At 32.7% G+C, this 72089-nt stretch overlaps 5 protein-coding genes and 5 non-coding genes across 11 annotated transcripts; 7 read left to right on the top strand and 3 right to left on the bottom strand.

The window, feature by feature from the left end:
• The first annotated feature begins 4229 nt into the window (after positions 1 to 4229).
• On the top strand, positions 4230 to 5981 carry LOC123923592 (UPF0496 protein At2g18630-like). Its single transcript, XM_045976284.1, has 2 exons — positions 4230 to 4419; positions 4637 to 5981. Exon 2 carries the CDS (start codon positions 4672 to 4674, stop codon positions 5797 to 5799), a length of 1128 nt encoding a protein of 375 aa, XP_045832240.1. The 5' UTR covers positions 4230 to 4419; positions 4637 to 4671; the 3' UTR covers positions 5800 to 5981.
• Positions 5982 to 19594: 13613 nt separating this feature from the next.
• On the top strand, positions 19595 to 19666 carry TRNAT-UGU. The gene has a single exon. It is a non-coding gene; the product is annotated as a tRNA-Thr (tRNA).
• A 377-nt stretch (positions 19667 to 20043) lies between these two features.
• TRNAN-GUU lies at positions 20044 to 20117 on the top strand. The gene has a single exon. It is a non-coding gene; the product is annotated as a tRNA-Asn (tRNA).
• A 1095-nt stretch (positions 20118 to 21212) lies between these two features.
• On the top strand, positions 21213 to 21286 carry TRNAN-GUU. The gene has a single exon. It is a non-coding gene; the product is annotated as a tRNA-Asn (tRNA).
• Positions 21287 to 21940: 654 nt separating this feature from the next.
• Positions 21941 to 22012, top strand: TRNAT-UGU. Its single transcript has one exon. It is a non-coding gene; the product is annotated as a tRNA-Thr (tRNA).
• Positions 22013 to 32950: 10938 nt separating this feature from the next.
• Positions 32951 to 36903, top strand: LOC123921258 (calcium uniporter protein 2, mitochondrial-like). Its single transcript, XM_045973729.1, has 2 exons — positions 32951 to 33692; positions 36176 to 36903. The coding sequence occupies exons 1-2, from the start codon at positions 33135 to 33137 to the stop codon at positions 36647 to 36649; spliced, it is 1032 nt and encodes a 343-aa protein (XP_045829685.1). The 5' UTR covers positions 32951 to 33134; the 3' UTR covers positions 36650 to 36903.
• A 4438-nt stretch (positions 36904 to 41341) lies between these two features.
• On the top strand, positions 41342 to 41773 carry LOC123922794 (ATP synthase subunit alpha, chloroplastic-like). Its single transcript, XM_045975484.1, has one exon. It carries the CDS (start codon positions 41342 to 41344, stop codon positions 41771 to 41773), a length of 432 nt encoding a protein of 143 aa, XP_045831440.1.
• A 6302-nt stretch (positions 41774 to 48075) lies between these two features.
• On the bottom strand, positions 48076 to 49478 carry LOC123881549 (elongation of fatty acids protein 3-like). The gene has a single exon (XM_045930261.1). The coding sequence runs from the start codon at positions 49296 to 49298 to the stop codon at positions 48357 to 48359; it is 942 nt and encodes a 313-aa protein (XP_045786217.1). The 5' UTR covers positions 49299 to 49478; the 3' UTR covers positions 48076 to 48356.
• A 2777-nt stretch (positions 49479 to 52255) lies between these two features.
• Positions 52256 to 52328, bottom strand: TRNAK-CUU. Its single transcript has one exon. It is a non-coding gene; the product is annotated as a tRNA-Lys (tRNA).
• An 849-nt stretch (positions 52329 to 53177) lies between these two features.
• LOC123923434 lies at positions 53178 to 60222 on the bottom strand. Of its 2 annotated transcripts, XM_045976123.1 has the most exons (5): positions 59549 to 60188; positions 58894 to 59491; positions 58524 to 58667; positions 57974 to 58159; positions 53178 to 53581 (listed from the first exon to the last, which is right to left on the bottom strand). In XM_045976123.1, the coding sequence occupies exons 1-5, from the start codon at positions 59998 to 60000 to the stop codon at positions 53501 to 53503; spliced, it is 1461 nt and encodes a 486-aa protein (XP_045832079.1). In that variant the 5' UTR covers positions 60001 to 60188; the 3' UTR covers positions 53178 to 53500. The 2 variants fall into 2 exon arrangements, with proteins under 2 accessions (XP_045832079.1, XP_045832078.1); XM_045976122.1 differs by having other exon boundaries at positions 58894 to 60222.
• Between the last annotated feature and the right edge of the window lie 11867 nt (positions 60223 to 72089).

The raw sequence follows: 72089 nt of genomic DNA, 5'->3' as shown, positions 1-72089 counted from the left end.
ACTCTTGCTACTGCTATGAAATGAACGGTTTATATGTTATGTTATTAGCAGGTTTGTGAATCATCAATTTGATCACAAGAAAACAAAGCTATGCTTTGAGAAAATATGCAATTGAGAGATATCTCAAAATTTTATCATGACCTCTTTTTTTTCTGTCAAAAGACAGTTTCAGGATTCATGTTGAAATATGTGATAAATTTCAAATTGTTTGATTCTCTGAAACATGCTAAGTTTTAATCCATGATAAGTTTCTGCATTGAAGGCAGGTAAAAGATATTCAACTAAAAGGATAAGTAATGCTCTAAATCAAAACATACAAATGTTTTTGAAAATATCCTTAAAAACTCTGATATGAAACTCATTCAAATTTTGAGCAAAACCATCATAACCATAAACATTCACTTTGGTAAAAGAATGACTTGTTAAAATTTGTCATATTATTTTTAATCAAAGTTTAAACTCAATTTGCTATTGAAAATAGAATGCTTAAATTGAGGGGGAGTTATTGACAAATCAAATGCAAAAGATTATCAAAATCTTTTTATCAAAAATTCAAAATCAAAATTAAGTTAAATGTTTGTCATCATCAAAAAGGGGGAGATTGTTGAGGACAAAATCCTTATTTGATGTTTTAAAGATAACAAACATATTAATTAATTTTAATTATGATTATCTTGTTATCTACTAATGTGTTTTGTGAGAAATGTTTCAACGATAATGATATCATCTGTCAACGGTAACGTTATGGATGAGCAACCAATGGACAAGCAAAACATATAAGCAATGAGTAGAAACAAAAGAAGCATCTTAAAGTCTTGACTTAAATGATGAAGTGCTTCACAAAGATATTATTCCTTTGCCTCATCAAAAGTGGTAGTATTTTAAGGAAACACATATGTAAGGAATATGCCAAACATGGCATAAATTGAATCATGGGCCATAAAGCCTTTTTGGACTAAAGTAAATAAAAGCCCCTTTGGACAAACAAAGGAAGCTTCCATCAATGATTGATGAAGATTTGAATTTCAAATGAAAGCCACATCATACAATGATGGCTTGGACGAAAATTGGCCAACAAGGTGAAGTCACACCATAAGCCAAGTTGTAGCATGTCTCATTCTCTTCAAGGGAACATAGAGGGGACAAGGAAACAACAAAGGACAATGAGTCACCAAAACAAAGTACAATAATTACATGATATTTTTTCCCACTTGCATACAAGTTGTCCAACCCTAAATTAGGAAAGATTCCTTCTTATGGACATATATGGGCCACGTAAATGCAGTGGTTGTCATTGGATTAAAAGTGTAGTGCAGATTGCCATAACGGTAATGTTACTGAAGCAACGATAACGCACTATTCACAGCAAATTGACAGCACAACATTGTGACATGTCAAGTTGGATTTGAAATTCAAATCCCTCTCTCATACGCTCCTCCAAGGTTATATTTGCCTATAAATACAATGGAGCTACATGAAGAGAAGATTAAGAGTTTGCAAAAAGAATCAAATCATATACTTAGTTGAAGCAAAAATCAACAAGTAATAAACTCTTCAAAAGCAAAGCAAAGCATCAAAGATATATCATAAATTTGTGAAAAACAAATAGACAAAGCTTGCTATTATCAATCTCTCACTTGAGTTGATTTAACCCATATTCCCCACAAATATTGTAACCCTCTCAAGTCTTTCTTTTATGTTAGATTGAGTGTTTGTGAGAAAGTCTTTTCGAGTGAAGAAAAGCATTTGTGTGAAAGTCTTTTCGAGTGAAGAAAAGCATTTGTGTAAAAGTCTTTTCGAGTGAAGAAAAGCAGTTTGTATTGATCCAGTTGTGATCAAGTTTTTGATGCGAAGCAGAAGGTTCTGATCTGAGCATTTATAGTGGACAATCTCACAAGGACTGTGAGGACTGGACTAGCCCAAGTTGGGTGAACCAGGATAACTTTTGTGTGTTTTTCTCTTGGACTCTAAAATCCTTAAAACATACTAAACTAACTAACTGAGTAATACCAGAGTGCTCTGGGCCTTAAACATTTACTTATTCAGCAACTAACTCAGTATTTATTTTGTTCATTTATATATTGTTTATTTTATTGTTGCTAACTATATTTCTTTGTTAATTGTTAACTAACCAATTAAAAGAAATATTGTCTTGAGTTATTTTAAACTCACATAAAATAATTTTAAAAAGGGTCACAATTCAAACCCCCCCTTTCTTGTGACATTTATTGCTACTTCAACGCCTTTATAGTAGTCAAATGATTCTTCAATTTGTTTTATGTCTACCAGATGGATCTCTTTGTCAAGTTTAGAGTTATGAATTCGATAAAATCACATCAACAATATGATGCTTGGAGCAAATTAATAGCAACCAAAGCTAAAAAAAATGCCATAATAATCATAAACAAAAATTAAATAAACGATGAAGGAAGATGAAGAGAAAAGCACACACAAAATTATTTATCCAGTTCGATTTAACATTGACCTACATTTGGTTTGCTGAATGGCACCGCCACGGTTTATATCTCCAACAAGTTGCTTCTAGTTGATGTTGTGACAGTTTCATTTGGCTAAAAATGGCCTTGTTACTTGTTGTTTGTGTGATAGTGAGTTGTCGGCCCGTGAACCTGTCACTGTGATGGCGGTTAGTTTCATTGGTCGTTCCTCAAAAGATGAGTTCTCGGATGTCTTTGGTTTGTTGCGATGGTTGAAGATTTTTACACATCTCTTTCTTTTGCAACCTTATTTCGTTCCCCGCGTTGGGTTCGTTGGGTTGTGCTTTTGATGTGTATTTGAAATTCTGGCAGGCTGGTGGAAAGATGCTGTGAAAGATGCTACAACATCTCGTACCAGTACAGAACACAATAGACAAGTTAAAAATAAATTAAGTGCACGAAGATAAATAAGACAGATCGTTTGTTAACCCAGTTCGGTGCAACGTCATCTAATTTGGGGGATACCAATCCAGCAACACAACCCCGTCGAGTCATTCGTGGACCAAACCACCTGATGGAGCCCTGAAATGCAATGTTGACACAGCCTGCTATATCGACCAGAATTTCTACGGCATAGGGGCGTGTATTCGTGATGCACAGGGGTGATTCGTACAAGCTTTCACAAAGAAATTCAATGGTAAACCAGAAGTTGCAGAAGCGGAAGCAGTGGGGTTATTGGAAGCGATGCGATGGATTCAAAACTCTCATATGCCAATGGTCCATATTGAAACCGACTGCCTACAAGTTGTTCATGATATCAAGACAAATTCTAGGAATAACACCGAGTTTGGCAATATTATTGACATGTGCCGCGCAACTCAATAAACTTGAATCAGAATTGTAAGGTCAGTTATGTTAGGAGACAAGCAAACTGAGTAGCTCATGAGTTAGCTCAATCATCTCATTTTATGGCTAGTCCTCAGGTCTTTAATTATTGTACACCTTGTATTGAAACTATTATTATGAATGAAATGCACTGAGTTTACTTTTATAAAAAAAAACTTAAATATCGAATAAAAGTCAATGACCCGTGTGAATGCACGAGTCTTTAAACTAGTATATATAACATAATAAAATACTTTTTTCAAAAAAAAAAACATAATAAAATACTCTCTCCGTCTCGCACGGGTCTTTAAACTAGTATATATAACATAATAAAATACTTTTGTAAAAAAAAATGTAAATATTATCCTATAAGATCTTGTTTGACTTGAATATTTCAAAATATCAATTTTTTTATAATTTTTATTAATAGAAAATTAAAGATATTTGTAATCAAAATTGTATATTGACATACATGCAATGATCAATAAGTTCTTATATTTTGATATGGAGGAAGTAGTTTAAGATAACACAAAATTATACCACAGAGAAATAATATTTTTATGTCAAAAAACAAAAATGCTATTTTGATATTTTTAGTTTTTTATACTCTAAACAAAAAAATATCTTATAGTTTAGTAAATAAGAAAAATTCTTATTTTTATTTGATATCTTGCTATTTATTTTTGTCCAATATTGAGTTTTTTTATTAAGTAATTTAGTGATAAAAAATTTCACTCTTAAAATATATAAATAATAATATATAGTGTAATGTCTCTGTCAAGTGAGCTAATCTCGCTGAACATTCAAACAATCTTAAGATTTTTAGTATATAAAATTAAAAAACTAATGAATTAGTGTAAAAAACAATTAATGAATTAAACAGACAAATTAATATTAAACATGTACCCCATTTTTCCTTAATCTTAACATCTTGGAAGTTTCCACAACCATGTAATGAAGACCCATTCTTTGATTTGGTCTCTCGTTTCCTTGCTTTGACTTTTACTCTCTCACTCTGCAATCTTGCAAGCCAAAGGAAGGATCCAAGTGAGTAACACCATCATTTTCTCACACTTCAGCTCAAACCCATCAAACCCAGGTAACCAAAAATTCCAATTTTCATTTGGGTCTTCACAATTTTCAGCGTTTTTTAATCTAACAAAATTCAACGCATTTTTTTGTTTCTTATCCTCAAATTGAGCTCAATTTTGTCAAATTTTGAAACTTTATTACTAATTTTGGAGTTTAGTACTATTTGCAATTGATTGAAAGTAGAATAGATGGTGGAAAGTGTAACCTGATTTTTTTGAATTTAGGGTTTTTGAAATTGGATCTGATTTGAGCTATCAAGATGGGAGGACAATCTAGCAAGATGATGGTTGATGCTAATGATTGCACAAAAATGGGTGCCCATTCTGTTTATGCAGCTGATTTGAGCTCATATGAAGCTGCATGTGTTAAAGATCCAAACTTGCAAAGTTTTGATGAGTCCATTAAAGAGAGTACTAATAGGGTTATTAGTTCTCTTGCTAATGGTGTCGAGGTTAGGTCTTTATCTTTCGATTCGTTAAGAGAAGTTACTGATAGTTTGCTTGAGATGAACCATGAAGTAGTTAAAGTGATTTTGGATTGTAAAAGAGATATATGGGGTAACAAGGATTTGTTTGCTTTGGTTAATGATTATTTTGATAATAGTCTTCAAACATTGGAGTTTTGTAATTCACTTGAGAAATGTTTGAGACGGGCGCGTGAGAATCAAGTGATGGTTAAGTCGGTAATTACTTACTTTGAAGAAGAGGTGCAAAATGGGCTTGAAGGAGGGACTTGTGTGAAGACGTTGCAAGAGCTTAAGAATTTTAAGGATGCCGGTGACCCTTTTACAGAGGAGTTTTATTTGTTGTTTCAATCTGTTTATACGCAGCAGGCAACCATGTTGAAGAAATTGCAAATCAGAAAGAGAAAGCTTGATAAGAAATTGAAATCTCTCAAGTCGTGGAAGAGGGTGTCGAATGCGATTTTTTTGGCTGCTTTTGTTTCTGTGTTGATTTTCTCAGTGGTAGCAGCTTCTATTGCTGCACCACCGGTTGTAACAGCTTTGGCTGCGGCGTTGGTTGTTCCATTAGGGTCAGTTGGAAAATGGTGTAACTCACTTTTTAAGGGCTATGAGAAGGCTATTAAGGGACAAATGGAAGTAGTTAGCTCAATGCAGCTTGGTACTTACATTTCATTGAAGGACTTGGACAACATTCGAGTGCTTACAAACAAATTGGAAGTACAGCTTGAATCTTTATTGCAGAATGCTGATTTTGCGCTTAAAAATGAGGATGTGATTAAGCTTGCAATTGATGAGATTAAGAAGAATATAGAAACTTTTTCAGAGACATTGGAGACTCTAAGTTCAAATGCTGATAAATGCAGTCGACAGATACGAAAAGCAAGGACAGTGGTTATACAAAATATAATCAAAAGACCTGGTTGAGATGAGGTCCCTTTGCATTGTTTTATTGATTATTGTTTTCTCTTGATGCCAAGGCTACAAAGTGGGAAGTATGATTCACACCAAATCATTACTCAATAAGATGCCTTTTATAAAGAGAAATGAAGATCTTACTTGTGTAGAACATTTATATATTTATAGATATAATGTAACCCTTATGTATAGATATTTGGAATATACATGCATAGTTACAAATGTGTTTGTTGTTGCCTGCTTGGTTGTCTCTGATTACACTTCTACTTGATGAAGTGATGCTTGCAATCATGGTAAGTTTGTCAGAATCACGGTGAGCCACTAATAAAAGCTTCAACAAAATCATAGTCAAACTCACCGTGATTCAACGAAAATGAACATCATCTAAGGGTAAATAAATGACATCATGAGAACTCAGATAACAAAGCTAGTACTTTAGAATTTAGATGGTGAAGTCTTAACTCTTAAGTGCAGCCTAAACTTATTTAATGGAGCAATTTCAAGATGAGGAAATGGCTGAGTATAAATTTTATTTTTAAAGGTATATTTAGTATATGTAAATGTAAGTTTTTTCTTTGGTCTCTAAACTTTTGTTTTTGTTTTGCATTTCCTCTTAGCCAAGTTAGTTTTCATAGCTTTTTGACTTTGATGTCATCTTCAACACGAAACCTAGAAATTCATCTCCACCTTCAATGAGAAACTTTGAAATTCACCTCAGCTTTCAACCAAAAAACTCATTTTATCAAAACCAAATTCATTAACAAACCAGATGCTCTTTTGATGCAACACTACTTGAAGTTCATTATTGAAGGTATAATGTCACATCTTTTCCATATGACACCAATTGTTAACAATATACAATTGTATAGTTTTGATTTCATAAGCAAAATTGAAAGTGATGATAATAAAGGTAGGAATATATGAGGTAAAAATGATTCAACATGGTATGTATTTTCCTTTTTAATTGTAATAGAGAAGATTAAAGCTAACTAGTTATAATGTATTTTCAAAAACATCAATAATATATTTAAAAGTGGAGAATCATGAGTTCGATCACAAATCCTTATAAATCAATGTTTCTACAACTATCAACTATATTGCACTTACAAGACTTCACATGATTCCTTTTATAGACACCACAATTCACAAACACATTATTTGTAAATAATTTTTAATGTATGTATTCTTCTTTGTGTGTTATCTACTACATGTTGTGTGACTGAGGTTTTAATTTTTTTTACCAAAAAATTGTGACTCAGAGGTGAAAACTAGTCACTGGTCTATGAAAATACACGCGTTTATCTTCTGGGAGAATTTCTTTTCACACCCTCTACTTCTTGCTAAAGTTCTGACCTCTGTTTGAACCTTAAGTAGCAAATCGAGTAAACATGTGATTGTTTTCCCACCCTCACCTAGAGCTGTCAAAATGGACTAGCCCGAATGGGCCGGCCCGCCAAGCCCGATTTTTTCCCGGGCTTAGGACTTGAAAATTCTAGCCCGAATTATTTTCGGGATTTTTAGCCCGACCCGATAAAGCCCGTTTAAAATATGGGCTAGCCCGAATGGGCGGTGGGCGACCCGCAAGCCCGAATAAGTTATAATAAAAAAAATTAAAAAAATAAATATAAGTGACTTGTTTTGGATGATTTGAACTTAGTTTGTATTATAAGAATTTCTTTTGCCGCCGTACGAGTTTCTTAAAAATCATCCGTGTTTTTTCCCTCAAATTTCTCATTTTTACTACTTAAGTGGCGGATGAGTAAAAATAGGGCGCACGAGAAACTCGTAGGTAGCGAATAAATAAAAATAGAGTGCACGAGAAACTCATAAGTAGTGGATGAGTAAAAATAAGGCGCGCGAGAAACTCGTAAGTAGCGGATGAGTAAAAATAGGGCGTGTGGGAAATTTGTAGGTAGCGGAAGCGTAAAAATAGGGCGCGCGAGAAACTCATTAGTAGCGGATGAGTAAAAATAGGCCGCACGACAAACTCGTTGGTAGCAGGTGAGTAAAAATAGGGCGCGTAAGAAACTTGTAGATAGTGGATGAGTAAAAATAGGGCGCGCGAAATTTTTTGCTAGACAACAAAATTTAATTTAAAAAAAAATAGTTCTTTAGTTATTTATAATGTTGACTTTGAGCATCAAAAAAAATAATAAAAACCGGGTCACCCGAGAACCCGTACCGGGCCGGGCACTAAAATTTGTAGTCGTTTTTATCCGGGATTTTTAGCCGGGTCCGACGAAGCCAAAAGCCCGACTAGGCTGGCCCGAAATGGACCGGACAACCCGTTTTGACAGCTCTACCCTGACCCCTTCCTTCTCCACTCATCAAAATATTTTGAACAGGCACAACTCGCAAAATAATGTGTGAATTCTTCCCATGTGTTCCCATGTGCATACACACACACACACATGGGCCTTCGAACATAAAGAATACACACTACCACCATAAATGAGATCATTATGACTAACCGACGATGTACTACGCGGCTGTTTACACCCGAAATAAAGAAAATAACATAAAGTAAAACAAAACAATAGGAGATATTAGAGAAGAAATGAAAGAAGAGAAATGAGAATGAGAGAAAGAAAGGTTTCAATTTATAGAATTTTAGGATATGTGCGATTGGTGGAAGCTATGACACCACTGCTACGGTGGCCAATCAAAATTAGCTACTGTCTAAAACCATTGAATGTGACTAAAGACAAAAAATTCTAACCACCGACCCAGGTTCGCATTTTAAAATGCGAACTCAGTTTTTAAGTTATGTTGCGAACTATATTTTCTTAAAATTTGCGATTTTACACATTCGCTACTAAACCAATAAGAGGGATAAAAATAAAAACACAGAGAACACACAAGAAAAACGGGGCGCAAAAAAAAATTCCCATCTTTTGAAAGTATTTACCATAGTTAGTCCAATGTATATTTGGGCCTGAAATATACAAGCTCTATCAATTTGTTTGGTTTGACTTTTTTTTTATGTGTTCTCTTTAGGCTCCACTATCTTTTATACCCCTTAAAATTTCATTTTGCCCCTTAAAAATGTGAAAATTTTGAGTTAGCAAATTTGGTTTTTACGAATCGAATGATTGAAAAAAATGTCCTAACATTTGTCGGCAAATTCGATCTCATCCAGACTATCCAACCTAGACTCTTAATTAGATTTAGGTAACATGTCCTAATTACATTTGAATACTAAACTTTGTTTGACAAAAATAAGAAAATATTAAACTTTATTTTTTCCGACAAATTTAAATGTAATCACTATATCCGCTAACATAATTTATTTTCATTTTAAAATTTTGTTTTTGGCTCTGTAAATAAAAGTGTAACACTAAATTTGTTGGTACTTTAGTTAAAGAATATACCACCTTTACTCAATAAATTCTAGTTGAGCTCAAATTTTTGAAGACAGTTGAGCTCAAATTGAAAGGCTAGGAAAAATTATAAACTTATTCAATATATATAACCTAAATAACATGGGAGGTGGAACAATTTTTAAGTAGAACTTATTTCCCGACCAAACTTCATATTAGCAGAGGACCCGGCTACTAAAAAAAACACTAAAGCAAATGATTCGATAAAAATTACTCCATCCATTTTTAATTATAAGTAAAAGTATATCAAATAAAATTATTGTGTTTAATTTAAAATTTAGACTAAATACAATAACTTTATTTAAGAGTTTAATTGTTGTGCATTGTTGGTATAAAGATTCTTTAAGTGTTGCCACATTATTTAATGAATTTAATACATCATGTGTTTTTAAATATCATACATGATATGTCAGTATATTATTTGATGTATGTGTAAAATAACTTTATACTGACGGTACATATAAATTAAATTCTTTATGTAATCAATTTTTGCTTATAATTTAATATGAGAGAATACATATCTAATATACACACAATATCCGGAACTTCTCAATCAATCACAACTGACAAGTAATAAATACACATCCATTTTTTTGTTTTTGTTTACAATGAACTGATAATCTAACTCAGGACCTATAACGTATTACTCAAACCCCTCGTTTTGTTCTTTTTGGTCTAAGCAATTTTTTCAACTAAAGAGTTTAGTAATAAAACTCACATAGGCAAAGCCACGAGATTTAATTTTGTGGTGAAAAGTTTGTGTATTATGTATAATGTTCCATGTTCAATCTTTTATTCCATTATAATTAAGTAAAAAAATACACATAAATAATATGATTTTTTTTTAGGGTAAATGATCATTTACCCCCTGCAAAATAAGGAAATTTTCGTTTACCCCCTGCACAAATTTTTTTTCTGTTTACCCCCCTGTAAAAAATAGATTCTCTCATTTCGCCCCCTGGATGTACAGCAGGACAAGTGAATGTGCAAATTTGCTGACGTGGCTTGCACACATGGAAAAAAATCATTTATATTTATTTTTAAATTCCACGTCAGATATTATTTTTTTCAAAAAATAAAAATAAAATATTTTTTTTCCTACATAATTTAACAAACGAATTTTGTTTTTTTTTTAAAAAATTTTTCCTAGAAATAACTTTTTTTTTTCGTACAAAATTATTGAGTATTTTTTTCCTAAAATAAAATAAAAAACGAATTTTCTTATTTTACTCCAAAAATAAAGATTTATTTTCAAATCTTTTTGAATTAAAAAAAACAAAATCTTCACCGTAATCGTTTGCTTCCACCGTCATGATTGTATTCGTCGTCGTCTTCTTCAATCGCCGAAATCATCTTCTACTTCATTATTGTCTTCTGCTTCTTTATATTTTTCTAGTTTTAGGGCAAATGGTTTTGATAGAAGAGGAAAACACCAATAAAACTTGTTTTTCTATTTTATATTTTTTTTGAAAATCTTTTTCTATTTTTTTTAATTCAAAGAGAATAACAAAAAATAAAGTTTTATTTTTAAAAAATAAAGATTATGTTTTTTTTAATTCAAAAAGTTTAAAAATAAATCTTTAAAATTTTTATTTCGGAAATAAACTTTATTTCGGAGTAAATCTTTATTTTGGGAGCAAAATAAGAAAATTCTTTTTTTTTTTTTATTTTGGGAGGAATTTTTTTTTGTTGGAAATTTTTTTAAAATCATTTATATGAAAAAAAATTAATTTTTTTTTGTAGGAATTTTTTTAAAAAATTTTGGGGAAAAAAAACAGAATTTTTTTTTTATTTTGTAGGAAAAAAATTATTTTTTATTTTTTTAAAAAAATATTATCTGATGTGGAATTTAAAAAATAAATATAAATGATTTTTTCCACATGTACAAGCCACGTCAACAGGTTTGCATAGTCACTTGTCCTGTTGTACACCCAGGGGGCGAAATGAGGGAATCTATTTTTTGCAAGGGGTAAACAGAAAAAAAATCTATGCAGGGGAGTAAACGAAAATTTGCTTATTTTGCAGGGGGTAAATGATCATTTACCCTTTTTTTTATGATGTTATAGATTCGAATTCATGTCTCAATATATAAAATATGTTTAGGCAATTATTAACCATCTAAATTTTACTTACATTTTGTCAAACTAATTTTTTTTCTCCTTCTGGCAGCATTGAAACTTATTATTCGCAAGAATAATAAAACGTTGGTGTACCAGATTGTTTTACTTGGAATGGTAGTCTGGATGGTGTTTATACTACTTCTTCTGGTTATAGCTGGTTGTTGAAAAAGAAGCAAGACAATCCTAACAATAAGTCTTGGAAGTGGATTTGGAATCTTCGAGCACCGGAAAAAATTAAATTTTTTATATGGTGTATTTGTCATAATTCCATTCCAACTCTTGATATGTTGCATCATCGACATCTAGCCCAAAGTAATATTTGTTCCAGATGTTTAGCAAATGAAGAAACTACTCTGCATTGTCTTAGAGATTGTCCAGATGTTGCTCGTATTTGGGATGTTATTGGCTTTCGAAATGGTGAATTCTATAGTAAAATGAATCTTGATCTTTGGCTGAATAATAATGTGAAAGGTTCAAGTGCTCATTTATTTGTAGCAGTGTTGTGGTGGAATTGGAGGGCGAGGAATATTGTCTGTGTTGGTAAAAAAAACATCAGTTTGTACAAAATTGTGTTGAAAGTGCACAAACTTGCTGATATTATTCATTCTTGCTTTCCTGGTTCAATTCAGACTAATGATTCCATGAGATGGATTTCATGGCATCCTTCTCGATAGGAGGGATATGTTTTAAATGTGGATGGTAGTTGTTTGGGCACCTCGGGCCGAACCGGTTTTGGAGGTTTAATCCGTAGAAGCGATGGTAGCTGGATCATTGGTTTCAGTGGCTACTTCGGCTTAAAGGACAATACTTTTGCAGAACTTATGGCAATTTACCATGGCTTGAAGATTGCGAGAGACTTGGGTTTTTCGAGCCTCTTGTGTTATTCGGATTCCCAAACAGTCTTGGATCTTATTTTGAAGGGACATAGCATCTATCATTGCTACGTTGTTGTTATTACTAACATCCAGGATATGATGAAGTTGAATTGAGACATTACTTTATCTCATTCTTTCCGGGAAGGAAACTTCAGTGTTGATTGGCTTGCTAAGTTGGGTTCGGCGAATGATACAAAGATAAAAATTTGGGAGTCCCTTCCTGAAACTTTAAAGAGCATTCTTCTGTCTGATACTTTAAAGGTGCTCCACCCTATAGCTTAGTTTTCTTTTTGTTTTTTTTTTCTTTTTAGCCAATGTACCAAGACTAATAAATCTAATAGGAAAGTCTAAACAAGACATTAACCAAAAAAAATTAAAGTCTAAACAAGATTTTAGCTCAGTAGGGTGGCAGATTTTTGTAGTTAGGCATGGGTCAAATAATATTTGTTGAATTTCAATTCGAGCTTTAAATTACCTGCATCTTAGCTAAGAATTTAATTTAGGGGCCTTGTTGCATGGTGTCGATTATATATACAACATGATATTTCCGTAAGGTTCTAGTCATAAATTAACTATATTTTGAATTGTTTTTATTTATTCTTTTTGTAATTATTATTATTATTATTATTATTTTTTTTTTTAATATCATATATGCCGGTATACAAAAGTTTATAGTGGTTGTTATTACATCGACTTATATATTTTTTAGAAGCAATATTTTAGAACATGCATTTTAGAATATAAGTTGGGTTTAAACCATTTTTAACTGTAATTTCCTAAAATACTTCTAAAAAATAATTAAATGAGTGTATATTAGCACAAATCTCCCATATACCAAAGTCAGACGCAACAAACAAATGACTAGCTGACTCTATCGACCTCACACAAAACACACAAGAAATATCGCTGGGTCTAAAATAACCCTCCGCCTCAAAAGATTTTAACCGGTAGGAACCTATCTCTGAATAACTACAATAAAAAGACAATAACCTTAAACAGGGTCCAATTTATCCGGACCTTTGCCAAAAGTTCGACTTTCTCATCTCCATCTCAGCTGCATTCATAAACATCGAATAAGTCGAACAAACCGAAACTGCAATTTATATCGAATGATTTACAGAATAATAATGTCCATTAAAAGTTTCACACCCATATAAAAAAAATGAGAGTTAAAATTGTTGTTTCTTATCCAAATAATCGCAATTTTTCACTTAAATTATTATCGATATCAAGTTGTTGTAGGCCTAATCAATAAACAACAAAGAAAAAAAATTGCAGAAAATACTAACAAATTAATAATTAATATATTAACTTTGAAAAAATAAAAAATTGCATTGTGTCGGGTATTGTTACTTAAATATCCATATTTAATTTCCATGATATCCATTTCGTCACACTTAAGAATATTTTAAAGCAGACTGCTGCAGCCTAACGATAATTAGCTGATTCATTCATCCCAAAAGATGAACACATTTACGATAAATTTCTTTTAATGTATGCTATATATTCTAATTAAATTTTCTGACTTAATTAATTAACACACACATGATGAATATATGCCATGCCATTGCCACCTTGTGACCAAAAAAGATGAATATATGCCACCAGGATTTGGATAATTGTTGATATGTATCATCTTTAATAATACAACCAGATGATTCACACGTTATGTGTGTTCAACCCATCTATCTATGGCTGAACTTTATCATTCTGATCTGGCAGATTGAATTGACACACTTAAAATTAATATTCTAGTAGGGAAATAACATCTTCAAATATATTTTTTGAAGAAAAAATATTTATTATTTCACCAAGTTATATATTTATTATGAAGAAAATTGGGAAAATAGTTTGATGATAGCTTTTTGTATTTTTATTTTTGTCAAATAATTTAATGGTTAAAAATTCATACTTTGAAGTGAATGAAAATTTTCAGATTCAAACTCCGATCATATTTTTATTTCTATTTCTTTTTGTCTTAATAAAATTTTAGCATAAAATTAAACAAAAAAAAATAGCATAAAAAAAAATTAATTTCAAAATAAAGAATAATAATATATAAATCACACAATAATTGTTAAATTTGTAAAAATTAATTAGGCCTTTCTAGCCCGTGCTTGGGAGTAATTACCGATAGAAAATCAAGTTTTTGGCCAATGTAAGACCTCTATAAACAACATAAAGTTTCGCAAGCATCATGTCAGACGACTCACGAATGAAGCCAGAAAAGTCTGGTAAGTAAAAATATAAATTGTATCTGATAAGACCCTCATAACTAGCTCTAATCGGGGAACCTAAACAACTACCATCAACGTTGAGGACCACCAAAAGAAGTTTTCATTGTTCCATTTGATGAACCTGTACCAACGTGATTAGAGGAGAAAAAAGACGTGAAAATCTCAACCAAGCTCTGGATGTTGAAGGATAGCTGATTTAAGGACAAGATTCATTGTTTAAATAAATTAAATTATGATATCTCCATACACCAAACACCAGCCGAGAAGGAATTAGCTTGGGGACACATGGAGCCAACCTTGAGCCAATCATGTGCGTCAATTATAGAGAAGAAAGTTCAGTCATTGAATTCAATGTGGTGCCAAAGGTTTCTAGAGAATGTATAGTCCTGATCACAATGAAGGAAAGTCGTTTCCTGGAGGCCACATCGAGTAAAAATAGAGGAAGTGTCCAACTTCCGATGATTGAGTAAGGATAAAGCAGGTACCGAATTATGTCAGGCTAACCGTAAGAAAAAGATGATATTCGCATGTAACTAATTTACTTTAAATAAAATGCAGAAAGTCAAAAGTTTAGAAATAAAAAGATGATCTTCGAATATAACTACTCTACTTTATTTTATGTGCGCAGCAAATTTGAATTGTGTTAAATTGTTTTTGTAATAAAAATAAATTTAAATGTATATTGGTCTTCATATTTTCATAAAAGTAAAATTTAGATCCCTTATTAAAAAAATAAAAAATGATTTTTTGGGCTTATTTGTTTTTTCCAAAATTTTAGTCATTATTTAATTATTGGCATTTTAATTTTTGAAGTAGCAAAATTTGTTACACATATTTTTAAAGACAAAAAAATTTGGTGACTTATTAAACATATCATTTTTTGTGTTAGATAATTATGAAATTTGAAATATTAAAATCTTAATTTTTATAGTCACTTTTTAACCCGTGCTTGGCACGGGTCCGGATACTAGTATCTATAATAATTGGATTATGCTCACGGGAACAACTGTTGAATATTTATTTATATGAAAAAAAAATAACACATTGTTCATAGCATTCTTTTATTATATTTTGCATGTTGTTCATCAGGAATTTTATTTTTTTTAAATTAATTCAAGTGTGTGTTGGACATTTATCCATATATAGTCAGGGTATTATAACAATTGTATTTCATACTCTTTCCTTAAGTAATAATAATAGTTTAAGCCTTAAGGTCATTATTTAAAACAGAAATTTAAAAAATGTTTTGGATGATCACCTTCAAATATGAGTCGGATCATTCAATCTAATGCACCTATTCATGTCAACCTTACCTAACATCTTACGAATGTCAACTTTATGAAGTAGTATTATAGGAGATAGACTTACAATGTGTTAATTAAACTCAAAATTTGATCTATCAATTTTCAAAATTTGAAATTAAAATATTTTTTTGTTAATTTTTCAAAATTTGTGAGCTACTACTCCAAAGTCGTCCAACTACCAAATATCCATATTACCAAATAATTTTTTTTTTACAATGTTGTTAATAAAGATCGAACCTATGATCTTATGTATACTACACATGGTCGGATCCAAGTATTTAGAGGTCCTGTTTAAAAATTAAAAATGAATCTTTAATAAAATTATAATTTTTTTAAAAAAGACATTCTCTATTTAAATTGTAAATAACATAAAAAATAGTCATCATAGTAAATAACATCTAAAAGGGACATATTTTAGTAAATAACATGAAAATACATCTTCAATCTAATATCATTATCAACTTTACATTTCCTTCGGAAAAAAACTTTCATGTAATATTTCTTCTTTTTTCACAATCAACCGCAAATTACTTATAAAATTAAGAGTATGTCTATTAATTTTTTTTTAAACAATAAAATATTTTTAGTAGTAAGAAAGTCTATAATTTTTTACATACATAAAAATTTTAATAAACCGATATAAATAATTAGAGACTCCTAAATGTTTGAGACCCTGCACGGTGGCTACAAAGCCGGCCCTGATACTACCCCGGCCCTGATACTACCCAAAGACTGCCAAGAAAATTCTAAGAAAGCAATTTGAGCCCATCAATTGAGTTGTGAGGTTAATCACGTCAACCCATACTCGTAATTAGGAGTAATCACATAATTTCAACGCGCAAAAAACCAATTGCCAACTCTTAATTTCCTTGAATGGCAGAGCATATTCTATTGCTAACACATTATTGTGTTTCATAGTATTACTTATGTTGATTATGACGTGCAAATTGCAAGTTACTACTTGAATTATAGAAAAGGATTAATTCTACGTTCACCATTTTCAGCCACAATCTTGCAAGTTGTGCCGTACACAATCACTTCCTAATTCCTAATCAATCTAAAACAAATACTCCTATCACCTTCTCGATTCTTCCATTGCAAAACTCAACCAATAATTCATATGTTTGAGAATATTACAAAGCCAACTTTGAATGACGGCACAAATTTTAGTCCACCACACAAATCATAGAGCGAATAAAATAATAATAATATTATTATATATATGAGCAAAGTAATTTTTTTATTTTTTATTCACAACTAATGTCTGATTCACTATACCGTCTAATCTGATTCTAGATTATTTCTGGTGTCAATCACCACCTGACTAACTAACGATTAATATTTTTCTTTGTTTTGTTAGGATTTGAATTTTCTATTCATTTAACTTTTAACTTAAATCAGTTGTAATCTTATTGAGTACACAATGGATTGTGATAGAGTAGAAAGAATAGAATATATGCTACAGAAGTAGAAGATTGCAAATAAACTCCACCCTAGGCTGTCGTTTCCCTCTTGTTTGAAACGTAAGGGGGTCACATATATTTATGCCATTAAGATATGGCATGGGATGGGAAATAATGCGATCTTTGTCTTCTCCACAGCGTTTGTTAACTATTTAGAGATTCTGCTCGATTGTTAAAAATAAATTTTAATATAAATAAAATGCAAAAAATATGAAAAAAAAAATAAATCCTTTATTTAAATTGTAAATAACGTGTTAAAAAATTGTAAATAACATCAATATAATATAAAAAACAGTCATTTTATAAATTAACATTAAAGGAAGATTTCAGTGGAGATTAGCTTGTTTTAGGGTCTGAAGGTGGATAATTTTTCTCCGCTAAAATGGTGATGGGGAGAAAGTTCCTTTGAGAAGGATTTGTGGATGAGAACGAGATTTTATCTCTCGCTCCCGGAGACTCTTTCCTCGAACAATTTATTAAAATATTTATTTATTTATATTTTCAAGTCTTTATATATTATATTTATTTATATTTTCACACTATGTGTGTATAAACTTGTTTATATGTGATGTTTATTATCGTCACAAGACTCACAATTAATGTCTTAATTTTTTTTATTTGGTTTATGATTTTTTTTTAACAACTAGTTTGATTGAAAATAATAGAAATTTGTTATAAAAACAGAGAAAATAATAGAAATTTGACATTTTTTAAATGTTGATGGATTTCCACGGAGATCAATGTGGGGGAAGAATACTCTCCGAAACAGGGAATGATTCGAACCCATAATCTTCACTTATTCACTTCAAGAGAGTGAATTTCTAACCATTAAATTACAAATAAAATAAGTCACTAGGCTTGGTCTAGTGGTGAAGGATTTGGATAATATGTTATATGTCCTGGAATCGATCCCTAGATCATTGTAAACAAAAAAAATTACAAATAAAATAAAAACAACGCAAGTAATAGTTTTGAGTTGTTCATTTCAAATCTTGGCCATTAACAAAGGATTTAAACTTGAAATCGTTTTCTTTCAGAACTGTCTATGTCGGAAGTCCATGAAGATTCAATCATGTGTGTTAGGCCATGCATAATGATCTTGTCAAGTCACTATCATCCTTTAATCTGATTATTTTTTGTTGGAAATCATGAAAATATCAATTAACTAAATAACATAGTTGTTCATAGGATTTCCATACCCTGCGGAACGGAGTTTGTCCATTTATTAAATTCGTTACCATTACCAACCATGGAAGTGATTCTCATTCAAACAATTTACATGGCTAGTTTAGTATACACTTTGCAAGTAGCTATCATTCGTTATCACTCCTCACATAAAAAAAAAAAAGTTTAGTACATTGTATTTTACGAATAGAATATCTTTATGTGCAATTGTAGAAATTAATTATTCGAGTCGGATAGGACTATAATGAGTGGCAAAACTCTCTCAAGAGATTTAATATTGCTATATTTTCATGGCTTGATTCACATGGTTCTGTAATTCTAAAATGAATCCGAACTTATGACATATGGTTAAACGGAAAGAGATCTCTTATCATTTTATTTGAGTGTCCTTATGTGATTTTTTTTTTGTTAAAAAAACTGATGGTTAAATGTGTATTTAGTTTGACATTACCAATTTTTTTTATCAGCCGATAAAGTGGCAAATACTATACTCCCTCTAGTCCTAATTATAGGGAAAAAATTCACTTTTTAGATACATTAAAAGTTAGATGTATCTAGACTATAATATAGACTAAAAACATTAAACTTTCAATGAATCTAAAAAATAATCTTCTCTTATAATTACGACCGGAGAGTACATGAAATTTGAAAATTTAGTTTTAAAGCCTAATATATCGTAATGTTCTAGTAAGAAATAAAACACATGAGTAAATCACAAAATCCTCTCTTGTTAATGTTCTAGACTGTTAAAGGCCCATAAGATAAATGATTTATTCTATATTAAGTCTATTAATATTCCTCATATTTAGAGCATGAGTTGAATAATCATCTTCCTTGCAGGTTTATTGCGCCTTATATGTTGCACTGCCCATAACGGATAAATAACACATATGAGAGATATTTATGATTCATTCTATGCACAAAGAGGACTTCACATAAATAATTATGCACGTATTCCTCCCACAAATATGCATTGGACTACATCATTTTTCCTTTTCAACAAAAGGTGAACCCGATATGATGGTCAAGCTTCCCACTACTCATAATAAATACAATATACAACTCATTATTCTCTACTATTCATTGTCAGTTAAAAAATACTCAAATATTTCATCCAAAAAACATGCTCAAATATTAATTTGACAATAAATTTAATAATAGATTAATATGATAATTTTATAGAATTACTCAATTATTAATTGAATTATTTAATTTATAAATACAACTATTTTTACAAGTTGCCCTTATAGCTCAGTGGTAGAGCGTCAGTCTTGTAAACTGAAGGTCCGTAGTTCAATCCTGCGTGAGGGCAAATAAATTTTATATTTTTATTCATATATTATGTATTTTTTTTTTTTACTTTTACTTCTCTTCTTTTTTCTTTCAAATATTATAGAAACTTATACATTTTAGTTCTTGTATCATATTCTCGACATAACGATACATTATTTTTTCTGGAGCCTTCAATTATCTTTGTACTTTTATATATTGTTTTAACATTATTTCTTGCTTCACTAAATAAGAAAAACATTTTTTCGCTTTGAGAATTGTGTGGGTAGTAGCGCTATTAGCAAGGTAGATATCTCCATTGATGATAGTATTGATACTCATAATTCTCTACTATTAATTGTCAATAAACAATGCTTGAATATTAATTTGACAATAAACTACATAATAGTTAATATAATTGCTGGAATAGCTTAGTTGGTTAGAGCGTGTGGCTGTTAACCATAAGGTCGGAGGTTTAAGCCTTCCTTCTAGCGTTTCTCTATTTTTTGAGCTAAAAAAAATTAATAATAATTTTTTACATCGTAGAATATCCTTTTATACATTTCTAATTTATTTTTTTTCACCATTTAACTTTAATAAGAAAACTAGCATAATACACCGGCAAATAAATTTTTTATTGTAAGGCAAGTATTGCATATCTTCAATGGAGAATCTCTTGGTTCTTCAATTGATGACTGCATGAATTTTCAACTATTTTTCGCATCATTATAAATCTGGAATGATCCAACCTCAACCGGTTGTGCCAAACAATAAATTTATTATAATTTGTAAACTTCTAGTTTACAATTACATATGTTTCAACTGATGTACTAATATAAGTGTAGTACAAATCAGAGGAAAAGGAGGGTAACTTTTCCAATATAGATGTTTTATCACGTTTTGTGATACAAAGATATTCAATAATCAATACCTTCTTCATTTCTTGTTTCAAGATGATATCCGCTTAGGCAGATATCCTTGAAACTCAATCAATTTCTTTGAAACTTAGAGGAGTATGATGCATTTTTAATATATAAAATTGTTCCTCCACATAACGATACATTATCTTTTCCGGAGCCTTTGATTATCTTTGTCCTTCCATATATTGTTTTAACATTAGTTTCTTTCTTGCTTCACTAAATAAGAAAAACATTTTTCTCGTAGTGGCGCTATCAGTGAGACGGATATCTCAATTGATGATACCTATTATTTGATTAGAGTTTCGTGTTTATAACGTGTTATGAAACAAAGTATGAAAACAAGATAATAGAGATAAATAGGACGAAAGCATCTTACTACATTATGCCTTTCTAATTGACAAAAAAAAAAATAATCAGTGTTTGTTAAACTACATTATGCCTTTCTAATTGACAAAAGAAAATCAATGTGTTTGTTAAATAACATGTAATTCCAAATTGATTATGATTTACTATTTGTGGGTCCCGAATTAATTGTTCTAAATATAATTTTAATTATTTACAATACATAATTAAGTACAATGTGCAACTTATTATTCTCTACTATTAATGTCAATAAACATTGCTTCAATAGGAATTTGACAATACATTTCATAATTATTTAATATAATTGCTGGAATAGCTCAGTTGGTTAGAGCGTGTGGCTGTTAACCACAAGGTCGGAGGTTCAAGCCCTCCTTCTAGCGTTTCTATATTTTTGAGTAAAACAAGAATTAATATTAAATATTAGTAATTATAATACGTTTTTACGTTATGGAATATCCTCTTATGCCGTTCTAATTTATTTTTTTCACCATTTAACTTTAATAAAAAAATAAACCTTTTATTGTCATAAAAATAAAAAATAAACCTTTTGATTGTCAAATTAAGAAAACCTTTTGTGTTGTTAAAAACCAATATTCTAAAAATCATAGATACGATATACAACATATAATATCAAATAACAATATAAATTGTACTATCATGGTACGTTGTTTGTGTGGAGAAGAGAGATCGTGAAACAATTACTGCCCTCAATTTGATGGTGACTAGGGTTAACCGTGTTGAGTCTAAATAGTAGTCTTTAATGTTTGATTCCTTGTTTTCCCTTCTTTCTCCTTCAATTTTTCTCTAAGATTTGCTCTCTATTTTATTAATATTAAAAATGTGATTCGTTTGTAAATTGACATATAATTTATTACATATAATTAAGTACAAAATGCAACTAATTACTACCATTAATTGTGAATAAAAAATACTCAAATATTAATTGACAATAAATTTTAAAATGATAGTTTTATAGGAGTGCTCAATTATTCATTGAAACATTTAATTTATAAATATATTTATATACTCAAGGTGCCCTTATAGCTCAGTGGTAGAGCGTCAGTCTTGTAAACTGAAGGTCCGTAGTTCAATCCTGCGTGAGGGCAATAATTTTTTTTTTTTGAAGTTTTTGTTATACTTATTAGAGAACTACCTAAATATTGTCAAATATACACTTATCAAGCACACTTTTCTATCTATCTATATATATAAATCCTAGATAGTTGTGGAATTGCTTATTTAAACCCTAATCCACAAACCAATGAAAACCTTTCATTTAGCCACATCGTCCACTTACATCCATTTAATGTGGGGTACTAATTGTAATTATTATTATTATTATTATTATTATTATTTTGGGTTATTATTCATTTTAATTTTTTTTGTTCATTTTATTATTTTGTGTATTTTATTGTCTTTTTTTCAAAAAAGTTAATGTTTTTGCTAATAATCTTTTGTCCAATCTTTATAAATATAAGGAGTTGGTCGATTGTCAGGACTACTTTCTAATGTTAGTAAAAAAAAATAGATAAAATAAATTTTATGTTGTTATTAGAGCTGGGTATACGGACCAAGGTCCGCGGGCCGACCCGTTTAACCCGCAGCCCGCACGGACTTAAGACCAAATTTTTTTGGCCCGTTTACATTTTTGCCCGTGTGGGTTGGACCGTTAAAACCGCGGGTTATGCGGGTTAAATCCGCGGGTTCGCTGGTTAGCCCGTGGCCCGCCTGCTTTTTTTTATATAATTAATTACAAAATTTATCAGATATAAATAACTTGGTCCATGTCCAAATTCAACTTTTTTAACCACAAAAAAAAAAAAAAACTTAGTCTAAACCCTAATTATAAAAAACAACAACACACTCCAATTTTAATCAAGTAGACAACAACACAAAACATCATGTTTCACTATCTTTTACTTTGTCTTAGCTGTATATACATTTGTTAGTCCCACGCCCGTGCGATGCACGGGTTTTATGCGGTATTTTATATTATAATAGTGTTGAATTCACTTCTTTCAATCAAATGCGCAATAATATCTAAAACAATTAAAATAGAGACATATTATTTAGATTAAAATATCAATCAATATATGAGATTTAAATTAAAACGAAAGCTAATAATCATTACCAACTATTTTTTCTTCTTTAGTTGAATTCAAAATATCTTGGAATGGCATAAAGTCAAAATGGTTCAATGGAATGTGTGGAGCATCGATCTTGGTAAATGTAATAGTGTGCGATGCACGGACATTATGCGTTGTTTTATAATGAAGCGTCAAAAAATTATTTGTATAAATAGTAAATTAATAATTGAAACAATAGATGTTATCAAAATAATATTAGCAATAAAACTTAATTAAAAATATTAACAATATGAATTATATTTGTAATTGCATTTCAAACAATTTATTTGTAGTGTTTCGTAAATATCATGCAAAGTCCCACTACATAAATATCACAAATTAGACAATAAGAATGCTAAGAAAAAAAATAAATATTGAATATTAAAAGGGAAAGAAATGAAGAAATAAGGATGAGAAAGAGGGTTGGGTAGAAGGGTTATACAATGACTATGATAAAGTGTTAAAATAGAATAAAGAGCATCAAAATCTATATATACTTGCAAAATCAACAATATAGTCTCACTCGTTAAATACAAAGAAAAAGAAAGATACAATAAAATCATAAAATTTCAGAAATATATCATTCTTCTACAACACTAATAACCCTTCCAAATAGAAATTTCACATGTCCATATATGTATGAGGAGGGATATAAGACATGTATATTATAAAATAATTAATTCGTGGAATTGCTTATTTAAACCCTAATCCACAAACCAATGAAAACCTTTCATTTAGTCACATCGTCCACTTACATCCATTTAATGTGGGGTACTAATTGTAATTATTATTATTATTATTATTATTATTATTATTATTATTATTATTTTGGGTTATTACTCATTTTAAATTTTTTTGTTCATTTTATTATTTTGTGTATTTTATTGTCTTTTTTTCAAAAAAGTTAATGTTTTTGCTAATAATCTTTTGTCCAATCTTTATAAATATAAGGAGTTGGTCGATTGTCAGGACTACTTTCTAATGTTAGTAAAAAAAAATAGATAAAATAAATTTTATGTTGTTATTAGAGCTGGGTATACGGACCAAGGTCCGCGGGCCGACCCGTTTAACCCGCAGCCCGCACGGACTTAAGACCAAATTTTTTTGGCCCGTTTACATTTTTGCCCGTGTGGGTTGGACCGTTAAAACCGCGGGTTATGCGGGTTAAATCCGCGGGTTCGCTGGTTAGCCCGTGGCCCGCCTGCTTTTTTTTATATAATTAATTACAAAATTTATCAGATATAAATAACTTGGTCCATGTCCAAATTCAACTTTTTTAACCACAAAAAAAAAAAAAAACTTAGTCTAAACCCTAATTATAAAAAACAACAACACACTCCAATTTTAATCAAGTAGACAACAACACAAAACATCATGTTTCACTATCTTTTACTTTGTCTTAGCTGTATATACATTTGTTAGTCCCACGCCCGTGCGATGCACGGGTTTTATGCGGTATTTTATATTATAATAGTGTTGAATTCACTTCTTTCAATCAAATGCGCAATAATATCTAAAACAATTAAAATAGAGACATATTATTTAGATTAAAATATCAATCAATATATGAGATTTAAATTAAAACGAAAGCTAATAATCATTACCAACTATTTTTTCTTCTTTAGTTGAATTCAAAATATCTTGGAATGGCATAAAGTCAAAATGGTTCAATGGAATGTGTGGAGCATCGATCTTGGTAAATGTAATAGTGTGCGATGCACGGACATTATGCGTTGTTTTATAATGAAGCGTCAAAAAATTATTTGTATAAATAGTAAATTAATAATTGAAACAATAGATGTTATCAAAATAATATTAGCAATAAAACTTAATTAAAAATATTAACAATATAAATTATATTTGTAATTGCATTTCAAACAATTTATTTGTAGTGTTTCGTAAATATCATGCAAAGTCCCACTACATAAATATCACAAATTAGACAATAAGAATGCTAAGAAAAAAAATGAATATTGAATATTAAAAGGGAAAGAAATGAAGAAATAAGGATGAGAAAGTGGGTTGGGTAGAAGGGTTATACAATGACTATGATAAAGTGTTAAAATAGAATAAAGAGCATCAAAATCTATATATACTTGCAAAATCAACAATATAGTCTCACTCGTTAAATACAAAGAAAAAGAAAGATACAATAAAACCATAAAATTTCAGAAATATATCATTTTTCTACAACACTAATAACCCTTACAAATAGAAATTTCACATGCCCATATATGTATGAGGAGGGATATAAGACATGTATATTATAAAATAATTTATTCACAAAACCGTTTTTATTATAGTGGGAATGTCAATCAAAAGGCTTGGCACTAAAAATATTAAAAGAGGTGATTGTTTCACTTATTATCTAACTATTGATTTATCCACAAAAAGAAATGATCTAACGGCTATGATTGATTGATATAGTTAGGGTTAGGATTAGTGGTAGGAGAACTATCTAGGATTTATATATATAGATTAGCAAATACTTTCACCATCACCTTATACAAACATTACACAAAACTACAAGTCTTCAGTTTTTCATAGAAGTTTGATTATCAACTTTGGAAATTGAAGCAATGTTGGTCGAGTTCAGCGAAGGGGGAAAAACACAAGAATCTAGCCAAGAACAACCGACATTATAAAGGTCAACCTCGCACATGTCCCATTAAGGCCAGGATATTTCTCAACTTGCATATAAAAGATTGCTTGTTTAAATTCTTCAAAAGAGAAAGGTGTAATTAAATTATCGGTGTCTTCATCATAATTGAAGGGAGTATAACCTTAAACACCAAGTCTCAAGACCGATTTTGCCTTTGAAAAACATTTTGTAACTATATCAGACAAGCAGTCGTACCTTACTGGGACGCCTTTCATCACCATTAACAATAGTGAGCTGTTCAATTTGGTTGGTTTTCTTCCTATCAGTGGTTGTTGCATGAAAGTACATAGTATTCAAAATATATTGGGAATATGTACTTGCATTTGTGATGACCAAGGCGTGTTTGTTCTAGCTATGTAGGAATGATTCTCTCGAATACTTGATGTGGATATTGGAGATGCTCATGGATTACTACAAGCACTATATTGAGCCAGAAATTACAACTAAAGAATGTAGATTTTGAACTTGATGTAAATTTGTTGTTACTAAGTTTCATAGTAGACAAATTGACATATATGAACTAGAAGATGTTATTAAAGAGTGTCACTATGTGCACAATACTTATTTTGAAAACTCATGTGTAGAGTTTGTCATATGAGGTAAGGTAATGAAGTAGCTCACGCGTTAGCAATGATAGCTCCATTACAATATCTAGTTTAACTTTAATGCTATGCAATTGATAAAGAACGGTGATAAATTTTTGGTTATTATTTCTTTTTCATTCTTCTTTTATGTCCCCTAAGAATTGGAAGTTTGAATATGAATGTGAGAAGTGTAAAATAAAATAAAAGATTTGATGAGTTAACTACAACTATTAGAAGGATCACTCTTTTTAAGTAACTAGAATGTTGATAATGATATTAGCTAGTTTGAAGTTGTATTTTGATGTTATTTTTTGACTCAAAATAACAAACATTCATTCATTCAAATTTATAGGGAATACATCAATCAAAATTATCACATATTCAATTTCGCTAAAAACTAATAAGGATGAATCTGCAAACAGACTCACAACATCCGAGTTAATAGCATAAAACGGCCTAATGTCATTGACAATGCCTACAATTGATTTGACAAACTTCAAATGTCCGGAATAATCATGTATCCGGATCTACAACGTTGATGATGCTAAAGTCATTGAATCTACACTGAATTTGGATCGAAAACCTGCAAATCTGAACAAAAGAACAAACATTGTACTAAGACAGGACAAACACCATACTAAGACGTGAAAACAAAACAAATACTCCGCACTAAGACGGGATTAAGACAACACTAGATGAAACAATAACAAGAGAAAAACTTGAAAAATTTATGTGAATATCACTTATTTAAATAAAATAAAAATAAAAAACAATAAAGAGGGTGATTCCAGATCAAAATTGATCCTAAATCACCTCTCTCTAATCGATAAACCAAGATAAACCAAGAATTGAAAAAGTGTCGGCGGCGGCAGAGAGCGAGAGAAAGAATTAGGGTTTGAGTTTATGTATTTTGATGTTATTGATTATAATATATCTCTCTTTTCTTTTTTCTTTTTTTTTTGATACCTTGTAATATGTCTATTTAGAATGTTATTTAAAATAATGAAGGCTCTTTTAAATTTTTTTGTGTTTTTTTATTAAAGGTCAATTTTAATATTTGAACAAGAACTCCAAATAGTCATAACCGACGATCCTGTTCATGTGTAATACAAAAAATACTATTTTAAATAAGTATTTACATTTCAAAGTAAGTTGAATAACTCAATTAATTTGAATTAAAAGATAAAGAAATTAAAGAATTAAAAGTCCTGAGTTCAAGTGTTGGTGAAAAAATATCATTTCATATTTGTTGAGGTAAAGACATACATACATCTAGAGCTGTCAAAATGGGCTAGCCCAAATGGGCCGCCCCGCCAAGCCCGATTTTTTCCCGGGCTCGGGCCTTGAAAATCCTAGCCCGAATTATTTCCGGGCTTTTTAGCCCGGCCCGACAAAGCCCGATTAAAATATGGGCTAGCCCCAATGGGCTGTGGGCGGCCCGCAAGCCCGAAAAAATTAAAATTAAAAATAAAATAAAATATAAATATAAATAATTTGTTTCGGATGATTTGAAATTAGTTTGTAATATAAATTATAAAATACCGTTCGCTACTTAAGTAGCAGGAGTAAAAATAGGGCACCCAAGAAACTCGTAGGTAAGGGATGAATAAAAATAGGGCGCGCGAGAAACTCGTACGTAGCGGATGAGTAAAAATAGAGCGCGCGAGAAAGTCGTAGGTAGCGGATGAGTAAAAATATGACGCGCGAGAAACTCGTAAGTAGCGGATGCGTAAAAATAGGGCGCGAGAAACTCGTAGCTAGTGGATGAGTAAAAATAGGGCGCGCGAGAAACTCGTACATAGTGGATGAATAAAAATAGGGCGCGGGAGAAACTCGTAGTAGCGGATGAGTAAAAATAGGGCGCGCGAGAAAGTCCTAGGTAGCGGATGAGTAAAAATATGATGCGCGAGAAACTCGTAAGTAGCGGATGCGTAAAAATAGGGCGCGAGAAACTCGTAGGTAGTGGATGAGTAAAAATAGGGCGCGCGAGAAACTCGTAGATAGGGGATGAGTAAAAATACGGCGCGCGCGAATTATATAATATTTATAGCGGATGAGTAAAAAATAGGACTCGCGAGAATTGTCAATGTTATTTATATAGTTGAGTTTGAGCACTAAAAGTAAAAAAAAAATAAAAAAAGATAAACCGGGCCGGCCAAAAGCCCGACTACCCGTACCGGGCCGGGCTCGGGCACTAATTTTGGTAGCCCGTTTTTTATCCGGGCTTTTTAGCCCGGCCCGACGAAGCCCGAAGCCCAACCGGGCAGGCCCGAAATTGGCCGGGCCGCCCGTTTTGACAGCTCTACATACATCGTATCCTCACACCATCTACTTCACAAAAAGTATAGATATAATAACTATTAAATTATTAAATTGATCTATATCTCTATATTTTGTTCTTAAATAGATCTTCGAGCCTCCTAATATTTTAAATTAGTTTTTACTTTTATCAAATGTTTTTCAATTTGGTTCCTCAGTGAACATTTATTTTCCTTGTTATATAAGTTTAACTCTTTATTCACTTTTTATCAAAATAGTCTCTTATAATTTGAACTCAGCGTCAAATTAATCTCCGTCATTAACAATTTATTTATTTTTGGTAGAAATTAACAATTTTTTTTATTAAATAGTTACAATTTTAAAATTGACTGCTGGATATGTGTAACTTAAATTGTATGATGTTATTGTTCACATGATACTTAACATTTCACATCAGCGCATTTAATGGGATTAGAAAATGGATGTCAATAGAAAGATCAAATTGATAAACGCTTAGCAGAGGCATAGACAATGGCGAAGGCAGAATAAAATGCTCAGGTGGACCGCAATGGAGTTTGAATTTTTTTCTATGGAGGCTAAAAATATATTAATCGTTAATTTTGACGGGTTTTAATAACATATTAAATGAAATTAAAATTCAAGCAAGATAGCCACTCTCAACTCATACCTTTATTCAAAATGAAGAGAAACTCAAGAAATTATAAACACCAATGTTGGTTACCAAAACATTAATTGATTTGGAGAATATTTTTAGAAAAAAGGTAAATTCAATTTGAAAATTCATAGACCATTAACATTCATTCAATAAAATCTAAATTCATAGATAATTATGTAAAATTTTAAGGAAATATAAAATAATTTAATATATTATTGAGATCCATTAAGATTAACGGTGTTCAATAAAAATGAATAAACTCTTAATATGGTGGGTCTCAATAACATATCAAACGATTTTAAATTTCTTTAAAATTTTAAATGAATTATCTATATGATTCAAATTTTAACTTAATGGTAAATTTCATACGTGTTAACACGTCATAGATACAATTTAACTTCTCTAATATTATACCTCACATCCTAAAATATAAGCAAAAATGAATCAACAAAAATTTATGCATTTGATTTACTTTTATACGGAGGACGAAAAAGTTGTTTTATGAGTTAGTGGTAAACAAACATTTTTCTTTGACTTCTAATTTATCCAATCACAGACACAATTTTAAAATCAAACATAATACAATATACATTATCATTTATCATATACGAGTCTTTTTTTTTTTCATCCTATATATTAAATAAACAATTATACCAAAAAATATGACCAAGGGCCTGGGCCAACTCATTGCGTGAACGCAACCATCTGATCCTTCATTCTTGGTGTTGCTTCCCATCGCTAGTTTTTCTTTTTCTTTTTCTCCATATTTTTAATGAATCATTATTTTGGCGTTCAAGATTAAGTTAAAGTTAACATTAAGGTGTGCCATTTTAGTCTCCCACTTTCATAAAATATTAAGTTTGTCATTCATTTTATAAAAAGTTCATCAAATTATTGTAAGAAATTTTATATTGTATATTTATTTAAGCCTCCTAAAAAATAATTAAGTTTTTTCTTTTTTATGGTTAAGTAGTTTAATGACAAGAGTAGGGTGAGATAGGTAGTTTAATTAACCGATTGAACAAGTTGAGCTAAAAGTTAAAGTGCAGTGTTCAAGTCTTGACAAAGTATAAAAAAACTAACGAAACAATTTTTTTTTTTTGACACACAAAACTAACGGAATAATTAACATACTAACAATTTGCTATTAAAAAATAAAAAGTCTAGTGGCCATTGTTTCACCTTGTGAATAAGCATACAAAATTAAAGTCTATTACTTACATTTGTACATACATCACAAGTTCACATTTTAACTTTTTATTACATTGAGTAAAAAGAAAAATCCATTATCTCAATTTCACTTCTTTAGTTTTTTTGTGTGTGTAGGTCCTCCCATTTTTATTTTTTTTTTCACCATCAATTTAATCTGCTGGTTCGAATGTCAGTTTTGACATCAAATGATTACAAAGATCCTCCCATCTTTACACACCTTTTCTTTCGCCGTTAACTTTAATGTTTTTTAGTCATACATAACATCTCTTGTCATAGCAATATAAATTATTTTTTTATGTCGCTTTCCAATAGAGCAACATAAACTATTTTTTAACTTTAATCTATATTATTTTTGTCTTCTTGTTCTCTTGAACAATTACAAATTTGTAGATTTTTCTGGATTTTATTAAAATAAAAGTATCAGATATATTTAATTAGTTTAATTATCAAAATACATTAAGCAACTTCTAAAAAAAAAGTCTTAGTTGTAATATTTTTTAGCCCCACCGAAATTTTTTTCTAAATCCACCATGCTCACTCCATTTTAACGAGGACCTTTAAAAAAAAAACACGAGAAATTTTAATATCAATCATATAACTCACATAGATATGTCAGATTCCTCATTTTCCTTTCACACTTTCATTTCTTCTTTTAAAAATCTTAAGACCTGGATACCTAATTTTTGCAACAATGTATGTTTAAAATTCACGAACCTGATTTAAAAAAAAAAATAAAATTCACGAACCCAAAACACTAAATAGTCTATCTCTAACTAAACACCTAAAAATGTTAGATGATAATATGCCTAATTTCCCATCAATTTGGCTCAACTTAACCTCTTGCACCCGCTCATTTCCCATGCAAATCATATGCCTAATTTAGTGCTTATAAAAAAAAAATAAAAAATGCCTAATTTAGTACTTTAATTAACAACACAATTCACTTGCTCCTTTAATAATACCTTTCCTTTTCTTTACCAAAAATAAAAATAATATTCTACTAGTCCAGGTTACAACTAGCTAGGTCACAGCTCACAACTTAAGATAAGAACCACCCCAGAAAGAACTAACAAGCTCTCACATCCCAATTTAGACTTGTGAACTTTCCTGCATGCAGTTAAAATTTCAAATCTAAAATTTGTCTTTTTATTCAATTTAGTATCCGATAATTCTTCCTGTAATTATTATTCTCGCAATTCATAAAATATTTTTTTTAATTGCAAAAATAAAATAAAATAATTTTTTTATCAATTTATAATATTAATACAATATTTATTATTTTTATCCACTAATATACATTTATTTATTAAGTTTCATCTCACTCAACAACTCATTTAATAATTATCTTGGTCCCATGAATTTAGTTCAGTTGGCAATGACATTGCATTATATATGCAAGGAACTGAGGTTCGAACCCCGATCATCCCACTTATTCATCCTAAGGGTGGAATTTCTAATCACTAGACTACTTGGAAAAAAAACTATCATGAGATAGTCTACGAGTCCTAATTCAATTAATTAGTATACAAATGTTGAAATTCTTAGGCCAGACGTCATGGTCAGAGTTCGAACTCCGACTCTCTCACTTATGTGTGAGTTTATGATAACTTTGATATTTCATCCATATGCATTTAAAAAAAGAAAGAAGAGAAAATAACTATCATGAGACATTATTAGATTCATTGAATAATGAATGAATCTGACCTATATTATAAGCTAAATTCTTTCATTATTCAATAAATTTAAAAATTAACTAATGAATGAATCTGACCTATATTATAAGCTAAATAGCTAAATTCATTCATTATTAGATTCATTGAATAATGAATGAATCTCACCTATATTATAAGCTAAATTCATTCATTATTCAATGAATATAAAAATTGACTAATGACTGAATCTGTCCTACATATTATAAGCTAAATTTATTCATTATTAGATTCATTAGATAATGAATGAATCTGACCTATATTATAAGGTAAATTCATTCATTTTTTTAAGCTGCAAAGTGCAAACAACAACATTAATCTATCTATCAATGAATGAACATTGAAAAGATAATTCAAATTCATATTTTTTTCACGAGACAGATGGAGTAAAAATAAAAATACACACAATTTTGTGAAAAACTAAATAAAAACACACAAAAAATAGCAGTAGTATATTAAACTTTATTCATATGTTCCACGGTTAAAATCTGTCATCGACTTAGTCTTACTAGTCATCTAAGCACACGTGTACGGTGATCTAGTGACCTCGTGAACCCTAATATTAAATTTCAATTTATCGTTTCTTATAATAATACCCTAATATTCGTTTTCTCCTAACCACAAGACACAAAGGAACCTCACAAATTCGAATAAACCCACCTTCTCAATCAAAATTCAATATCTCACCGACTATATCGCGTACTACAAATTCTCGCGTCTTTTTCATAATCGTTATCATTTCAATTATTTATTTAATTATTTATTTACAATAATTGAAATTAACAAAAAAAAAAAAAACAAACTTAGCGTTGTGCTGCAAAAAACGTTAACAAAGAGTGTTCTCCGTTTTTATGGGACACACTATAAATACCGTTCCTCTCTCTCTCACTTCAATTCAATCCATTCATCACTTTCATCATTCATTTTCTCTTTCTAATTTTTCACTTTTATTTTCAATCTTCAATTTTCATTCTTTGATTTTCTTTCATTCATTTTTTCAATGGCGTTTAAGAAAACCCTAACTCAACGCCTCTTAAGCATAACCAAAATCTCATCACAATCTTTATCTAACTGTCGCATTTCATCTTCTTCTCTTCAATCACGAACTCCTTCCACCGCCGCTCACCGCGACATTTCTCCGGAGCCGGGAGATTCAACCACCGATGGCGTTTTCCGTAGATTTCTCCACAAAAGAGCCGGATTCCAACCGGAGATCGGACAGAGGAATCCTTCTTCCGCCGATGGACTTCTCCAGAAACTTCGGGAGATGGACATTACGAAAAGCCGGATCCGATTGGACGGTTTGAGTCCTCCGGAAACGGAGGAATCGACGGTTGAAGTTGAAGATGTTAGGAAATTGTTGAGAGCGGCTCAGCTTGAATGTGTGAAATCGAAGATTAGGAAGATTCCGCAGAGTTGTGTTAATTATTCGGAGTTTATTCAAATGTGCGGTGAAAATTGTTCCGATCAAGAACAAGCGAAGAAGATTGCGAAGATACTCGATGATTCAGCGACTGTGATTATCTTAGGCGACGTCGTTTTTCTCAAACCTGAACAGGTTAATTTCTTTCTAATCCTCTCTAATTAATTAGCTTTAATCTAATTTCATTTAATTATATATTTTATTTGTTTTATTGCGTTGTGTTGTGTTGTGAATTAATTTGTGAGATGATACAGAATAATGGTTCATTGATGGAGAATGAATAATATTAAGATCCAAAGATAGGTTTCTGAAACTTGAATTATTAAGATTAATTTTAGGCAGTTGATTTGAGATCGCTGAAAACTGATAAAATTTTGTGGTTATTTTGTCTTGACTTTTTGAACAGGAAATAGAGAGTTTGTTGTTTGCTCAGATCTAAATCGTGTAAAGGTTTGATTCTACCTTTGAGTTGAGATGGTAAATTAAGGGCTGCCGAAAATCCCTTCTTCTTTCACACCCTCCTTCCACAAATGGAGGAACATTTTTTTTTAATTATTATAATTTTTTAATTTAATTTTTTTTAATTCATATTCATGAAATAACAATAATAATTGGGAAATAGGCTAAAAGGCATCTTTGGATAAACATCTTATTTGCAGCTTATAGCACAAGCGTTTATCATGATATACACCTTTGTGTATAAGTTCGAATAAACTATTTTTATAGCTAAAGATACAATAAATATAAATTGATTTTTCTACCAAAAAAAAATTGATTTTATATTTACTATGACCTATTTTTATAATTATATTGGAGACCTTATGAAAATAAATTAAAAAAATTATGAAAAAATTGTCATAAGCTATTTTCATAAATTTTGTTAAAGGGTCTCACAAAATTTAAGTCAGTAAGTAAGATCAAATAAGGCAATTAAAAAATGCAGTCCTGCATATCAATTGGAATTTTCATGGATGAAAATTTGCTGCTTATTAATTGGGTTCTCTTATGTGAAAATGTTTTTTCTGATAAAAAGCATGTTGATAAATGCTCAAACAAATTAATTGGTAGTAATATTTTACTTAATTAAAAAAATTATATTTGACCAAATTTTATACTCAAAATTATATTTGACCAAATTAATTATATTTGACTAAATTAATAGAGTAATTTCCTTTTATACCACTTGAAATTTTGACCTGAGAAATGCCTTTGTCTGTTTTATTTTTTTTTACAAGAAATGCCTTTTACTATTGATCTATATATAAATGAAATGTAAAATTAATTTGTTGTGAAAATATTAATGTTTGATAATGGATAATTCTATACCTTAATTTTGAAATATTGCTAAAATGATTTGTTTAGTTTTAGACTATTCATTGTTCATCTTATTAATATTATATAATTTTTTTTTTGACAAAATATAAAAATTAATTTGTATTAGATGTTAGACAGAATATATAATGTTCAATTAGGAATAAAATAGTACATTATTGTGCTATTAAGTTTAAACCGTGTGTCTGACCTTTGAATAGTTTAATTTTTTATCCTTTTTATTGTATGTTGTTTCTGGATGTGCAATGGCTTGTGAAAGAAAAATGTCTTGGTACAAGTGGATGTGGATGTCCATATTTTCATTAATATATTCATGTAGATCAACTTTGTGCCAACAAGAAAATAGGATAAGTTATAAAATAACATTAAAAATAAAAAATAAATTTCGTCCAGAGGTATTTATATTTAGTGTCTAGCACACCTCAAATAGGATTATCTCAAGTAGAGGGAATTTATGGGAAACAAAAATAAAATATTACTTTTAAATATTATATGATTTGTGAAAAATATATTATTACATGTTGTTTATAATAAACTTTAGATGTTTTTGAGATAGGTATTTTTTATTTATTTTTAAGATAGGTATTGAGTAGCACCTTATATTGATTTTTATTTTTGAGTTTTGACAATCTATTTATTGATTGAATTGCTGATACTTGTTTATAATTTTTTATTTATTTATGTTATTTAATTATTGTGATCATTGATTGTCGCATGGCAGAAAATAGTGTTACATTACATTGCACTTTAACCAAGTTACTATATTATTAAATATTAAATATAATGTGACAAGTAATATATTGCTTCAAATCTTAGATTTTGGGTCTATTTGGGACACTAAGCTGAATATTGTTGAGTCCACTTCCTTGAATCATGTAACTTTATTAAATGTTTTGTCTATCTTGCTACCTGTTCTCCATTTGCATAGTCTACTTGTTTTCTTTTCCTTACATTTTGGTGGAACGGCAGAGAATCAATCTGCTAAATTTCTCCCATCAATGTTTTGTTTTCATGAAGGATATTTTTTTTTAGTTTATTTCCTTCTTTATTTTAATCAGATACACGTTTGCTATTTTGTTTTATTCATGTGACTTTGTCTGATCCTAACCAAGTTGTGTAAAGGGTACAATGATTTAGTTTTCTTTTCTCCTATGCTTCTTTAGGGTACAAATAAAATTATCAATAACTTGTGCTTAAATTTACAGCAAACTTGAATCATTCCTGAGGTAAAAACAAATGTAGATTGGGCTTAGTTTTACCCAAACTCTCTCAAATTTGTGATGCAGGTAGCAAAAACAATCCAGGCTCTACTCCCTGTACCAGGACCAAAGCCAAACGAGGCAGAAAGAAAAGAACTCGAGGAAATGGAGAAAGAGAAAGTAGCCATTGACAACAGAGCTGACAAAATGGTTCGCCGGGAACTCTGGGGAGGACTCGGTTTTCTTATGGTGCAAACATTAGCATTCATGAGGCTTACATTCTGGGAACTTAACTGGGATGTAATGGAGCCTATATGCTTTTATGTGACCTCTATGTACTTCATGGCCGGCTACACATTCTTCCTCAGAACATCAAAAGAACCTTGCTTTGAAGGTTTCTATCAAAGCCGTTTCAGCACTAAGCAGAAGCGTTTGATGAAACTTCACAATTTTGATATTGCAAGGTATAATCAACTTAGAGATGCTTCACCACTAGCATCCTCTTCTGAGTTGAATTCAAATATTGTTCATCCATTGAACCATTTTCATAGAAATCTTTGACCTGTATAGGTCTTTGGTAATAGCCGTATTCAATGTATTAGATTACGAGACTGTAACAAAACAACGTAGTAAAAGAAAATCTTACAATATGATTATGTGGATGTTTGGTATCGTAGTGGATTTGTCAGAATCTTGATGCCACCGTGATTCCAAACATGCGCGAGTGAGATAGATTTAGACGCGGCGGCTTTATGTATAATAGTTACACAATGATCTTTTTGATATACAACATAGTAAACCTTTTTAAACAGCAACTCATTGAATACTAGTTTGCAATCACCTGTGCTCAGAGTATCTTTGGGTGAACTCTAAAACAGTCCTAACAAAGTTTCCTTAATTAAATTTTCCAAGACATTGATACATCTATTTACCTCAAATTGTGTTGGAGGATCACTAATATTTTCTGTAAAGAATGGCTGAAGGAATCCATCTATGCCAATAGGAAAGTTTATGAACCATGTTCACAATTCACAACCACTTGGGTAGTTGGGGCAGTCCTTGTCAAAGATATAGTCCTTTTCAAATAAATCCATACTGACAGCTAGTTTCAACCCAAAACACCGACTTCATAATTCGGCCATATATAGACAGTTCCAGATACACAAGTTGCAAAGACAAATATTCTCAATAAAAAAAATCCACTGCAACCTCACAAAATCCCTACCTGCAAATATGCAATCAAGTATGGATGTTTTTTTGAAGATTATCTACCTTTCACGCTATGAAGAAAAGCCAGCTTTGAAGATTATCTTGGAAAATGAAAGTATACAATTTTGTGTAAGCTGAAACTAAAGTTCGACACAAAAACAATAATAACTATCATAACTATATAACAAACTGCTAATTATAATTAATTATCACCTGCAAGCAGGAATTGATGTTGATCATTCTAAGTTTGGATGTTGATCATCCACTTGATCCTTGGACAAGATGGAAGAAGGCGTATCATCATGGATTTATGGATTGAACTTTGTCGCAGATCACATGACAGTATATTTCTGTATTTGGTTCTTTCGGGAAAAATTGGCTTTGCAACAATGTGTAAGGAAAATTTGTTGTCACATTAAAGTATGACTTTTGAAGAGTGTTTGACGCGGATGCTATGAAAAACAAATAACAATTGTAATTCACATTTTGTGAGAGCAAGTGGTTCAGTATTCTGCCTCTGAGGAGGAATGAGAGACAATTGATTTTTTTTTTTTTTCTTTCTTTTTCATGAGATTAGTGACAGTCCAAGGAAGAAACAAAATTCAGTTGTTGGTAGTTGTTGGTTTTCTGGTGTTTGGACAAGTGTTCCAGTTTGAGTAACAAAATCTCTTTGATGTTTGTGGTATTCTACAGGCTACCTTAAGGTGAAAATCTGTTGGTGAAATTGTAAGGTGTAAAATGGTGGCCCTTATATAGCCTTATTACAGGTAATACTAGTTACTTACATCACAAGTAACAACACTTAAGCCTAATTACAAGATTAAGCCTAACAAATCCTCCCCTAAACTGAACTACTATAAAAAATAGAGTTGCATATTACACAAATAGAAAACAAAACAAACCAACAATCTAATTTTGACTAGTCACAAACTCTAAGCCTTTCCCTCAGTTTGCAGAATGAATCAAGCTTCTTCAAGGGCTTGGTCATTATATCAGATAACTGTTCTTCTGACCTGCAATGACACAATTATATCACTCCATCAATATGCTTGCACTATCATACATTATGGGATTCTTACCGAGCTTAATGGATGAGATACGTATAAGAAAATTATTTTGCACCTCTTATGTGACTGTCCAAGCTGATGAAGAATTCTTCTAAGCCAAACACACCTTGCAGAGCTTGTAGCAATTAAGTACATTAATTAGATATCCTACAATATGCTTGTATTTGGTTGCATATACATCTTTTTCATTCTCATCTTTAGTCGGCTTTGTGAAACAAAGTATCTCATCTTTCTTAAGTCAATCATAGCAAAATTTTCCTTCATCTAAGTCTTTGAAATTTTCTAACATTTCTTATCATTTCCTATGTAGATAAGATCATATACATACAGACTGACTATATCATGCTTAACTCATGCGGACACTTATCAAACTTCTCTTGACAGAAGTAATATTCTATCTTACTGTACCAAGCTCTTGGGGCTTGTAAAAGAGCATATAATGTCTTTCTCAACTTGTACACCTTGTTCTTTTATTCCTTCTGATAACCTATAGGTTGCTTAACATATACATCTTCAACTAATTTCATCATGAAAGAAGGCACTCTTAACATCAAGTTGATACACACGCCAATTTTGACAAGTTGCTAAGGACAAGATAGTTCTTATAGTATCCCACCTTGGCACAGGAGCAAAGACTTCATTGTAGTATATCTCATATTGCTCAGATTAGCCTTTAGCAACCGATCTTGCCTTGTACTTTTCAACGTCACCATTGGCATTGTATTTAGTTTTATAAATTCATTTCACACCAATCTTTTTAGCTCCTATAGGCAATATTGTTAGCTCACATGTACTATTTCTTTCAATGAACTCAATCTCTTAATCTATTGCTTTTCTCCACACTTCAAGTTTGGCAGCTTCATTGTATGTGATTGGATTCTCATTAGCACTAAACACTGCTAAATTATTCAGCTGATCCTCTTCTTCTGTTACCAATCCAGTAACATAGTCTCTAAGGTAGCAAAATGGTGATCCTTATATAGCCTTATTACAAATAATCCTAGTTACTTACATCACAAGGAACAACACTTTGGCATAATTACAAGATTAAGCCTAACAGAAGTAAGAAATTGACCAAATCTGGAAACCACAAAAAACAATTGCAGGCCGAATGTGATTAAGATAACAAGCTTGCCAATCATTTTATTTTGGGTAGATGGGTAGATCTGTTAGGATATTTCCAGAATTTTTGTGAAGTCTGATACTTGGCATAGAAAAATTCCAGGTTTGATTTGAGCTACTTCAAAATCTTTGGAAAATATATGATTAAATATCATTCTACTTTATGAAAATTCTAACACACAGTATGATTTTTTTATTTTTTATTTTTGTACAACACATAGTATGAATTTTACACTATTTAAAATTTTAACACTTGAACTTAATTTTTTTTATTAAGACACTTGAACTTAATTACATCATTTCAAGATTAACATATAAAAATCTTGACTATATACAAAACTGAAAAATTTAACAATCTTTTCTAAATGGGTTGGGCTTGTTGTTTTAAAATATAAGCACCCTAACCAAACCACTTCAAGTATGATTGAGTTGGAAATTTTCTATCCCACCCACTCACTTTCTCTCCTACCCCCCTAGCAATTCGGAAAACGTTTTCCGAATTTTTTATAGTGTAAATTTTACACTAGAAAAACTGTTCGGAACATATTTTCCGATTTTTTTTGCGCGCTAGGGGAGTAGGCGAGAAAGTGAGTGGTGGGATGAGAAAATTTCATTGAGTTGGTTCGAATTGAACTTTAATTTCAACGGATTCAAATAAAATGGATTTTGATTGGTTTGAGTTACCGAGTTGAACAAGTCATCTCTGAATCCATGAATACCCCTAGGCCTGAGAGCTAAGCTAGCGGAGTATTGCTGTTATTTGGACCAAATTATTATTATAAATACCGCTTGTAACACTAAAACTCTAATTCATTCATCTAATAGAAACGAATGGTAGCGGCTTCTACAGTCGAAGACGTACTCACCATTTGAGAAACTCCGTTTTCAAACTTTTTGTGTTCATTGTTTGCTTTATTCTTTTGGCCTTTTGGTCTTTCTTTGAGAAAATAGAATTACAAATGTTATCACACTAAAAAGGTATAGTTTAAGTGTCAACGTCTATTCCAATGTATGCAATCTGATTCATGAACAAAATCAGGAATTTAAGATCGTGGAACCAAGTTATAAAGAACACAATTTAGTAAAGAAAATTATAATTTCAAATGCATAACATATGCAAGAAATGTTATTATAACTAAAATTTTCTTATGAGTAAATAATGCATAATTATGTATTTATATGTTGAGTGTAAAAGATGTTAGCTTGGAAGTGAAGGCAACAACGCACCCTTTAAAAAAAGTAAACAAATACTTTTCTTTATCTCCCAAATGAAGATGAAACATATACTTCGAACTATGGATACAATTTTAAAATGGTGAAGTACCCGTACCGAGTACTGGCATGGTACACATCAGTCTGTATCTATTTTTATTTGGTTGCTTTTGCACGGTGGATACAGCCAAAACGTATCGGCGGTTGAAAAATCTCTTTAAAATACGATGATTTTTTTATTATATTTCAACAATCCCTCTCACTTTTGATAAAAATAGTGGAGACTGTGTACAAAAAAAATTTAAATCTCCTAATATGATAATAGTAATTCACTTAAAATATAATTTTTCTAATATTTTATATTAAGGTACTCTTAACTAAATTGTACACATATATACCTAGGCAACTCTTAACAATAAGTCACTTCTACTTAATCAAGTTCAACGGAGGGTTTTACAACAAGCATTACAAGGAGCTCTGGGAACTCTGAATAGTTACTTAAACAATGAGTTACATTTACGTACGATCAGTGCTAATATTGGTATGTTTGGGGCAATGAAAGAGAAAAAGAACTGATTAGTCGTTCGACTATAATATAGAGTATAGGCATTATTTTTTTTTCTTCGAAAAAGAATCAATCTTAATGGTAACCCTTCGTGCAGATGAAATTAGTAAACTTATCCGTGAACGTATTGAGCAATATAATACCAAAGTAAAAATTGTAAATACAGGTACGATACTTCAAGTAGGCGACGACATTGCTCGTATTTATGGTCTTAATGAAGTAATGACAGGTGAATTAGTAGAATTTCAAGATGGTACTGTAGGCATTGCTTTGAATTTGGAATCCAAAAATGTTGGTGTTGTATTAATGGGTGATGGTTTTTTCATACAAGAGGGAAGTTCGGTAAAAGCAATAGGAAGAATTGCTCAGATACCCGTAAGTGAGGGTTATTTGGGTCGTGTTGTAAATGCCCTAGCTAAACCTATTGACGGTCGAGAAGAAATTTCAGCTTCGGAATCTCGGTTAATCGAATCTCCCGCTCCCGATATTATTTCCAGACGTTCCGTGTAAAAACATACACCATGACACAAGCTATTATTCGTTAAGACTTCAGATGGTGTACGTGACAAATTATGTCTTTCATGCCTACCAGCTGAATTATTTCTTTGTGCTTATACTACTTTTAACTAATTTTTGTAAGCGATTTACAAAAAAATATCTTAAAAATACATATTAATGAACTAAATATGTGAATATTGTCTTTAAGGGTGCGTTTGATCCGTTAAAGAGTAAGTACTGAACAGAACAGCACAAGACAGAACATCACAACACATGGCAGAACAGCACAGAACAAATTTTTATGATATTGAACAATTTTTGTTTTATATGATATTTGGTGAACAAAATGATATTTTGGTATTTTAGACAAGTTGTATTTGCGACAAAAAGTTGTGCTGTGGTTTAGTGAGGGACAAAAAATTCTATTTGTGTGCTGTCCCTTGCCTCCAAATTTATCCGGTCCCTGAAACAGTTTTACAATCAAACACAGTACAATTGAAGTTGTCCTGTCCAATCCCTTATTTTTTTACCAGATCAAACGCACCCTAAGAGACTTATAATTACCGTTTGTCATTTTTAAATAACATTGAGTGTAATTAAATAATATCGAGTGTAATAGGATAATTTTATTCATTATCAATATATGTATAGAAAAGTATTGAATCATTAAAAAAGTTAGGGGCGGCCATGGCCCAACATCTCTGCAGTCTGGTTGATGTCTTTATTTTTATCTTATGCAGAAACAATATACTACATGTTTTAAGTTTTAACAATGAAAGTGAATGCTGTCAAAAACAAAAAAAACAATGAAAGTGAATGAATTATAAATGTTCTGGTAAATTCTAATATGGACCACTTCATCAAGTGGTTCATAGTGGACGAGTCACGAATAACATTATAACGAATACGAATTTTATAAAATCCACCGTTGGATTGAAAGTTTAGATCATATAGATCATCCATAGAAAAATTTAGAAAAATTGAAAATCATTTGATATGTTATTGAGATATATCAAGATGAGTTTAATTGTTGTGTACTGTCGGTGTAAAAAAAATTTACACACATTCAATGATGTGTTGCCACATCATTTAATGAATATGACACATCATGTGTTTTTAAATATCATACATAACGTGTCGGTATATTATTAGACGCATGTGTAAAATAATTTTACACCGACAGTGCATATAAATTAAATTCTATCAAGATTAACGTTTTATTAAATAACGTAAATCTTGATGGGTCTCAATAACATATCAAATGATTTTCAAAAAATTCTATAAAATTTATGGATGATCTATACGATATAAACTTTCAATCCAACAGTAAATTTTGTAAAATTCATATTCGGTAAATCACTTGTCCACAATGGACCACTTGTGAAAATGGTCCACCGTAGCATTAGCCGTAATGTTCTAACTATTTTCCATTTCCATAAAAACAATCAAACTAGTATTTTAGTCTTTTAAGGGAAATAAGTAGTATAGTTAATATACTTATAAAACAAGGAATTTTGATAAATATCTATCTATATATATATATATAAATCATAGATAGTTGTGGAATTGTCTATCTAAACCCTAATCCACAAACCAATGAAAACCTTTCATTTAGTCTCATCATCCACTTACATCCATTTAATGTGGGGTACTAATTGTAATAATAATAATAATAATTATTATTATTATTATTATTATTATTATTATTATTATTATTATTGTTTTGGGTTATTATTCATTTTAAATTTTTTTGTTCATTTTATTATTTTGTGTATTTTATTGTTTTTTTTTTTTCAAAAAAGTTAATGTTTTTGCTAATAATCTTTTGTCTAATCTTTGTAAATATAAGGAGTTGGTCGATTGTCAGGACTACTTTCTAATGTTAGTAAAAAAAAATAGATAAAATAAAATTTACAAATGGTTGTTATGCCCTGTATGATTTTTATCATATTCGATATTTGGGTATGAGTTAAGTTGGTTTATCTTTGCTCCAATAAGTTTCAAATTAATATAAATGTCAAATTCGATAATATAGTAGTTTTTTGGTAAGAGATAATGAAGTAGTTTATCCAACTCAGAATCCTTCAATGAGATTTATAATACAAATAAAAACTTATGTTTCAACATCGATTGTTTTCCATGGTCAATTATATGTTGTCATTTCCATAGTTATTTTGAAGAATGAGTTAAAGATATTGCTAATCAATGTTAATGAAGAATATATCAAAGTAACTTCAAATGTGATGTATAAATAAGTTTTTTAAATGTATAAGCATCTATATATATATATATATATATATATATATATATATATATATATATATATATATATATATATATATATAATTCCTAGATAGTTGTGCAACCACTAATCTAACCACAGTGTATGAGTATGACCATAAACCGTTTTCATAGTGACATGCATGACAATTTATGGATTACCAACTTATTTTGGTAGATGCAATAAGATCCATCGCAATCTTTTCGAAATGTATAAACACATCTTTAACTATCTTATATTTACATCACTTTTATTATTATTATTATTATTATTATTATTATTATTATTATTATTATTTTGTTGTTGTTGTTGATGTTATTATTATAATTTTCATAATATTTATTATTTCAATTTATACGAATGATTTTTCAACATTATAATATAAAATACCGCATAACACCCGTGCATCGCACGGGTGTGGGACTAGTTGTATAAATATTATTCAATATATATTGTCAAAAATATATTACTTAATATATAATTTTAAAATTTTATTATTTAATTACGGTCTAATTATTTACCTAATAAAATTTAAATTGATACGTACTCACTCTCATTTACTGACAAAAAGTAATAATTTAAATTGATACATCTATCGGCTTATTTCGTGGAAGTACTTTTGTTGGGAAAATGACATGCATAGAAAAAATAAAAGAACACAATCATACTATAAGAATATAACGTGAAAACTCCAAAATCAGAGAAAAAATCACGACCGTTGTCAAAACCGACAACCAGATAATAAATACTATGTAAAAATTGTTACAACACATGGACTACCTTCAACCTTCCCTCGACCCCCAGAAACAGTTTAAATTTATTTCCGATCGGTGCATCTAAAAACACTGAACTTAGGTCTATTATATAGCCTTGATTTTCTCATTGCTTCACCACTCTAAGCGATGTGGAACTTCTCCGATAGCTAACATTTAATCTCCTTTTTTATTTAAGAAACTAGGTGATGTAAGACTTAACGATCAACCCTAATAACTTTTAGCTAAGAATCTTTTATGAATGACGAGTAAAATCTTTTACTTTGTATTGTTAGGTAATGGAGGGGTGTTGAAGCTCTTGCTTTTTGAGTTGTTTTAGGGAAGTACTTTTTGTACTTCATGAGTTCTTTGGATGAAATACTATTTGTACTTTATTTCATTTAGATTTTTTTATTTTCTATCAACTAGTTTATTGGCTAGAAAGTTCATTTTAAAGGTGAATAAGTGAAATGTTTGAAGTTTGAATCCCGACTCCTGCATAATATATCAAGAAGAAAAAAAAAGTTGAAGTATATATTTTAGTGAGACTATTTCTTCCAATAATTTTTGGCAGTTCAGAAACAAAAATACTATCAAGAAGAAATAATCTCATCAACAAAAATAAGAATTAAGTCTATAAGAATGAATTAAACTATTTTTTTTTGTACAAGAATGAATTAAACTCTAATAATGTGATAAATTACATTCCATCACGAGAAGAATAGCTCTCAGAAGGAGAGATGCAAAGATCAATCACAGGTAGGACAAGACAATAAGAGGGTGTCCAATCTTTCTGACCCATTGGAATCCAACATGACATCACAACAAACTTTATCAATTTCAGCATAAAGGTAGATGCCCCACTCATAAAGGAATAAGGGGAGTTAAAAATTTTATCTAAAAACCACTTTTAAGATAAAAGTTTAACCTTATCTACCCGATACTCGACATAAAAAGTCCCTCCAAAAAGAATAATTCATTTCGAGATTTTGAGATAGTCCAGTATGCCAATGTCAAACATTAATTAAAATATGTATTGTTATTTGCTTTTACTTTCATTATTTATCAAATTATTCATTTAACGTGGCTTTCATGTTACTAGCCAAAATATTTTCTACTTTGGTGTGCAGAGGAAAGAAAAATTAGAGTAAGCAATCTTTGATTTGTCAACAACCATGAATGTGTCTTCACTAACTACTGCATTTAATCACTAGTGGTCACCTCGATCTTCACTTGTCAGCAACCATCAACCTTCGTCTACTCTTGTTTACTTCTTCTTATTCTTCCACCGACATTTATATGCTGTCAAATGAAATTTAAGCTAAAATTATTTCATATTCTTATATCATTAAGTTTTAAAATGGTTATTTTCTACGTTTCCTTTGATGAGTAGTAAAAAGTTTATCCAACATTCAATAAAAATTAACCACATAATTGAATTTGTACGTGGGATAAAAATTATTTTATGAGTACCCAAAACACTATACATGACTAGATTTGATCTAATAGTGAGAGATTTGAGTAGTATACATGAGATATTAAGTTTGATTCCGTTGTAAACATAAAAAAATAATTAAAAATAAGTGCAAGTGGTAAGAGTTGAACCTTTTAAGAAAGGTAGTCAGAAGTTTGATTTATGGCTCGTGCTTATTAAAAAAAATTGTTAGAAAGAGAAAATTGACCTTATTTATTATTTTACAGGTTTTTCGTCGCAAAAATTGTACTAATCAGTTTAAATCTATCTGCCGAATTCAAGATTATTATGACTTATTTTTTTAGAAACTGAGAATTAATACAACAAAACAAGAAATTAAGTTAAAAAAAAAAAATCAATCAATATACCATTTCCCCGATATGGCATATTTGATTGGTTCCACTTTGAGTATGAGGTCAAGTTTATCATGCACAAGCTCCTAATGTTGTGTATGGTGAACAAGTAATAATTTATATTATAACGAATACGAATTTTATAAAATTCACCGTTGGATTGAAAGTTTATATCATATAAATTATTCATAAGAATTTTGAAATTTTTTGAAAATAATTTGATATGTTTTTGAGACTCATCAAAATTAACGGTTTATGAGTTTTTATTAAATACCGTTAATTTTAATGGGTCTCAATAACATATCAAATAATTTTTAAAAAATTTCAAAATTTTTATAAATGATCTATATAATGTAAACTTTCAATCCAACGTGTATTTTGTAAAATTCGTATTCGTTATAATATAAAATTCGTATTCGTTATAATATAAATGATCACTAGTCCACCATGCACAAGAAGTTTGTGCATGTTAGACAAATGATAGGTTATGTATGATTATTACGGAAGGTATATTCGAATTAAAATTGGTTAGATACTTTGTTACATTCTAAGCAAAAACAAGTGCGTGACGCTGACGGAGTCCACTTTACCAAATGAATGTGTCTTTTTACCTTCACCTTCTACGTTTATTACTTAACTAACATTCATATTTTTCTTCCTTAAAATAGAACCAAATTCATTCACGGAATAGTGAAAGTGAAATACATCATTGTCTTCAAAAACTATCTTGACGTGATCATGAAAACAAGACAACTTTTTCTCAAATGAAAAGAAAGTAACACATAATAAAAAATTATTCAAAGTGTTAAAGCTAAATTGATGTGTTCCATTAATTATCTTTGTTTTATAAAATTAATTATATCTCTCAATTTGCACACTAATCATAATTAATATGATATAAATGATAGATGTTTGAGTCTCTCAAGTTGAAAGAAAGGAAAAAAATACTAAAACATACTAGTAGCATATATTTAGTATATTTAGTATTACGGTGACACAATCACGGTGACCCATCGTAGTTTTACAAGCAGAGAAAGCTGCAGACATTTCAGCAGCCGAGGATCGAAATAGCTTGGCGAGTCACAACGATTCTAACATACTTACCTACTGTGATATCACAGGCATAGTATAAGAAAATTTATCCCAATTCAAATGTCATCCATTATTAAATTGAAGAGAATGTGCTTTATAACTGCTTTGCTAGCAACCATCTGAAAACTCCAATCTAATCTAATATATGATCACAAAACATTGTCAATTGATAAGTATCTTTACAGAATGAACTAATTAATCAAGAATGATTCTATATACCATATTCTAATCACAATAGTACTAGTGCCAAAAAGTTCTGCTTAATTTTCAGTAACACTATACTTGATGCTAGAACTGACCCAAACCAAATTAAGCTGATGGTGAAAGCTAAAAAAAAAAAAATCAGTGCCAAAAAGTTGCAGTTTCTGCTTAATTTCCAGTAACACTATATTATTGTTATTGTTATCTTATACTTACACATTGCTCTAAAGGGTACACAATTTGGACCCCAAAATTGCAGCAAGAGATATTATACATTAGTGATCAATCACCACTCCATGTTATATATTTTAATTGAATTTATCTATAACTAAGCTTAAAAACATAACAATTTCTGATATTGTCGAAACTACAATGCAACTGCAATGACCGCATCCGCAATTTTCCACAATATCAACCATTGTGTCGAAGCACGCCACAACCGTTATCGCGAGCCGGCAATTAACATTGGACAAGAGGAAGAACAATCCATTGATTCACTCTCTTCAACTACTTTCCTTCTCCTTTCACTTCTCCCAACATCAACATAGTACATCTTAACATAGAAATTAAGAAAAATAACAAGAACAGCAGTATTAAGAATTGAATTGAAAACCCAAGCACCAATTCCATTACAACCACCACCACCACTTTGAAACCAAAAATGAACCAAAAAAACACCAACATGACATGCAACATTACAACCCAACAAAAAAATCTGACAATTCAAAACAAAAGGAAAACAAGCAGATTTAAGACCAATAGCAGTCCAAAATCTATACCCATAAACAACAGAATAAACAAGTGTTGCAAACAAAATAGCAAGAACTTGAAAAGACTGTGAAAATTCAAGCCAAAGAAAAGAAACAAAAGCTGAAACAGAATGATTCATAAGTTGACAAAACGACAACCTACGACGTTTCACGATTGTTAAGATTGTTCTAAACATGTGAACAAAACGTGAAAGATAGTAAATATAAGACCAGAAAAAGACACGACCAGAGGGTCTTGTTCCTAAGGGGAAACAGAGAAGCCATTGAAATGGGGTTTTGGAGTTACGCCAGAACCAGCGTGTGTCGTGGATTTCTGAGATGGAGGAGATTAGTGTTCCGGTGAAGATTGTGACGGAGATTAAGGACATGATGAGGCTGTGGATGGCGGGGATGGGTCCGAGAGGGATTTGACGGCGGTTTGGGAAGAGGAGAGAGAGTGAGAGATGGAGGAAGAGAGAGAGGATGAGGTAGGTGGCTATGGAGGTGAAGAGGAAAGACCATGTTGAACCCCATGAATGAGTGTGGCTCCAACGGAATGAGATTATTGATGGGTGTTCTGAAAGGTAGTAGAAAATTGTGCGGATTACGGTTGCCGGTGGTGGTGGTTTGGCCATGGTGGTGATTGTGGCGGCGGTGGTGGTTGTGGTTGGGTTTTATTTTACATTAGTAAGTGATTGTGGGCTTTTTCTAATGTGATAGTATTTTAGAGTTATTGTTGGAACTTGTGAAATGGGGAAGGGTTGGAAAAAAATATTGAAAGTGAGGTTGGAAAGAAATAAGTGATTCTGTGGGCTGAAGAAGTGATTATGGGAGATTAAAAACCAAGAGGTGGGGGGGAGGGTGTTATTGATGTGGCTGGGTTTGGTTGGATGTTAAGGACAAGCGTTTGCCACATGGGAAATGAAAATTGATTTTTTAAATAAACCCTTTTTGATAAATATCTCATAATGTGGCTCATAAGTGATTATTATTATTTTTTTAAAGCAGTGGCTCATAAGTCATAACATGTGAGTTATAGGAGATATTAAATGGTAATTTAGCAAATAAATAAGTATATTGATTTCGTAGAATTAGATAAAATTAATAGTTAAATTTTCTTGTTAATATAAAGAAGTGGTAAACAAGATAATTTTTTTTAAGTTACATTGATATTGGTATGAAGTTTTTACTATCGTTAGTGATGACTAATCTCCGTCGATGAACTTGTGGGAAACACAAGTCGATGAAGCGCACCACCAAACATTCTATGAGGCCTGATATAATATAAAACTGAGGCCAATATATTTATATAATCGAGAAAGGTATTTCTTTTTTGCGGCCTAAACCCTTTATAAAAAAACAATTATTTTTTGGGGGCCTAAAGCTAGGGCTTGGGCTGCTTTACCCTTAGGCCGGCCCTGCTCATTTTGATGCAGTTACGACTGATCGACGAATTTGGAAGGTAGAAAAAGATGAAATTTACTCAGTGAAAAGTGCTTATCGTATTTGTCTTGAAGAAATTATTGACACCTCTTCAATATGTTTGCTCGGTCTGATTTAGCGATTATAGGTTCCGCCCAAAGTTAAAAATCTAATTTGGCGAATATGCCAAAATTGCTTACCTTCACGAACTCGTCTTTGTGGACGTGGGGTGGACTATCGAAGTATGTGTGTTTTATGTAATCTTGGGGAGGAGGATGTTAAGAAGTCTCACATCGGATGTGAATTGATCTGGACAAGAGTTTATAAGTAAGAGACAATCTTTACCTTACAAGTCGATTTTGTAGGGTTGAGTTATGCCCAATATCCAATTCTAATATGGTATTAAAGCTTATCCTAGATCCATTTGTTGTTGGTTGTGGAGACCTCCCATATTTGGGTTACCCGTTGTTGTTGATTCCACGTTCCAACTTGTCTAGTCATGGACGTGATGAGTTGTATTAGAAGTCCCACATTGGTTAGAGATATAACATAGAGATAGTTTTTATAAGTGTAGTGCAAACATTATCTCTCAAGCTAACTTTTGTGATTGAGTATAGGCCTCCCATTATAGCCTCCATTTATTTTTTTTCTTTGTGCAGGTAGCCAAATGATTTGAAATATGCAGAATTTTTCTGTAATTGTCTTCGAAATTTTGGAGCAATTGGATAAACATAATTCAGCTCTTTTTTGTTGCATCATATGGAGTTTATGGGAGCAAAGGAATAATAAACTTTGGAGCCAAGTTTTTGACTCAAGTTATACACCAGGTTCGGTCTACTACAGCAAAGCTGCAACTAAATCACGATCATATCAGATGGCAGAAACCAGCTCTTGGTCGATATAAGTGCAACATAGATGCATCTTATTCACATGCTATTATGTTTTACAACTCTTATTTATTTGGAGGAACAATTTAGATATGTTTATAAGTGGTTTGGTTCGTTTGTTGTTAGACTATTCAGAAAAAAATAATAGATTGTTTAATCAAAAGAAAATGTCTTCATAAAAGATGGTGTGAAAATCATTGTTAGATGGTGGTTGAAGGTTAGAAAGAGTTTTGTTTGTTTCAATATAAAGTTTTAGTGGTCTAATCTCTTAACTTGTTTCGGGATTAGGAAGGACTAATGTTTTTTATTTGGTTTTTGCTGGGATTTATCCTTTTTTTTTTGGAAACTTTTTTTCTAGTTAGACACGTATTGTAGTTAACTTGATTTTTATAATATTCATATTCATATTCATTTAGTTTCTTAAAAAAATATATGTTCTTCAATTGATTTTACAAAATTTAGCCTAAATTTTTAATCTTTACGTAGGGATGGCAATTTGACCCATACCCAGAGAGTACCCGCAAAAATTACCCACAACGGGTAGGGTAAAAACCCGCATTTTGGGTACGGGCACGGGTATGGGTAATTACCCGCAAAAATGAACGGGTATGGGTGCGGGTACGGGTACCTTAGTACCCACCCCGCCCCATACCCGCATAATATATATTTATTTATTTTATTTATATTATTATATATGTAAATCAATTTAAAACAATACAACTCTACTAAACTATTACATATTTTTAATAAAAATATTTATTTATAACATAATATAAAAATAATGTAAATATTTAACATAAATATGAACTTTAACATAAGGTTAATAATAATTTTGTTTATAATTTTCATTAGTCAATATTAAAATCTTTGAATTTTTTTTAACTCTATTAAAATTATATGATATTTTATAATTGATCAATTTATTTTTAGTAAAAATGCGGGTAACGGGTACGAGTATGGGTACCTAGGTACCCATAGGGTATGGGGACGAGGGCAAAAGTTGTTACCCACGCGGGTATGGGGATGAGTACGGATATTTTTTCAATCCGCGAGTATGGGGATGGGTACTATAGTACCCTACCCATTGCCATCCCTATCTTTACGAATGTGTAGCTAATACCTCATACTTACAAATACCTTATCCTACATTCCTACAAGTTTGAAACATTATTCATAAATGCTTAAATAACATTATAAATGAACAAGTTCAGTTTTATTGGAAATGAAGTATGATATTAAATGGTTTAATTTCGGACAAAATGAACAAAAGGAAAAATAATTTTCGCCCACCGTGGGACTCGAACCCACGACCACAAGGTTAAGAGCCTTGCGCTCTACCAACTGAGCTAGACGGGCAATTGTTGAAAGCTCTGTGTCGTCAACATACTTAATGATTAGTCAATTCTTTACTTATTTCATTGATTCACACATGATTAGTCAATTCTTCTTACTTAGTAGCTCATTGATTCACACTTGATTAGTCAATTCTTCTTACTTATCTCATTTATTCACACATGATTAATCAATTGTTGAAAATGCCCTATCTTTTTTTTTTTTTTTGGATTAGAAAATGCCCTATCTTAAATGACTTTAAATTCTATTTATAAGAGTAGTTTTGACAAAAAAATAGTGAATAAATTAGTTTATAGTAGATGAGTTTATAGTTTGTAGCTTATAAGCTAGTTTATAGTGGAATATTTAACTAATTGAATTTGTAGTGTTGGATAAATTTAACGGTTGATCTAGTTAACTATATGAAATGACATAAAAAATATATTTAATTAATATATAATTTTTTTCATGACAAGAGTAAAACTAAAAGAAAAAAAATAATAAGCTATAAAGCTTGTCAAAATAAGCTAACTCAATTTTGACATTTGCAAACAGAGCCATAATACATTTTTTATGATTATAACAAATTTTGAATTTGAGGAAAAAAAAAACATGGGTAGGCAAAGCAACTAATGAAATATTTGGCTTAATTTATAATACGCATCTTTACTACATACTAGTATTTTTGATAAATAATATAAATAACTTTGTGGGCTATACCAAGAAACCAAACTTGAGTGAAGACCAAATGCATATATCATGGAACTGATTCCTCGCAGTAGTTGTTTTGTTAAATGGTTATTGGTTCCCCATGATTGTTCCATCAAACACAAAATGGTGGTAGAGCATTGTCAAGTGTCATTTAGCATAAACTTATGGGACCAAGAAAAACCTCATTGGTTCCTTTTTAAAGGCTCACAAGCCAAATTATATTTACAGACAGAAAAATAATAGTCAAGAATATAGAATTAAATGAAAAATTATTACAAAGTATACAACTGATGCAATAATTGGGAGCACTAATGCTACAAGATAGCTAGCTAGCTAGCTATCTTTCATATTTATTACAAAGGCTCATTGCAGTTTCTTTAATCAAAGAGTAAAATTAAAAAAGAAATAAGACCAGGCATGTCCACAATACATAAACATTGTATACCATGAAACTCAAAATGTTAAAGCTTGAATAGCTTATTATGTTATTTGTAAAGCTGAGACACCTCAAAAACTAGCTTATCCATGTGTTGGCATTTCTTGTCAAATCCCCAGCCTGGATTGCTCTGCATCATGTAAATGCAAACAAAACATAAATACACTACATTGTGCCGCATTTAACAGAAATAAAGGCAATTAAAAAGAAAAATAATCAAACTGAGTGAATATGCTATATATTTACATTATGTTATAGATAGTTTAAGCAATATTACATCCAAAATCATATTATATATAGTCTTGTGGCATTGTACAATTTGACAGAATTATATCATCTCATCAACATCAAGCATCCAAAACATGTAACTAGTATAGATAATAGCATTCATATATTTGAGAACATATTCTTTAACCGTTTGAATTCAACTATAGTTCACACATCATAAGAAACGTCCAATTCAAACTAGCGAAAAAAAATGTAATCTTCCATTAATCTAATCATTTAGTTTAAGAAACGGCATAAAAAGAATTAACAAAGGAACTCCTAAATAATTTATAGAACAAGCTTCAAATGTTTTAGTAACAACTCATCTCTGAAGAAGAAAAACATGTTAGCACAGAATTTAGCATATTTAACCAAATTCATGAAAGGATATATTAATGCCAGTCTCAAGATCACAAATCTAAAATGCATTTCCTCATATATATATATATATATATGCCCTCCTACAGTCCTACCCAATGTGATCAGGATTAGTGCAAGCAATTCAAGTCACATTTGTAACTATGACCAGAATAAACCGATTTACCAAAACATATACAAATACTACAGCCACGCATTCTAAGTCACAGAATGGCTTCTTTAACGTGAAAAATAAAGCGACAAGTTCGGCATAACGAGCAGAAAATTGCTTCAGATCTAGACAACTAAAATCAGGAACCTCCTAGTCTTCTAATGACAAAGTTAACTATCCTATTCTATCAAAAGCGGTTACCTTAATTATGCAAACTCCGATAATTCATTAAAATCCATTCATTTATAAATAAAAATAATATTTTTTATAATAGATTCTAACAAATGTAAATTACTTTTCTAGGCTGAGAATTGGTTTTATTATCTGTTATGATATAGAATAATATATATTAGAGTAGTTAAAGTAGTTGTAGGTTGTTTCTCTCCGATTCTATCCTATTTCTTTCTTTATAAAATTGTTATTTCTTTGGATTCCATTTCCTGGGTTCCTAACATTATCACTCACGACCTTGCAATAACTCCTCAACCTAGATATCAAGAATCTAAATAGTAATACAACAAATATTTTATCTATACCCGCATTTATTAATACTTTTATTTCACAGCTAGCATATTCTAAATTCCTAGAAAGAATATCATCATCAGTTCTTTCTCTAGATTTGAATTGAATCTTTATAATAAACACCTTCGTCTCACTCAAATGACCCAATATTACATGTACCAATTAAATAGACAACCTCACAAATTACACACTCTTCTAAAACAATGCTTTTGTTATCTAAATATAGTTTTCAGCAAACCAAACCAAAATATACCAACAACATCATTCAAAACAAACTACATTACGTCACTCAAACAATGGACAAAAGGAACAGAGTGTTTATTGTTTTTTAGTCCAACATTACAAACAGTCACACACACACTATTACCCAGCATACAATACGGATTTTGGGTACTATGCAGGAGGTCGCACCTTTTCCTTTCTCCTACATCCTATACTCATTAAAGTTTCTCTCCTTTCCCTTGCTGCGATCACGCTGCCGCAAATCACTCCCCGTGTACAGCAAAACAGTCTTAAAATCAGATTTTTTATACACCAGCCTTCCAAATAAAATTCACCTCCCATTTTATACACTCACATACAATTTCAAATTTGAATTTTTCATGTCAGCAAAATCAAATGCTGCACTTTCTCATTTCCACCACATTTTTCGTTTTGTTCACTCTCAAATCACATGTTGCCACTTCTCATTTCTTCACGACGATGTGCAGCATCAGGTGAAAGTTTATACTTTTTCATCTTCTCATTAATGTTAGTATTCGATTTATCCATTTGTTTTATAAAATAAAATCCTATTATTGATTTTCTACGATATTTATCATACTATTGGTTACTTAGTTGTGCTTAATGTGTTTTGCTCTCATTTTTTTCGTATTGCACGGTGCTTAATGTGTTTTGCATATTAATTATTTAATTTAAACGAAAAGCTAGTAAATTCTATAAAAAATTATATCTATTGGACTCAAATATTAGATACATATATAAAGTTACAATGGTTCTCTGCTATGTTGCACGGGTACTCCATTTTAGACAGATACATATATAAAGTTACATTTATTTTTTAAAAATGTCGTACCACGTACCGGTACCAGTACCGGATACCGGCACCGTACCCGCACCTATGGAACATAGGTTCTCTGCCAATTGCCAGTTGCGAAGGTGATGATAAAGCAGTAATATGAAACCTGTTAAATGTACTTTTTAAAATATATTTAAAGCTTTAAAAAAATTTCTTCATCGATTAGCAAGGACATAATGTGAATTTATCTTAGAATCAAAACAAAATTGAATAGTAGTATGAGGGTTTGCCTGGTTGGAAGAGTAATCGGTTAATGAGATAGTAGTTTATAAATCGTAACTGGGTTGGGAATGAGTTGTCTGAGCAACGTAGTTGGAAGGAAAATAGCAATTAAAGACAGGAGAGATTTTCACAAATTTGGGTGAAAGAAAATAGCATCATGCACAGGAGAGGTTAATAAAATGGATGTCTTTTTTATATTTGGTATATTAAGAACTTATTTATATACATTAAAGAACTCACCTTTAGAGGATATTTTTACAGTGCCACTTTTTTTTTTTTTTTTTGCTTTCGCTACCAGTTTAATCTGGTTCGGGGGACAGTTCTGACATCAAGTGGTTACAGTGCCACTTTACTCTCAATAAATTTTGACATCATTACAAAAACAAAACAATACGTCAACAGTAAGCTGTCAAGTTCATTTGTTAGTAACGTAGAATTTGGCTCTCTTCCATATAAGAATATGTTTCCTTCACAGCTAACATCACTCATGTTTAGTATTTTCACTTATGCTTCTGTTCTGTAATTCCTAATTGTTTCGCAGATCTAACTGGCAGTGGTTGATTTTGCAGTCCACAAGTGCGACAGTGGTGGCTATATTTTTGTTTGGTGATGTTGCCCTTTCAACATGTTGGTCTCATTATCATGATAGAGAATTGGGAAAGCTGCATTGTGTCTTCGTCTGCTGTTTTTTGTTGTATGTTAGGATTGAATATTGTTATCAAGGACTGGTTTAATACCCTAATAACTGTTATCTTGGTGTTTTTTTTTTTGCAGACTTTGTATATCTAACAAAGACGATTGGTAATTTGGCTTTGGCATTCTAACACTTACATGAATGCAATTGCAAGGAAAATAATGGACAATATCTATATAAAATAATGTCGGCAATTCCGCCTTCATTGAAGTCTCCAACACAGGAACGGATCCATGTTATGCAGTGTGTGGGCTTGAGCCCCCACTATGTTTTGAACAATTTTTCATGACTATTGCATATATATTGATACATAGATAACTTATTTGTTATATTACTTGAATGAAAGATTGATTAATCGTCCATAAAGATGTTACCTGACCCACTCATAAAAAACATAAGCATTGGCTGCATTACTTGTGTTAGCTTTTTTTTTCTTTTTTTATTTTTTTTTATCTATATTCCTTGTGTTAGTTTCGTTTTCTTTTATAAGATATTAAAATATTATATTATGGTAAATCTAAAATGTTTTTGGTATTAATTATATTATGGTAAAACTAAGATATTAATATAATATTATAGGAATCGAACACGGGTTCTCTCGAACGATTCGTCCTATGAGATGCTCCTTAAACACTTGAGCTCAATTATTGGGTTAAAACTAAAATAGTTAGAATTAGAAGGATTAGAAATATTTCTACAAAGTTTGTGGCAATGAAAACACGTATATTTGTTGCCCCCACTACTTAAAGTTTTAGGATCCATCACTGCTCCAATACCTTCATTGTATTGGGTTGGGTGTGAAGGGGTGGAATTTGTCCCACATTGCCTAGAGAGATATGGCCTATGTGGTGTTTATAAAGCTTGGGCAGCTCTCGCCTTACAAACCGGTTTTGTAAGGTTGAGTTAGGTAATTCTAAGAAAAAACATACAAAAAACTATTATCTCCCCGTTTGCAAGGGTTTGAACTACTAATATACAACACTTGTGCACAGAAAATTGCTTTTGCCAGATTTGTAGAGCACCTTTTATGACCAACCCAAGAATAGATCCTATACTAATATAAATTATGATAGAAAGAACTAGACCAAAGGGGTTTTATTTTAACAATGAACGGCATGAGCAAGCAATAGAACACCAGCAGAGACAACTACTAAGTAAAAGCATTTTATTTTTATGTTTACGCTTCAGACAAAAATTTACAGTTACAAACCTGAAGAGATTTAACAGCACGGTCAGTGAATTCCTTCACAGAATATGGCGCACTTGGAGGAAGAGTTTTAGCAACTCTCTCTAATTCTTGTTGTTGCCTCTTTGCAGTTACCCTATCTGGTCCGCTGTAGTGATCAACAATCTTTTTCAATAATGGAGCTCGTGCCATTGTCTCTTCCATTACTTCCTGTAGGATATAAACTTAGAAATTAATAGACAAAAAGTAATACCAGCATGTGTGCAGACATAAATAAACAATAATGAACAAATGTCTTATCTCGATAGTACCCATAAAATAAAACAGACAACTTTTTTCAAAATTAATGCAGCAATACAACACTTATGTCAATGTACTTGTTACACCGGTTAACTAAAACAAAGTTATTGGCAATCAAGCCATTAGACTGTTAGTGTAGATAATGCGGAACTAACAATATAAAAAAGAAAACTAATAAGAAATGCATGCCCAAAAATCATTGCAAGTTATGCCATTATACATTATCGGGAAGTAATCCTCAGTCATGGATAGGACTAACAACAAAATCACATACCTCCCACTCTTCTTGACTTCGAATCCCCTCATATGTCATCAAGAATGGTTTCATCTTCTCTAGTGCATCCCGAAGTGAAATTGGTTCTTTCTCATCAATATCTGGATTTTCAAACTCCATTATATATTCTGGCTCAAATTCAATCTGCAATAATCAATCAACAAACAGAAAAACACAAACAAATAAAACATAAGATACGCTTAAAGTAATGATAATAGAATATTGACATAAAAAACTTTCCCGTTCTTTATGAAAAACAGGAAAGTTTCACCTTGACACAGCCTAACTAGAAATATAATAAAAGTCTATTTATGCTTCTTATAATCATTTTCCAACAAATAAACAGAGATATATGCAGCTGACCACTTACAGCAAAATTAATGTCGTGTGCATCCAGAAGTTCATCTTCCAATGGTGAGGGTAAAACTCTATCAAAAATCTCCTCGACTCCTTCAGCTACCTGATTCATTAACTCAGGTCCAACCCTCTTAGCAAATTTTTCACCATCTGCATTGTCTCCAAGGAATAGCCCATCAGCATAGGAATGTGATGTATCCTGAACACGACCCGTTCTATCATCAGGACCCCCTCTATACCCTCCTCTTCCTCTACCACCACGGCCTCTACCTCCTCGGCCACGAGCATACATACCTCTCCCCCTAGATTCTCTTCCTATTCCTCTTCCACTACCACTTCCATCACCATCATCGTTTATAACCCGCCTCCTAGGAACATTCTCAGATGTAGCATCATCATCACCTGGAGTCCGCCGAGCGCGGATATGCCTATTCTCCACATTAACCGGAGGAGCTTCTATATCTACCTTTTCAGCAGTCTTCCCCCTCCCACTTCCAAACAATGCCCCCGATGGCACGTTCATTGAAAATCTCTTATCACTCTCACTCTCACCAGATAAATCTATTGGCTTAACATCCTCCGTTCTAGTAAAAACAGGTTTTTTCGGAGGCGAAACATCATTTCTTGTTGTCTGTGATACATTATCCTCTCTTCTGAAAAAAACGGGCTTTTTAGGTCCATTATCAGGTTGTTGTTGATTCTGTTGCTGTTGCTGTTGCTGCCTATCATTTTCAAATTGAGGAGGTAATGGACCAAAACCTCGTCCACGACCAATACTAGGTTGTTGAATTGAAGACATAAACGATGAAAAAGAAGGAAAACCTGTTGGAGGAGGAACAGTTCCACCACGACCATGGCCACGACCAGCACCACCAGGTGGAATCGGTGAATCTGTTGAATCTGATTTAGATTCGTTGGAATTAGGGTTACCTGGAGCTGGTTTTTCGCTGAAATTAAACTGTGGCGGACCAGAGAAAGATCCACCACGACCACGGCCGCCGCCACGGCCATCACCACCGCCACCACCGAAACCGGACGATGTGGAAAATGGAACTAGGGTTTTTCTTGTGGCATTGGAAATGTTGGAATTTTGAAGCCTTATTCCAATGGTTCCTCTCATTGAGACGTTACAGTGATTAATAGCGCAAGTTTGTTAGGGAATTTGTTACTGTTTCTAGCAGTTGGCGATAATGTCCGACTGCGTTTTCAGTTCAGTGCGACGACGGAGACATGTTTTCCGGTGACTTGTTTTAGGGTTTTTGATTTGATTGTTAATGTGATTATTTTTCTTTTGAGTGAGTCATGGAATGGGCCTATTTGAAACTGGATTTGGCCTGCTCTTAAAATGGCATAGGTTTGTATTTTTTTATATGGGAATTCCTTTTGGCGCCTCCGATTTTCTAACGTGCCATGCTCATTTCTGTTTTTACTTTTCCACTATATATTAAGTAATCGATATTATAAAAATAAAAAATTTGAGAAAAAAAACATTGTCTGCTACTTCGGTCCCAAACTGATTTCGCTACTTAACTAGATAGCATCCCTATACATGAATTTTTCAAGATTTTACAAGTCTGCTGGTTAAGAAGAGAATTAAGTTCGCTAATTAACTATTTAACACCTCCTATAAATGAAATTTTCATGATTTTACAATGTTCTCTACTTAAGTGGAGAATTGCGTTATTACTTAACTAACTAACACCTTATATACGTGAATTTTTCAGGATTTTACACGTCCCGTATTGATGTTCCTTCAGATGTCTTCACATCAGCTCAATAATCTTGAGGAGCATCAATATCTGAAAAAAAAATGTAAATAACTTAGGAATACAAAATTGTCTTAGTAAAAAAGTAGGTTTCATGCACCTTCTAGAAAGTGGATATGTAAAATCTTGAAAAATTCATGTATATCAATATATGGGGTGTCAACTAGTTAAGTAACGAACTCGATTATCTATTTAATTAGCAGACGTATAAACTCTTGAAAATTTCATATATAGTGGGTGTCAGCTAATTAAGTAATGTAGTTCGCTACTTAAGTTTATTACACTGCGTCCAACATAATATATATTCATATTTGATTTCTTAATCAATGTTTGAAGTGCACTCATAAGCGCATTTTCCTTTCTTTTATTTATTAAGTTAATTCATAGGTTGTTAAATTTTAACCATGTTTGATTTGATTTTTGCATGGTAGTTATAACCCAAAGTTCAAAAAATTTAACGAGTGCTAATGTTTTATTTTTCTGTGCATGTTGATTTTGGGTAAATTGAAACGGGATGAGTTTTTCGGATTAAGGTTGAAAGAGATTGAAGTTTAAGAATGATGAAGAAAATAAAGATCAAATGGAAATGGTGACAGAGTTTTGAGTTTTATGTGTTTTAAAAGTAGTCCAGAGTATTTTTGTATTTTGACACCATTTTTAATTTTTTATTGATGAGTTGGAAAATAAAGATTCCAATCAATTTGGTTGCACATCATTAAGTTATCTTCCTCCTTGGCTTTATGTGTTAGACACTAAATTTGATTATATTTCCGAATTAGAATTAGAATTGAACCTTAGTTGTCACATTGATAAAAGTAAGAATTAAAGATACACATTTGTCCCTATAAATATTTAAAATATTTTTCGTCACTACTTTTAATCACTATTTTTAAGTCAACTCATATGTAGGGACGGATCCAGAAATTGATGAGACAGGGAGCCGAAAAATGTAATATTAAATGTTAAATAAGTAAACTCGAAATTCAGTAGCAAGATGGTTAAATAAAGTCTGACAAAAAAAAAATTCCTTCAAAAATATTGATAGTATAATTTTAAAAGTAATTCATTTCATTTTTATTTCCTTAATCATTGCCCTAAAAACACTATTTAGCATGACCTTAAATATGACTAAGAAAGGAGGGAGTATAATCCTTTTATTCAATATGACTACACATATATTATTAGAGTTGTAAGGCAATGAATAAGAGAGAGGGAGGGGCCCAAGCCCCTGCTTGCCCCTGCCCAAATCCGTCCCCGCTCATATGTATCCTTCAAAATTTTGAATTATTTTTTGCACATTTTAATTTTATTACATAATAGAAATCTCTCTTTCAAAAGTTTAATTTTTTTAACAGAAAGAATAAACTAAAATATGTTAAAACGTTGTGAGGAAAATTTTTTGAGGATAAAAAATGAATGTGTCTAAATAAATTAAAAAACAAAATTTAAAATATTGATAAAGAACGAAAACTTATTTGATTCTAAATACAATGTCGGTGTATATTTTGTACTAGTATGATGCTTTCACGTTGTTTAATATTTTGTCTTATTTATCTCTATAGGCAAAAACAAGAGGAAAACAAAGTCAATATTCCGGCAAGAATCAACTCAATGGATGAAAAAATAAAGGCTAGGAGTAAGTTGGTCCAAATACATGTCTCTTCTTACCAAACAAATCGTATAAGTCTCATTCTCATACAAGGCTACGGAATCAATAGGGATGATAATATAATTAAGAAAGCCAACTAATTAGGCTTAGCTAATGGTTTAAATTACATGGAAAGTCAAATTAACAAATTTTAAGAAAAAAAGTCAAATAAACAATGCATAAGAACACACTTAAAGCACAGCAAGAGAAATTAGAAACATTTTATCAAAAAAAGAACAAAAAAATAGTTGAATTCGGTTTATTTTTAATACCACTCAGCTCGGTTTAGATCAGAATTTGTCATGGTTTAGTTCGATTTTTTGAACTTTGTAAACCATAAACATTTAATGAATCAAATATAGAAGTAGTATATTAAAATTTGTACGGTCAATATTTTAAGAAAAAAAGTATTTTTGAACACAAAACTGTATTTTGAGTCCTACTATTTATTACGGAGAAATACTTGCTTAGGCACATTAATTTGGGCACAAGCTTTAGGCACACACATACAAATAAAAATAAATTAAAATTATCACATCAATTCTACTTTAACCATTTTATCTTTATTTTTAAAATTTTTTGGTGAGTGTGCCTAACATATATAATTTATATTTGTGTCTATAGACTTTCTCTTTATTACGAAGCATTGGCAAACGAAACGCAAAGAATAACACTGTTTATTTCTACATAGTCCATGCGGTTAATACTTGTTTTTTTGTGGAAAATCATGGGGTGGTGATTTGTAATGGGCGGTGGAGATTATTTCTTGTGATTATTGTTTTGGTTTATTCTCATATCATTCACAATGGAGATACTCATTTTTTAGTATATGACTGCCACACGTGTACGTATCACTCATTTATAATTTTTTAATAATAGTATCTAATAAGTATTCAATCCCTTCAACCCAACATCTCTTAAAAAGTTCTAAATAGACCGTATCAATAACACATCTCACCAATAACGATACATCTTTATAAAGGCAAATTCTATCATGAACAAGTTGATCAAGTGGTGCATGGTGCACCACTTCTCAATAACTCTACGACGAATATAAATTTTACAAAATTCACCGTTGGATTGAAAGTTTATATCACATAGATCATCCATAGAAATATTTAGAAAATTTGAAAATCATTTGATGTTTTATTGAGACCCATCAAAATTAACGGCTTATGAGTTTTTATTAAATACCGTTAATTCGGATACGTCTCAATAACATATCAAATGATTTTCAATTTTTCTAAAAATTTGTATGGATGATCTATATGATATAAACTTTCAATCCAACGGTGGACTTTGTAAAATTCGTATTCGTCATATGGTTATTGACAAGTGGTGCACCATGCACCACTTGATCAACTTGTTCATATTAGCCAAAGCCCTTTATAAATGGACCCACAAAAACAAAATAGGTACTAATGCTTATTTTAGAACCAGTACCTATTAGGTACTTGGACTGGGCAATGGGCTTAAAGGCAAAATCAAACTAACCCAATTAATATGGGAAAGGAAACAGGTCCAAAACAATTAAATTCTAAACGTCCATTTGGCGATACAGGGCCTTGGCGAGGTGGGTAATGACGGATAACGCCCATAAGACGGATTTGCATACGATAATAAAATATCTTCATCCTTCCCTGCCTTAGCGATTAACTTGGGAACGAAGAAACCAACTCCTTGAAACTGCCATGGCTTGGAGACCAAGGTTTTATTCCTACTTTCACGCTGCATCACCGGAAAAGGCGCTGAGGACCGGATTTGTAGGAACCCTAGCTTGGAGAAGAAGGCTTTAATGGTCTATAAATAGTTTGATATTTTCATCTGTAAAGAGGATCGAATTCTGACTTATAAAACTCCCAAGGTTGTTGGGATTGAACTGAGAGTAATCACACCATTTGATCAATAATACAAACCCCCTTGTTTTTTACCAGAACATTTTGGCGCCCACCGTGGGGCTGCGGTAAAATCATTTGATCCCAGCCTATCACAGCAACTAGACAAGAAATCAAACATCTTCACATGGCTGGAGAGCATGGAAACAACGATAGCTCTAGCGTTAACACCCTGCAAGCCGCCGTCGTAGAAATACGGCGCTTACAAACTCAGATTGCGGCCATCGAAGCCGAAAGAACTAATGAGAAAGAGAAAGCGAAATTGATTTCGGAGGAGGAGGAGGGAGAGGGCGTCATGGACGTACAGCCCTTAGCACAACACTTGTGGGATGCCCAAGTGGTGGAAACAATCAAGGTTCCTCACCTTCCGACCTTCGACGGAAAGACGGATCCAAGGGAGCACCTGATGGCAATTGGAACACAAACCGCCATAATCAATGCTCCGGAACATCTAAAGTGTAAGTTACTAGCCGGCACCTTCAAGGATGTCGCCCTACGTTGGTACATGAACCTTCCAAAGAACTCAATTGAGAGTTATGCTGACTTTCATAAAAAATTTATTCACCAGTTCGCTGGATCGAAACACGTGAAAGTCACATCAACCAGTCTTTTCTCCATCCGCCAAAACCATGGCGAGTCATTGCGTAACTTCCTCGCCAGATTTAGCGAAGCCACCATCAAAGTCTCAAATCCAAATCAGGAGATGTTCGTGGCAGCCTTCCACAATGGGCTAAGAGCAGGACATTTCAATGAGTCCTTAGCCCAAAAGCCAGCCTCGTCAATGCAAGAGGTGAACAAGAGGGCGGAGTGTTATATAAAGGGCGAAGAAAGTAACGCCGAGAAAAGGCAAAGAGACGTTAAGGAGAAGGAATACGTGGGCCGTGCCACTAGAGCGCCCGAACACCCACGACCAAAATCGGGAGGCCACCAAGGAGACCCATGGCAGAGGCATCATGGGAAGCCCTACCGCCAACCGCCCAGAAGAGAATTCAGGAATCATCCCGCCAATGAAGACCTCACGCCATTAAACGCCTCAAAAGTTTACGTCTTAAACGAAATTCTGGCCACTAGTTTGGCAAGCCTCCCCCCAAGGAGAACCAGTAACATCCCCATGGGGCTGGACGATAACGCCTGGTGCGCATATCACAGGTGTAGAGGTCACTCCACAGAAAAATGCTTCCGCTTAAGAGATTTAATCGAAGAACTGATAAAAAGCGGACACCTTCGCAAATTCATTGACGACGACGCCCAAGGGCGGGTTGTCGTGCCAAAAGTCCCCCGACAGGAGCCACGAGACCCTCCTGGGCCAAATAGAGAGCCTCCCAAGGGGAGAATCTCCGTGAATACAATAGCAGGAGGATTCTCAGGCGGGGGCGAATCAAGCTCAGCAAGGAAAAGGTATGTACGCCGAGCCATCTCGGAAATATACCTCGTAAGTCAGCCCCAGCCATTAGACGTACCAGATTTGGCGTTCACGGCAAAGGATGGTTTGGAGGTAGCACCTCATGACGATGATCCATTAGTGATACAATACAAGTCCAAATTTTGAACTGTGATGTAAAAAGAGTACTGATAGATTCAGGGAGTTCAGCGGACATTATGTACTGGGAAGCTTTCAAGGCCATGCAATTAGCAGAAGAGCAATTGCAACCATACTCCGGAACCCTGGTTGGGTTCTCTGGTGAACAAGTGGACGTAACGGGCTACGCCTCCCTTCTTACCACGTTTGGAGAAGGCATCAACGCCAAAACTATCAAGGTGCGATACCTGGTAGTTAAAACTCCTTTTACCTCCTATAATATTATTATAGGAAGACCCGCCTTTAACACATTAGGGGCGGCCATGTCCACTCTATACCTAGCAATAAAATACCCCCTTGAGAATGGGGGAGTAGGAACAGTAAGGGGCGATCAGCTCCTCGCCAAGAAATGCTACGAGTCTAGCTTAAAGATACGACACCGAACTTCCAGCGCAAGCGGAAAATTCGGAAGAAGACAAGCCGCAATTCCAGGCGGCATAAACATCATAGAGAGCGCAGATATGGATCCGAGGGAGGAATTTCAAGATCGAAGGGTAAGTCCTATAGAAGACCTGGAGCAGGTTCAAATTGGCGATCACCCACACCAGACAACCAGCTTGAGAACAGCATTGCCCAGCGAAGAGAGGAGACGAATCATCAAAATCTTGAAGGATAACGCTGATCTATTCGCATGGAAGCCTTCAGATATGCCAGGGATTGACGAAGGGGTGATAACACATAAACTTTCAATATCACCCAGCACAAAGCCAGTTTCCCAAAGAAAAAGGAAGGTGGGAGAAGAAAGACGAGTCGCTATAGCAGAAGAAGTAGAGAAACTAAAGGAAGCGGGATTCATCGAAGAAATAAAATACCCCTCATGGTTGGCAAACGTCGTCATGGTGAAAAAGGCCAACGGAAAGTGGAGAATGTGCGTGGACTTCACAGACTTAAACAAGGCGTGTCCCAAAGATCCATATCCCCTACCCAACATAGACAGGTTAATTGATGGCGCCTCGGGGTGCAAGATGCTGAGTTTCATGGACGCCTACTCCGGATACAATCAAATAAAGATGAACCCCTCAGACGCCTGCCATACAGCCTTTATGTCGAACACCTGCAATTATTTTTACAACGTCATGCCTTTTGGATTGAAGAATGCGGGAGCAACATACCAAAGGTTGATGGACAGGGTTTTTGCCAAGCAAATAGGGAAGAACTTAGAGGTATATATCGACGACATGGTAGTAAAAACTTCCGAGGGAAGTCGCCATGATGATGATCTGTTGGACATCATGGGATCAGTAAGAAAGTACAACATGAGACTAAACCCAGCAAAGTGTTCCTTTGGAGTACAAGCCGGGAAATTCTTAGGGTTTATGCTCACCAACAGAGGAATAGAGGCTAACCCCGAAAAATGCCAAGCCATCATAGACATGAGGAGCCCTACATCCGTGAAAGAAGTACAAACCTTGACAGGCAGAATAGCGGCACTATCCAGATTTCTATCATGTGCGGGCGAAAAGGGTTTCCACTTCTTCACATCCCTTAGAAAAAATGAGAGATTCTCCTGGACACCAGAATGTGAAGAAGCCTTCAGACAACTAAAAGAGTTCCTAGCATCACCGCCCATCTTGACACGCCCATTACCAGGTAACACCCTTTACCTATATCTCGCAGTTTCGGATAGAGCTTTGAGTTCAGCTCTAGTTCAGGAAATAGAGGGCGAAGAAAAACCTATATATTTTTTAAGTAGAACCCTAAGGGAAGCAGAAACAAGGTATCAAAGAATAGAAAGGTTATCTCTCGCAGTAGTTGTCACAGCCAGAAAATTAAGGCAGTACTTTCAAGGCCACCAGGTAGTTGTTAGAACAGATTACCCCATCAAGAACGTCCTCCGAAAGCCAGACTTGGCAGGAAGGATGGTAGCGTGGTCCGTTGAACTATCAGAATTTGACATCACCTTCTCACCTAGAGGGGCCATTAAGTCACAAAGACTAGCTGATTTTGTATTGGAAATGTCTACCCCGCCAACAACAGAAAAAACGGCGTCTTGGACACTCTCAGTTGATGGGGCCTCCAATGTGCGAGGAAGTGGAGCCGGAATAGTACTGGAAGGACCAGATGGCGTTATGATAGAACAATCACTACGTTTCGCCTTCAAAGCCAGCAACAACCAAGCGGAATACGAAGCCTTGATAGCAGGAATGAAGTTAGCAAGCGATATGGAGGTAAAAGAGTTGAGGGCCATGAGTGATTCCCAACTGGTAACCAACCAAGTATCAGGGAAGTTTCAAACGAAGGAACCGCAGTTAATCAAATACGTGGAGAAAGTGCAAAACCTAGCTAAACATTTCGATTCGTTCGAATTAGTTTACGTTCCCCGCGAACAAAACATGAGAGCAGACCTATTGTCAAAGCTGGCGAGCACCAAAAAACCAGGAAGCCATAGAACCGTTATCCAAGAAACTATAAAAACTCCCAGCATCAGCGGGGAAGAGGCGATGATGGTAATAGAAGAGGAAGACTGGAGATCGCCCATTATCCGGTACCTCCAAAAGGATGAACTCCCGAAAGAAAGGGAAAAGGCTTTTAAATTGAAGAAAATGGCGGCATGGTATTCAATGGTAGGGGATAAGCTATACAAAAGGGGATTTGCGTCCCCCCTCCTTTTATGCGTCAGTACCGAAGAAGCCAAGCGCATCATGTCTGAAGTACACGAGGGATCGTGTGGTAGTCATATCGGTTCAAGAGCATTAGCAGGAAAGATATTAAGAGCAGGATTTTATTGGCCAGATATACATGATGATACCGCCATGTATGTAAGAAACTGTGACAAATGCCAAAGACACGCCAACCTGCATCACGTTCCGGGGGAGCCACTAAAGTCAGTATTATCCCCATGGCCCTTTTTCATGTGGGGTGTAGATATCGTTGGTCCATTTCCGGTTGGCTATAAACAAGCGCGATGGATCATCGTCGCCGTGGACTACTTTACAAAATGGATTAAAGCAGAACCGGTATCCAGCATCTCGGCGGAACAGGTAAAAGTCTTTTATTGGAAGAAAATCATCTGCAGATTTGGACTGCCCAAATACATCGTATCCGACAACGGTACACAGTTCGCCAGCGAAAAGGTCGTAGAGTTCTGTCGAAGCAAAGGAATCAAAAACACCTTTATATCAGTGGAGCATCCACAAGCTAATGGACAAGCAGAGTCAGCAAATAAGGTGATACTAAGAGCCTTAAAAAGGAGGCTAGATAGCAAAGGCGAAGCTTGGGTAGCCCACATCTCACCCATCCTCTGGTCGTATCACACCACTCCCCAATCCTCGACAGGAGAAGCGCCATTTACAATGGTCTATGGTTCAGACGCGATGATCCCGGTGGAAATAAATCCTCCTAGTTGGCGCAGAGAAACCACGACGCAGGAAGAGAACGACAGAGCTTTGGAAGAGAACTTAGACATGATCGAGGAAAGAAGAGAAAGAGCGCATTTCAGAGAATTCGCCATAAAGCAAAGGGCCGCTAGGCGTTATAATACGAGAGTCAAACAAAGGAGTTTTCAAGAGGGCGATCTAGTGCTGAAAAGACCTATGGGAAAGGATAAGGGAGGAAAGTTCGCGGCAAACTGGGAAGGCCCCTTTCGGGTGCAAGAAGCTTTCGAAGGAGGAGCATATCGTCTAGAGACCATGGAAGGAAGAATCCTCCCCAGGACGTGGAACATAGCAAACTTAAAGTTCTACTACAGCTAAATCGCGGGGCATCACGTTACTGGCGGAAGAATAAGTAAAACCATTCTCTTCTTTTAGCAATATTTTTAATGATGTATAAGAACCGTTTTCATAAATAAATAAAAAGACAATGAGACACTCTTTTCCCCTGTTTTGACTGGGGTTTTTATCGAGGCTCATTGAATTTCAAAATTCTAGTAGTGTATATCTCCTTGCATATGTCAGAATACTTGCGTCAACCTGATTAAGTTACGGGCTCTGAATCAACGAAAATGGTTATCTCAAACTTGAGCTCCGAATCTTTACCAAAGATCAACTCAGATGTGAGCGCTGAACCATAAAACAAGGTTGCAAGGCCTTGGCGTTACCTGTAAGTCTTACGAGTTGGGTACGTCAGAAAAAGAAAAATTAAACAAGGTTGCAAGGCCTTGGCGTTACCTGTAAGTCTTACGAGTTGGGTACGTCAGAAAAAGAAAAATTAAACAAGGTTGCAAGGCCTTGGCGTTACCTGTAAGTCTTACGAGTTGGGTACGTCAGAAAAAGAAAAATTAAACAAGGTTGCAAGGCCTTGGCGTTACCTGTAAGTCTTACGAGTTGGGTACGTCAGAAAAAGAAAAATTAAACAAGGTTGCAAGGCCTTGGCGTTACCTGTAAGTCTTACGAGTTGGGTACGTCAGAAAAAGTAAAATTAAACAAGGTTGCAAGGCCTTGGCGTTACCTGTAAGTCTTACGAGTTGGGTACGTCAGAAAAAGAAAAATTAAACAAGGTTGCAAGGCCTTGGCGTTACCTGTAAGTCTTACGAGTTGGGTACGTCAGAAAAAGAAAAATTAAACAAGGTTGCAAGGCCTTGGCGTTACCTGTAAGTCTTACGAGTTGGGTACGTCAGAAAAAGAAAAGTTAAACAAGGTTGCAAGACCTTGGCGTTACCTGTAAGTCTTACGAGTTGGGTACGTCAGAAAAAGAAAAATTAAACAAGGATGCAAGGCCTTGGCGTTACCTGTAAGTCTTACGAGTTGGGTACGTCAGAAAAAGAAAAATTAAACAAGGTTGCAAGGCCTTGGCGTTACCTGTAAGTCTTACGAGTTGGGTACGTCAGAAAAAGAAAAATTAAACAAGGTTGCAAGGCCTTGGCGTTACCTGTAAGTCTTACGAGTTGGGTACGTCAGAAAAACAAAAATTAAACAAGGTTGCAAGGCCTTGGCGTTACCTGTAAGTCTTACGAGTTGGGTACGTCAGAAAAAGAAAAAGCAGAGAAAGGCGAGATTATCAACACCGCCAAAAGAAGCTTATACACAACCAAAGCAGGCGATTCATTATAACGTCAAAAGACAACAGGTATAAAGTTATTTGTATCAATTTACAATTATTATAGAAAGACGAAGATGTCGCAGGTGCAAGGATAAAGTTTCCTAGACGAGAACGACAGAAGGCGTTACCCCACAACGTAATGCAAAATTCATCCGCAAAATTATGAAGAAAGGAGATCATTTAAAGAAATTAATAGAAACCCGATAAAGGGTAAATTGTTCAAGCCACGAAGGGGCATACAAATAGTTACAAAAGCCACATAAGGGCAGAATTAAATTCATTACAAACAAGGTCAAATCATTCACTAGGAGGTACATAGGGAACAAGCTTTCCATCAATGATCTGGTTCATCGCATCAGCTTCAGCTAAGCGCCTGGCGTCGAGGTCTGGGAAAAGAAGCTTGACTTGCTCAAGGGCATAGGCGAAGCCTTCCTCGTACTGGTTGGCAGCATATAGTTGGAGCTCCTTCACGTCAGTTTCCAACCTCTCCTTCTCTTCGCCCAAGGTCCCCACGGAGAACACCGCTGCATCTTTCTCTTTAGAAAGCTTAGAAATCATCTCACCTTGAGCAGTAGCATTCTCTTTGAGCTTGGTCTCGGAGGCGGCATAACCTTCCTTAACCTTCGCCAGCTTATCCTCATACTCCTTCTTCAACCTCTCCGCCTCGCCCTCCTGGCTCTCCTTCAGCTTCCTGATATCCTCCTCCAGCTTGGTCTTGGTCTCGGAATATTTCTTCTCAATATCAGCAAGATGGTCATCAACGACTTTCACCTTCCGTTTTGCCTCTTGGACCTCCTGCTCCTGCCGATTCGTCAGCAAATAGTTGAGAAGAGTACCTTTTACCTCATACTCCAGGGCTTTTCTCCTCAAGTCTTCAGTGGGAGTGTCAGTAAATCGACTCATATCGCCAACCATAGTCACCCCCCTCTCAATAAATTCGAGGGGATCGAAGGAAGTCCAAGAAAGAGGAGCAGCGGCTTCAGTATCTTTAGATGAAGGCTGAGTAGAACTGGAAGCTTGGCCTTTGCCCTTGTCGGCACCCCCAGCCTGTTGAGTAGTTTTCTCTATTTTTTGTTTTTTGGGAGGAGGAGGAGCAACACCCTCGGTTCCCTCCGCTTCAGCAGCTGTTTTTCCCGGGATCTCAACACGGATCCGCCCTTCATGCTTTTTCTTGCTTCGCCCTTCTTTTACAGCAGCCTCCTCCACTTGCAGCTGCTTCAACGGATCAACCACAGTAACAACAGGTTTGGCCTTCTGTTGGCGAGCCTTTGCCAAAAACGCCAATCTTTCCTCATTTGAGATAGTTCTCATTCTCTCTACAAAAAAAAAGAGAGGACGACA

Source organism: Trifolium pratense, linkage group LG4 (genome assembly GCF_020283565.1).
Source record: "Trifolium pratense cultivar HEN17-A07 linkage group LG4, ARS_RC_1.1, whole genome shotgun sequence".
Lineage (NCBI taxonomy): Eukaryota > Viridiplantae > Streptophyta > Magnoliopsida > Fabales > Fabaceae > Trifolium > Trifolium pratense.
Note: the sequence above shows the minus strand (reverse complement) of the source record. Positions and strands in the feature narration are given on the sequence as shown.

Coding starts and splice junctions, on each gene's coding strand:
- LOC123923592 (XM_045976284.1), top strand. CDS start 4,672: ATGGGAGGACAATCTAGCAAGATGATGGTTGATGCTAATGATTGCACA.
- LOC123921258 (XM_045973729.1), top strand. CDS start 33,135: ATGGCGTTTAAGAAAACCCTAACTCAACGCCTCTTAAGCATAACCAAA. Junction 33,693..36,175: donor TTTTTCTCAAACCTGAACAG/GTTAATTTCTTT, acceptor TTTGTGATGCAG/GTAGCAAAAACAATCCAGGC.
- LOC123922794 (XM_045975484.1), top strand. CDS start 41,342: ATGGTAACCCTTCGTGCAGATGAAATTAGTAAACTTATCCGTGAACGT.
- LOC123881549 (XM_045930261.1), bottom strand. CDS start 49,298: ATGGCCAAACCACCACCACCGGCAACCGTAATCCGCACAATTTTCTAC.
- LOC123923434 (XM_045976122.1), bottom strand. CDS start 60,000: ATGAGAGGAACCATTGGAATAAGGCTTCAAAATTCCAACATTTCCAAT. Junction 58,668..58,893: donor CACACGACATTAATTTTGCT/GTAAGTGGTCAG, acceptor TGATTATTGCAG/ATTGAATTTGAGCCAGAATA. Junction 53,582..57,973: donor GTGCTGTTAAATCTCTTCAG/GTTTGTAACTGT, acceptor TACATGATGCAG/AGCAATCCAGGCTGGGGATT.